Source organism: Carassius auratus, chromosome 6 (genome assembly GCF_003368295.1).
Source record: "Carassius auratus strain Wakin chromosome 6, ASM336829v1, whole genome shotgun sequence".
In the NCBI taxonomy this organism is placed as follows: Eukaryota; Metazoa; Chordata; class Actinopteri; order Cypriniformes; family Cyprinidae; genus Carassius; species Carassius auratus.
In genome coordinates this window covers 14,311,826-14,374,691 of record NC_039248.1, presented here as the reverse complement: position 1 = coordinate 14,374,691, position 62,866 = coordinate 14,311,826, and the positions used below count along the sequence as shown (strand labels likewise).

Genomic DNA, 62,866 nt, shown 5'->3' with positions numbered 1-62,866 from the left:
TTGATATTGATGATAAAACTATTATTTCTGGTTAAATGAAACCCAAATATCACCAACAGGCCTATTACATGAAGTGTAGCAGTAAATGTTAAATTAGAATTACTCCATATATAAATGCCATTTTTCATTTATTTTATTTTTTCTTTATTTTTTTACAATTGAGCCCCTGCCCTCTCTGCATTTCCCAGTCTATGAAGAATAATAATAGCTAGATAATAGCTAATAATAGAAGAAATAAAATCGTTCAATTACATATATACATATAATTCCTAGTCTGCTGGATAAAATCCAGGGTACAAAAATGTGAAACCCCATTAAGGGGTAAACAATACATTCACAGGGCTGCTGTTTTTAATAAATAATAAAATCTAAAAACGTCACATAGGAAAAAAATGTTTGACCAGCAGAGGAGTGTAGACAATATATTTTAACATTTTGAATTTATTTTTTATTTAATATTTTATTTTATAAATATATAATTTATTTGAGTTTTCCTTCCATTCTTGTGCATTTAATGAACAGAACAGAGTAAAAAGTCTGGCATTGATAGCTGACCTCGAGTTCCCATTGAAATATGTCAAATATTATTGAAAATGGGCCAGAGACAATTCAATTCAATTCAATTCAAGTTTATTTGTATAGCGCTTTTTACAAAACAAATCGTTACAAAGCAACTTGACAGAAAATTATGTTTCTACAATATTTAGTAGTAGCTAGTAGTTTGTGCACATTTGACAGGACTTTAGAAAAAATAAAAATAATAATAATAATAATACAAGACGTAGTCAGCTAGACGATGAACTATCAATATTATTAATTAAGTTATTATATGATTCAGTCACACATTTAGCAATAATTGTTAGTTCTGTTTGTTGATTCAGGGTTAGCATTATCTGAGGTCCTCTGAGGGTCAGCATCATCTCTTCTCAGGTGTTCTGGATCCAGACTGTAGCTTGTGCAAATCCTAGTCCCGTGGCGAAACATAGAAACAAAATACAGACATCATTAGCATAGCTGCTGATCCAACAAAGTAAAATTAGTTTAACCCAAGCTAATGAATAAAAAAGCACCTTTGATCAGATGCAACTACACTCACAATTTAAAAGATACACTATTCGAATGCTTGGCGAAAGAGATGTGTTTTTAATCTAGATTTAAACAGAGAGAGTGTGTCTGAACCCCGAACATTATCAGGAAGGCTATTCCAGAGTTTGGGAGCCAAATGTGAGAAAGCTCTACCTCCTTTAGTGGACTTTGCTATCCTAGGAATGACCAAAAGTCCAGCGTTTCGTGACCTTAGGGTGCGTGATGGGTTGTAACGTGGTAGAAGGCTAGTTAGGTACGCTGGAGCTAAACCATTTAGGGCCTTATAGGTAAGTAATGATCATTTGTAACTGATACGGAACTTAATAGGTAGCCAGTGCAGAGCCTTTAAAATTGGGGTAATATGATCATATTTTCTTGACCTCGTAAGGACTCTAGCTGCTGCATTTTGGACTACCTGTAGCTTGTTTATTGACGAAGCAGGACAACCACCTAGAAGTGCATTACAATAGTCCAGTCTAGAGGTTATGAATGCATGAACTAGCTTTTCTGCATCAGAAACAGATAACATGTTTCGTAGCTTGGCAATGTTTCTAAGATGGAAGAATGCAGTTTTTGTAACATTGGAAATATGATTTTCAAAAGACAAATTGCTGTCTAATATAACACCCAGATTTCTGACTGTAGAGGAAGTAACAGTACATACGTCAGGTTGCAGCTTGTAATCTACAAGATTCTGTGTAGTGTTTTTTGGTCCAATAATTAGTATCTCTGTCTTATCCGAATTTAATTGGAGAAAATTATTTGTCATCCAATCTTTTACATTTTTAACACACTCTGTTAGCTTAGATAATTGGGAAGTTTCATCTGGTCTCGTTGAGATATATAGCTGAGTATCATCAGCATAACAGTGGAAGCTAATTCCGTATTTTCTAATAATATTACCAAGGGGCAACATGTATATTGAAAATAGAAGGGGACCTAGGACGGATCCTTGTGGCACTCCATATTTTACTGATGATAAATGAGATGACTCCCCATTTAAGTAAACAAAATGGTAGCGATCGGACAGGTAGGATCTAAACCATCTTAGAGCCTGCCCTTGAATACCTGTATAGTTTTGTAATCGATCTATGAGTATGTCATGATCTATGGTGTCGAACGCAGCACTAAGATCAAGTAAGACTAGAAATGAGATGCAGCCTTGATCTGACGCAAGGAGCAGGTCATTTGTAATTTTAACAAGTGCAGTTTCTGTGCTATGGTGGGGCCTAAAACCTGACTAAAATTCTTCATACAGATCATTTTTATGTAGGAAGGTGCTCAATTGAGCAGACACAACTTTTTCTAAAATTTTAGACATAAATGGAAGATTTGAAATAGGCCTATAATTTGCCAGTACACTAGGATCTAGTTTTGGTTTCTTAATAAGAGGCTTGATAACTGCCAGCTTGAATGGTTTTGGGACGTGTCCTAAAGATAACGACGAGTTTATGATATTGAGAAGCAGTTCTTCGGCTACAGGTAACAGCTCTTTCAGTAATTTAGTGGGTACAGGATCTAATAAACATGTTGATGGTTTAGATAAAGTGATAAGTTTATTTAGCTCTTCCTGTCCTATGGTTGTAAAGCACTGCAGTTTATCTTTGGGTGCGATGGATGAAACTGAAGTGTTAGATGCTGTAGAATCTACATTCGCTATTGTATTTCTAATGTTATCTATTTTATCAGTGAAGAAATTCATAAAGTCATTACTATTTAACGTTGGTGGAATATTTGAATCAGGTGGCGTCTGATAATTTGTTAACTTAGCCACTGTGCTAAATAAAAACCTTGGATTGTTTTGGTTATTTTCAATGAGTTTGTGTATATGCTCTGCCCTAGCAGTTTTTAGAGCCTGTCTATAGCTGGACATACTGATTTTCCATGCAATCCTAAAAACTTCTAAATTAGTTTTTCTCCATTTGCGTTCAAGACTACGAGTTACTTTCTTGAGAGAGTGAGTATTACTGTTATACCATGGTACAGTACGTTTTTCTCTAACTTTTTTCAATTTGATTGGGGCAACAGCTTCTAATGTATTAGAGAAAATAGTGCCCATGTTGTCAGTAATTTCGTCTAATTCATGTGTATTTTTGGGTACAAATAGCAGTTGAGATAGATCAGACAAACATGTTGAGAGTAAGGCAAGGTGATCTTCTGTATTCTTTTTGAACTGATGCTATCCAGACAGGCAGGAAGGGTCATTGTTTCTCTCATTGGCACCGAAGCCAGCCAAAGAGCTATCCAAGAGACAAATGCACCTTTGTGTGCGGCTTGCTCATATCCACTCAGACTGAAGACTGCTTGTTTGTTAATGAAAGGCCTTGGGAAGACAAGCATTACCTTCAGCCAAGTTCACCAGTACCAAAATCTTAAGGGGGTCAACGGATGCTCTAGTTGATATGATTCTTTGGGCTCTTAACGAAAAGTCTATAACATACTTTGTTTAAAATTTCTCAATGGTAGTGTAAAAAACACCTTTTTTACCCTGTCAAACTGAGCTCTGTTTTTAGCAAGCAAGCCTCTATATGCAAAACTGTTTACTTCAGGGGTTTTCGACCTTTTATAACCCCCCCCCCCCAAGTTTGCCTAATTTCCCCCCGAATCCCCCTTCCCTTCAAAACACAACAACCCGACCCATTATCACACCAAATTATTATATTATCATTAACATGTACGTAAATATCAATTAAAGCTATTGAAGCAGCGAACGATACTTTTTGATTAACATTATTTACATAAGAAATGCTTGGATCTGTTATACTGATGTACATTTGACATATTTTTTACTGTTTACGTTCACTTAAAGGGATAGTTCACCCAAAAATGAAAATTATGTCATTAATGACTAACCCTCATGTCGTTCCAAACCCATAAGACCTCCGTTCATTTTTGGAACACAGTTTAAGATATTTTAGATTTAGATTGAGAGCCTTCTGTCCCTCCATTGAAAACCTATGTATGGTATACTGTCCATGTCCAGAAAGGTTACAAAAACATCATTAAAGTAGTCCATGTGACATCAGAGGGTCAGTTAGAATTTGTTCAAGCATTGAAAATACATTTTGGTCCAAAAATAACAAAAACTAAGACTTTATTCAGCATTGTCTTTATTCCGGAGTAATTCATTTACTCAAAAAGTACACTGAGTGAACTGCTTTGAAGAAAGAACTGAAGATGAACACCGAGCCGATCCAGATAACAAACGAACGATTGACTCGCACGAGAACAGCATTGATATGATTGCCCCCTAATGGATTGCTAAAGATTTTTTAATAACTTAAAAAAACCCTATACTGACTTCTTCTGTAGATGAAGCTGGATCAGAAATGATTCGCACAAACATAGATGCATTTAGACACATCGGGGATAAGCACATTCCCTTCAAAACAAAAGTAAAGTTAATCCTCTGCGTCTTCAGCGGCTCAGATGGTCGGGAGTAAATGATGACTGCTATGTTCATTATTACATCCAACAACAGAACACTCAATCACTCAATCACTTAGGAGCCATTCTTGTCTTCCCCTCCACCAGAGTCGACACAATGGCGGATAGCTCACAGCTCACTCAGTCAGTCAACTATTGTGGGAGGTGCCTGTGCAGAACTATGTCATTCTGACAGGAATCTCAGAACAGCCTGATTTGAAAAGGGGATTTTAAAATAGGGATTAAAAAAAAACACTAGGTGGATTTTTATCATTATAGGATGGATGTTTACATGTTTACTTATCAACAATCATTAACGTTCAAACAACAACAAAAGTGAATTTGGCATCCAATGACCCCTTTAAGAAACCTGTAGATAAATGAAACTCTCAGACACATGTCTGATATTTACATTTAGTTATTTAGCAGAGCGATTCTTCTTAAAGACAGACACAGGAAGTGCTCGTAATACCAAGTTTCAGGCATTTGTTCAAGTAAGTACAAGCTAAGAATAAATAAAGAGAAAGGCAACATTTTTTAAGGATGAAGTCAAGTAGTGTTGAAAGAGATGAGTTTTCAGCTGGGGCTTGAAAATTGTCAGGGATTCAGTATTCTGGATAGAGGTGGGAAGATCAATCCACCAGCCAGGAATTGCGAACGAGAGCATTTTGGAAAGTGATTTTGAGCCTCTCTGTAATGGTAACGTGAGGCATCGCTTGATTAAAAACTTCTGGAGAGGAAGTAGTTCCTTAAGAGTGAGTTAAACTAGGCAGGTACTGAGCCTGTGGCTGTTCTATATGCAAGCATCAATGTCTTGAACTTGATGCGAGAAAACAATTGGTAGCCAATGCAAAGAGATAAAGAGAGGTGTAACATGGGCTCTTTTAAGCTCACTGAAGACCACTGTCATGCCACTGCATTCTGAATCATTTGTAGAGGGTTGATCATATTTCTAATGACTGGAAGAAGGGGAGGAAGCAAGTGCGAGTTAAATCAATGTTTTAATGAATAGTTAGACAAACAGGGATTTACAATGTTCAATGGTGATCCAGGGCGTGGTGGTGAGTAGAGGCAGCAGGAGAGCGTGACAAAGGAACTGAGATGAGCGAGCCGTGAAGGTGATGAGTGAAGTCTGTGGAAGGTGAGGAGTGGATGGAGTTCCGAGGACTAAGACAATCCAGCAATGAGAAGAACACATGAAACAGGAACGAGAGATCAGGACACAACACTAGGACTGCATACAATGCTCTGACAAGCACAAGACGAAAGACAGGGCAATAAGTAGGGATTGGGAAATGAGTAGCAGCTGGTGTAGATGAACAATTAATGGAGACGCCCACATGAAACAATCAGTGCTGACACGAGACACACGCCAACTCCACCCACATAGCGCAAAAACCCGAGGCCATGGTTTACCAACCGTGACAGTACCCTCCCCTCTAGGAATGCCTCCTGGAGTTCCCAGATGACCCTGCCTGTCGATTGTAATCATCAATAAGGGAGTGATCCAGTATGTCCCTAGCAGGTACCCAACTCCTTTCTTCCAGACCGTAACCCTCCCAGTCCACAAAGTACTGGAATCCTTGTCCCCCTCCGTCTCGAGTCCAGAATACGATTGACCGAATAGGTGGGTTCCCCATCTACGAGTCGTGGCGGTGGGGGAACCAGGGTGGGCGAGTTCATTTATGCAAAAAACACATGCTTAATTTTGGATGCATGGAAGGTGGGATGAATCCTCCTGTTTGCCGGAGGTAGTTTGAGGCAGACTGTCACCAGACTAATGATTCTGGTGACATGGATCGGGCCAATACATTTGGGAGCTAACTTATTAGAAACGGAACGGAGAGGAATGTTGTTGGTAGAAAGCCACACTTTTTGACCCACGACGTATACAGGAGGCTTAGACCGGTGGTGATCAGCCTTGGCCTTGGTTCGCACCCGACAGAATCTTGGGCGGAGGGGACCGCGACTTCAGATTTCAGACTAGGAAAAATAGGTGGCTGGTAACCTATGCTACATTCAAATGGGGAGAGGCCTGTGGCTGACACCAGTAGCGAGTTATGAGCATACTCAACCATAGAGAGTTGTTGGCTCCAGGAAGAAGGATTCTTGGAGACTAAACATGCAACGTTCTCTCTAAATCTTGGTTGGCCCGCTCAGACTATGCTTTGCTCTGTGGGTGATAACCCGAAGACAGACTAACCGTCACTCCTAATAATTTACAAAACTCTCTCCAAATTTTGGACACAAATCGGGATCCCCTGCCAGATACCACGTCTACCAGTGAGAACATGTAACCAAAAGACCTGATCAATTACAGTAACCGCTGTCTTCTTGGCTGAGGGTAATTTGGGCAAGGGAACAAAATGTGCCGCCTTCGAGAATCGGTCCACTATGGTCAAAACGACCGTCATGCCATTAGAGAGTGGGAGGGCGGTCACAAAATCTAGAGTGATGTGGGACCAGGGTCTCGAAGGGACAGACAGTGTTTGAAGAAGCCCATCCGGACGTCTTACCACTGGCGCAAACTGAACAGGCCAAAATAAAATCGTGAACATCACGAGACATAAGTGGCCTCCAGAATCGTTGCTTTACTAAGCACTTAGTGTGGCTTATCCCTGTATGACAAGTGACATTGGAGCAGTGACCCCACTGAATAACGTCAGACCATAACTCCTCTGGAACGAGCAACTGATTCGGTGGGCACCCGGGCAGAGGTGTTACCCCTTCTAAGGCCGTCTTGACCTTCGATTCGACCTCCCGACTATACTCTCAGGTAAAATACACTCACTGGGCATTCAAAAGGATCAAAAAGACGTGACCAAGTATCGGGAATGACGTTTTTGAAACTCGGGTGGTATGATCAAAATCAAAGCGACCGAAAAAAAGTGCTCACTGAGACTGCCTGGAGTTCTGTCAGTTCTAATATATTCTAGTTTCTTGTGATTGGTCCAAACGATGAAAGGTACCCCCAACCCCTCCAACCAATGATGCCACTCCTCCAATGCTAATTAGACAGCCAACAACTCTCTGTTACCAATGTCATAATTACGTTCGGCAGGAGATAAGCGATGAGAAACAAATGTGCACAGATGCATCTTGTCGTCTGAGGCAGCACGTTGGGAAAGAACTGCACCTACTCCTACCTCTGATGCGTCAACCTCCACCACAAACTGACGTGTGGGATCAGGGGCTACTAAGATGGGAGCCGAAACGAAGTGGCTTTTGAGGTTGGAAAATACAGTTTCGGCTGTATTAGACCACCTGAACGCAGTACTGGGAGAGGTCAAGACGGTCAGAGGTGAGACTAGTTGGCTGAAACTGCCTGTGAGGGATTACAATAAAAATTGGCGAACCCCAGAAAACGCTGTAGGGCCTTGCGGGAATCTGGACTTGGACCAATCTATCACAGCCTTAACATTGTCAAGATCCGTACATATTCCCTCAGGTGGGACGATGTATGCTAGGAAGGGAACAGACTGTGCATGGAATACGCATTTCTCTGCCTTGACAAAAAGCCCATTCTCTAGTAATCTCTGGAGCACTCGTCTGGCATGTTGCACGTGTTCCTGGAGAGACAAGGAAAAAATCAGTATGTCATCCAGGTAAACATATATGAACTAATCTACCATGTCTCTCACCACATCATTCACGAGCACTTGGAAAACTCCTGGCGAGTTGGAGAGCCCGAACAGCATCACCAAGTATTCATAGTGCCCTCTAGGGGTGTTAAAAGCAGTTTTCCCCTCATCCCCCTTCCTGATGCAGACCAAATGATAAGATTTGCGTAAATCCAGTTTTGTGAAGACAGATGCTCCCTGTAACCTCTCAAATATTGAAGACATCAATGGCAAAGGATTAGTATTCTTTACCGTGATGTTGTTTAGCTCTCTGTAATCTATACAAGGTCGCAGGGAACCATCCTTCTTACCAACAAAAAAGAATCCCACCCCCGCTGGAAAAGAGGCAGGGTGGATGAACCTAGATGCTAGAGAATCAGAAATATATTTCTCCATGGCCTCCCTCTCCGGAATGGAAAAAAAGAGTAAAGTTTGCCTTTAGGCAGGGACTTACCTGCAACTAACTCTATGGCACAGTCATAGGGATGATGTGGAGGGAGAGAAGCAGCACGGGACTTACTGAACACTTCCTTCAGATCCAGGTACTCCGCAGGCACGTTTGACAAAACCGTAGTCTCCTCCTGAAAGACAGACACAGACACATCAGGACAAGCAGAAACCAGACAACACTCATGACAACGTTCTCTCCACAAGGTGATGATGTTGGAACCCCAATCCACTCGTGGGTTGTGTTTGACCAGCCAGGGGTGACCTAACACGATGGGTGCCACTGGGGAGTCCATGAGGAGGAGGGGAAGGGTGTTGTTGCCGGAAGTGAGGAGAGTTATGGGTCCTGTAGTGTGAGTGATGTGGGGCATTTCCTGGCCATTGAGTGTGCTGACTGTAATCTGATGTGAAAGGGGAATGATTGGAAGTCTCAGTTGATGTTCAAGGATGGTGTCTATGAAGTTACCCTCAGCTCCTGAGTCCAGCAGGATGTGACATGTGTGAGTGTTGTTGGCCCACCTCAGTTTCACCGGAAGGAGAGTTGATGATGTTGAGGACTTCCCGGCGGAGATCCCACCCGATAGTAGCCTCAATCTTACCACCGGGCTGACTCTTTTACCGGGCAGGCAAGCAGAAGATGTCCAGAGCCTACGCAATACAGATACAGTCCTCGGGACCTCGGCCTCTCTCTCTCCTCCCAGGTCAGTCGAGCTCTACCCACCTGCATGGGTTCATAATTGATGAAGGGACCGACCATGTTCTCCCAGCTCAAGTTGCCACTCTCCAGGGTACCAAGAATACGTGTCTGACAGGCCCCCAGATGGTCAATCCGAGAGTCAATGCGGAGCACCAAGTCGATGAGTCTGTTGAGGCAGGTTGGCAACTCGAGGAGGTAGTGAACCTTGTGAACAAGTCGGCCAACCCATGCAGGAACATATCCCACTGCACCTCCCCGTCCCACTTATACGCAGCCGCCAAGGTGGAAAACTAGATGGAATAGTCCACCACGGCGTGATATCCCTGCTTGAGGTCCGCGAGCTCTTGGGGCACTTCCTTGCCGTCCACGGCCTGGTCGAACACGCTCTTCATTTCCTCGGAGAGGGAGTGGAACGAGGCGCAGCATTGGTCTCGGTTCTCTCACACCGCCGTCCCTCACAGAGTGGCTCTTCCGATGTTCAATAGTGATCCAGGGCGTGGTGTTGAGTAGAGGCAGCAGGACAGCGTGACACAGGAACTGAGATGAGCAAGCCATGAAGGTGATGAGTGAAGTCCGTAGAAGGTGAGTAGTGGATTGGGTTCCGAGGACGAAGACAATCCAGCGACGAGAAGAACACATGAAACAGGAATGAGAGATCAGGACACAACACTGGGACTGCATACAACGCTCTGACAAACGAAAGACAGGGCAATAAGTAGGGATTGGGTAATGAGTAGCAGCTGGTGTAGATGAAAAATTAACGGAGACGACCACACGAAACAATCAGTGCTGACGTGAGACACACACCAACTCCACATTTAGCAAGTTGGCCAGTCAGAGATTAAAAATAAAGCTGCTTAATTTCACCATAGCCTGGTTTGCAAAGGGACAAGAGATCACTGCTGTGTTCAGGATATAGTAATGTTGGGGTTATCTATTGCTTGGCTCACAACACAATTTCTAATCACGTGTATCCCTTAGATAAGGCGTTCGTTTTTCACACCTCTTTAATTTCACTGTACATAAACAATTGGTCTCCAGTATGATGTAAAAGTGGCGTCTGTTACACCCTGACTGGAGGAACCTAATGCTCCCAGAGTACTAAAGGACAAGCAGTACTAAACACATCAACATCTGTTGAACTGGTCACACAATGACCTTCATGCTGGAACTCAGTGATAAAGCAATCAATTCATGCCTTCTCAGGTTAAGGGAATGTTATTTAGCTTTTGAAGACTCTGTTTAGACTCAAAGGAGGCAGACAAGAGAGAAAGAGGGCCTGTGACTTATTTTAATGTTGACAGAAAACAAGAAGCATTTTGATATAATTACACAGCTCAGAAACAACAGGTGGTGTCCTTTGGTATGTCCACCCTTTGCAGTAGTTACAACGTAGTGTCTGGCGTAGTGTCAGTATATTTCCTGAGAAATTCAAACGTAATTTTATCCCTGCAACTCAAGCCAAAGACTTTCCTTTGAAAGTACAATAGATCTGTCCAGTTTATTTTCCAACTCCCACAAATTTGCATGATTGGTTTGAGGACTGGACTTGAGGAGGGGGCCAGTCCATCATTTTCAATGTTCCACTTCCAGCAAATTCCTTCCATCCCAAGTAGCTCCAGCAATAGTTTGTTTTATATTGTACTGGCCAATTCAACAAAATCAACTGAAACGTCTTAAATATGCCAATTGTTCTAATAACCACCACTAATTGGCCACCACTGTATGTTGAGCACTCAAATAAACACTGGAATAAAAGTATAAAAAGAGCGTACATCTTTAGAAAAACACAAAGTTTGTGGTAAATATTAGGTCACCCATAACAATACTACTTTACTATACTAGGCTGCATTTATTCGATTAAAAATTCAGTAATGATGTGACATAGTTAATATATTTAAAATGTTTAAATACAATGTATTCCTGTGATGGCAAAGCCATTAATAGGCTACAGTCTTCAATGTCACATTATCCTCCATACATCATTCTACTAGAAAATTCTATAATGATTTGGTGCTCAAGAAACATTTCTTATTATCAATGTTGAAAACAGTCATGCTGCTTAATGTATTTGTGGAAAATGTAAAACATTTTTAGGATGCTTTAATGAATAGTAAGTTCAGAACAGACAATGACCTAAAGTCTATCTCTGTGTTTCGGCTGTATTTTGCTTTCTCTCTGTCTTTCTTCAGATAACAAGACAATGTGACACCTCAAATGAAGTTAAGCTGTGTAACAGGTGTGCCTGCATTTCCTCGTAGTGAAACCAGTCTGTCTGACGTGGCAGCTCATGTCACACAAACAAACAGCTGAGCTGTGCACGTCAAACCAAGTGTTACCATTCAAAACAATATAGTCTCTGAGAAACATCTCTTATTTTTAAATGACATAAAACTGAGAGCTCTATTGAGTCTGTCGAGTGATAAAAAGAGCAGCTCTTAAGCAATAAAAGTTTCCTCTGAACACTATCACCAATTTTCCATGGCGTAATCAAGAATATATGTCATACCACATGCCAATTTTACATCATAAAAGCATAATCCTGATGTTTAAAAATAGTTTGATAATCGCCATGACTCATAATACAGTTTACTGGACACAGAAAACACAAGTGGGTGTTTACTTTAAAGGCACTAAAGTTCCTGGTAAAGAAACACCCTCTGTCTCACCTTAAATGCTCTTTGATATGATTAAGAAATTATATCATATGAATTAATGTACAATCAGACATTCAACCTTAGCAAGCTAAATAAAATGTTCCTTATATAGAATTCCAATATACCTTCAAGGAGTTTTATGATTATTACTTTAAGTAAAATTATATTAATCTGATAAAATGAGGTACGAAACAGGAACACAGTATTATGATTAGTTCAAATATTTGCACATTAAAGGCTTTCCTTTTAGTTTACTCAAAGACACGTCAGTGAAACTCTTTGCAAGCCAAAGAACAATTCAACAACATGACACCTTAAAATAAAAGGTGTACTCTTTTTTTCCAAAGGCATGTGACCAATAAAAATGTTGCATCATATCACGCATTCCATCAGGAATCGACAGACTTTTGAGCCTGCACACACCGCCTCTGCTCAGAAGCCAGTCTTTGTGTGTGAAACAGTAAAATATTTGACAGTTGTAACCTCATAGCTTTAGGACACACTCATGCCCTACTTTGACGTCATTTCAAGTATGCATGGATTATCTATTTAGCGTATTTTGTAAAACTTGCTTTGTTTTTATTTCTGCTGCATAAATCGTTTTCTGATCCTGGTTATGTAATGATTCTTCACACGCATTTATTCACACACACAATATAAAAAAGGTTTTAACCAAACAGAGGTTAATGAGAATGGAAAACAAAAGTTAAATTGTATTGAATGTGGACTAGTATTGTGCCAGTAACCTGCACTTACATATAATATAATATTACATATAAAAAAATGTAATAAAAGCCCAATATATATTATATTATATTAATAATTATTTAATGAAGTAAATTATATAAAGAATGTTTTGTAATAAGTACTCTACTTTCCATGTTGATCTAAGACAGTGTTGTGTAATGATACATTTCAGTTAGTCATTAAAATGATTAATCATCAAAAGTCAAGCTTCAAGTTTTGCATGTTTTAACAATGTCTCACATTCAACGTATAACAGTTAGGGCAGAGCTGCAAAGCCAGGTTCAGCTCAACTTAAGAATTGAATTTATCAAACAAATAGAACAAATTGAATATATGAAACAGATTTAGACAGTCTGAATGGTGCAAGATCTGATGTCAAACCATTTCAGAGATTAAGAGCTTGAATCTTGAATTAAGAAGGAACTTTGACTGTACTGTACAATACCATCCACACTGGCCACATACATAATGATTTACACCAAAAATTTTAATTGAATATAAAGTCATGGAATGACATGAGGTTGAGTAAATGATGAACGAATAAAATGTTTTAGTTGATTTCTTTGAATTTATTGTGTTATTTGAGGCAACTGCAAATATATGAAATATATTCTATATATTATTATAGAAATATATTCTACCTAAATATATGAAATATATGAATGATTTTAGTGAAAAATTATAGGGGTGAAAATCAAGTCTTCTTGAACACAATCCTAGGATAAGTGACTCGGCATATTCCTGTAGAGGGGTATAAACTCCCTCGGCAAAGTGAGGGTTTCGCCAGGCTAAGGACCAGCTTAAACTAGTTAAGACCATCTCAAGCTGCTTTAAGTAGTTAAAAAATACCAAGCACTATAAAGATGTGATGACCCAATAATACTGAAAAAAAAACTGGGACAAGTAATCCAATAATCAGCCATCACAGCTTCCAAAGGTCAATTTCATTACTAAGCAATTAAAAAGAAAATTATTACTGCTAGTTATCAATTTAGTGATAACAAATTAATGGATTCAGAAATGCATGAAAGGATTTATGTTGATATTGTCCTAAAATTTATGCTTAAATTGAACGGGAAAAAAAATCTTCATCCTAATATATAAATGTCATAGAAACCATAAAAATTTACTTTCACATATGTCAACAAAACAACAATTTTGTTTTAAAACAAATTATATGTAAACTGTTTGTGTTTCTCAAAAATATTTTGTACAGTGGCCGAGAGAGCTCAACGCCCTGCAATTTAAGAAAACACATGCAAATTGAAAAACCACCAGCAAATAAAAAAAAAACATCTTCGTCAATTTGACAACACAAGTATTGCAAATCCTTCACAACACATGCATATAATAAAACGAGCTGCAAATCATCACAACACATGCATATAATGAAACGAGCTGCAAATCATCACAACACATGCATATAACGAAACGCGCTGCAAATCTTTCACAACACATGCATATAATGAAACGAGCTGCAAATCATCAAAACACATGCATATAACAAAACGCGCTGCAAATCCTTCACAACACATGCAAATTAAGAAACGCTCCAAACCCTGCTGCAAATAGCACTAATGGAAATGTTTCAAGGAGACCCCAAAAAATTTCGGACCCAGCTGGGATTTGCTTATCGTGCAGTGGCTACTGATCAGTGGAGTTGTTTATGAACTGAAAGGTGAGTTGTTGTTTTTTTAAACACCCTGATTGCATGATTCCTTTATCTTTTAGATATTATAAGCCTAAATAACCGGAATAATTACATGATTAAATGTAAAACTTTACTTAAGATGGCTATATGCATGTGTTGTGATGATTTGCAGCGCGTTTCGTTATAGGCATGTGTTGTGATGATTTGCAGCGCTTTTCGTTATATGCATGTTGTGATGATTTGCAGCGCGTTTCGTTATATGCATCTTGTTATGATTTGCTGCGCGTTTCGTTATATGCATCTTGTTATGATTTGCAGCACGTTTCGTTATATGCATCTTGTTATGATTTGCAGCACGTTTCGTTATATGCATCTTGTTATGATTTGCAGCGCGTTTCGTTATATGCATCTTGTTATGATTTGCAGCACGTTTCGTTATATGCATCTTGTTATGATTTGCAGCAAGTTTCGTTCTATGCATGTGTTGTGATGATTTGCAGCGCGTTTCGTTATAGGCATGTGTTGTGATGATTTGCAGCGCTTTTCGTTATATGCATGTTGTGATGATTTGCAGCGCGTTTCGTTATATGCATCTTGTTATGATTTGCAGCACGTTTCGTTATATGCATCTTGTTATGATTTGCAGCACGTTTCGTTATATGCATCTTGTTATGATTTGCAGCGCGTTTCGTTATATGCATCTTGTTATGATTTGCTGCGCGTTTCGTTATATGCATCTTGTTATGATTTGCTGCACGTTTCGTTATATGCATCTTGTTATGATTTGCTGCGCGTTTCGTTATATGCATCTTGTTATGATTTGCTGCACGTTTCGTTATATGCATCTTGTTATGATTTGCAGCGCGTTTCGTTATATGCATGTGTTGTGATGATTTGCAGCACTTTTCGTTATATGCGCGTTTCGTTATATGCATCTTGTTATGATTTGCTGCGCGTTTCATTATATGCATGTGTTGTGATGATTTGCAGCGCTTTTCGTTATATGCATGTTGTGATGATTTGCAGTGCGTTTTGTTATATGCATCTTGTTATGATTTTCTGTGCGTTTCGTTATATGCATCTCGTTATGATTTGCAGCACGTTTCGTTATATGCATCTTGTTATGATTTGCAGCGCGTTTCGTTATATGCATGTGTTGTGATGATTTGCAGCGCGTTTCGTTATATGCATGTGTTGTGATGATTTGCAGCGCTTTTCTTTATATGCATGTTGTGATGATTTGCAGTGCGTTTCGTTATATGCATCTTGTTATGATTTTCTGCGCGTTTCGTTATATGCATCTTGTTATGATTTGCAGCACGTTTCCTTATATGCATCTTGTTATGATTTGCAGCGCGTTTCGTTATATGCATGAATGCATTTAACCTGTTCCAAAAATCCCCATTTAAAAATTTTAGGTTATTATGATATTCTACATTAAGAATACATTTAGGGCCCTCGTCATATTCATGTACAAAAGAGACTTGTTCTACATGTAATATTTGCCATATGGAATGCAAAAACTTTAAAGCTCAATATCTCAAAAACTGAAAATGCAGATAGAATTAATTAATTAATTCCAAGGTGGCCATTTTTATAGATAATATAAAGAACAGTGTATTTTTTTTAATATTTTTTTTTATTTTTTTTCTGGAACACCCATGTGAACAAAATGATGGTTTGATATTTTGTATATAATGCAATGAAAATCATACAGTTTTAAAAATGACTGAAATGTCTTAAATCTGTTTATAGCTATTTATATTGTGTTTTATCTTTTAGCCAAATAACTGCTAACTCCCAAGAAAAGAATATTATGTTGTCTGTGGTCAAACCCCTGCTGAACAGAGAGGACAAAAGTACAAACTATCTCCAGTCTTACAGCAGGTGACTCTTCAACAGCCATTGGAGATCTGCCAGAGATAATAAACATCAGGAACACACTCAGCCCTAGTCACCACATCACACACTTTCCACACACACAGACTCAAAGAGCTCAGCCGTTCTGTTGGCTCAGCTTGGAAAGTTTGACCCGTCCAGCTGAGTTAAGAAGTGTGATCCCCACGATCTCTTGGATTTATCTGGTTCTTTCCCAGCTCTGAACACATCAGACTCATCTGACCTGACATGGAGCTGATGGAACACACGAACTCCCTCATATCCACCACTCGGTTTGGGCGCAGAGTGCCTAAAAGGTCAAAGGTGCCTTTGGGAGGGGGAGGTGCAGTATAAATAAGTTGACTCTCATGACAAAAGCTCACAATTACTCTTGTGAAATGGAAGTACACTTTAGCATACTTTTAGAAGGACTACTTTGTTAATAATATAGTTAAAAGAAATATTAATGCAGGGCTTTAAGACACATAATTGCATGTTATTTGCAATTGAATAAACATGTATATGTAATTGTAAAGTCTTGATATATGGTTGAAGTGTACTTCTGAATATACTGACAAACATTAACTAAAATACACTTCAATGTATTTTATATTCAAAATTGTACATCATGCATTTAAATATTGTAATTATTTATTATTAATTTAATTTGTAATGATGAATTTTTTTATTTTACTTTAATGTGTTAGTCAACTAATCAAAATAAGTGTTTTAAAGTAAAATAATAGATTAATAATTCATTTTAAACTTTTAATTTGACATTATTTCAAAGTGCACATTATTTCAAATGTGCCTTTTTTAATTAATGTTATATTATCTGTAACTACAAGCTATAAAATATAAAAATACTTGAAGTTGAGTTGAGTTGAAGTACACTACAAGCATAGATTTAAAAAACTGAGCAAAAATCTTTTACCACAAAAATATGTTATTTAAACTGGGCTTTCATGGAAAACCATGGTTGAACCATGGTTCAACTGTATTTTCTGGAACTCCTTATTGACTCCGTTGTTTTGGAAAATTGCGCACAAAAAAAATCCCAAGTGAGTCACCATTCAGAAAAAACGCAATCACTGTTTAGTGTAATGAGGGTATGCTTTGAATTAAACTGCTTATGCAACCGTCCTTGCATGAGTAAAGTATCCTATACAACCCAGATAAAATCTGGAACTTGTCTGACATCAAATGTTTACAATTTCATTCAATTTCATTTTAATATAACTTGCCAAAGGCTCTTAAAAACCTCCCCCCGTGCATTGGTCCTTGGTCACGCTTTTTAAATGGGCGCTTTTTGTAATCCTCAAAGGGAGAATGTCTTCAGATTTGTAACTGAGAGAGTTAAAGGAGATGGAGTGCAACACGAGTCTTCTTTAGTTAATGAATTACAGAGCTTTCACTCAGCATATGCATTTAATTAAGTGTCCTAAATGGAGAAAGGACACTATGTGTCTCCTGACCGAGAATCTTCTTTTGCTTTAATTTAAAGGAAGTGTAAGTTCAGCCTTCTACCACATAAATCAATGTAGTCCTGGGTCATTTCTGTCCTGCTTTCTGTCTTGTGCCTCATATTTAAAGAGTAAACTCTCCTCTCTCACCACAACAATAGTTCTTCTACGAATACTGAAACATAAAGTGAGTTTATGCTTCTGTTTAAGCAAGGACTTTTTTTGGGGATCCCAAGTTGTGGTACATATTAGTATGTATGTATGTATGTATGTATGTATGTATGTATCTATCTATCTATCTATCTATCTGTCTATCTATCTATCTATCTAAAAAGAGTAATTTAATAAACAACCAAAATTTGTCAATAGCTAAAATCCAATTGCTATAAAATAATTCAGAAGAGTTAATGTATTATATTCAAGCAGATCTCAAAACTGAGAATGTTGTCTGAAAGCAAGTGCAATGACCAGTCTTCTGCTGTCACACATGGTAACAAAACATCTCTGTGTAAATGTCTGTAATAATTTGAGTTTCTCACAGCTTTTAAAGCCAGTCTGAGTAAAGCACATACAGTAAGTAAACAAAAGGTCTTTATGTTTGAGTTCTTTATGTACCTTGTATAAGAGCACAAGTAAGCTGAGCCTGAGGAGAGACTTAGATAATTATGAGTCTACGTGAGAAAACCCTGAAAGACTGTGATGTGACTGGTTTAAACACACAAAGGAGAAAGGTTGTCAGAGAATAAACCATCTGTGTTTTCACTTATCATTGCCATTGCAGGAATGTGTTATAGGCTACTGGCCATTAAATTATTCCAGCAGGAAAACTGTACAAAATAGCGAGTACCCCCCACACCCCCAACTACACATTTTCACTGTTAGTTCTTCAGTACAGAGATTGTTTCCCACAGGCTGTTATTGAATAAGGCAGACATATCAAATAATCATCAGTTCTGCACACAGTCCCTGCTTGGCTGGCATCTTACATACGTTTTGGCATCAATAAATCCCAAAAAATCCCTCAAGACTTGTCAGAACTGAGGCCCAGCTCTTTATATAAAATCCAGGAAATAGCTGCCAATTCCCAGAACACGAGTACCAACAGTTTAGGAAAAAAAACGTTTTGGCACAAGTCCTGATCTTGCTCAAGATCTGACATCAGATACAGTAGGTTCAAGATTAATTTCCTTATGCCAGTACAATATCATTGATATAGAGCAGTGGTTCCCAACCTTTTTCAACTCGCGGCCCACACAAGCAAACACATATGTTTGCGCGGCCCACTACAAAAATATTAACTGACCCCGCTATTGTTTGGTTAATAACTTAGTACTCAGAAGCTAGATTGTCTTTATTGAATGAATTGGTAATGAACAGAAAATAACTCCGCTTGGCACTGCTGTTCTGTAGCATATGCAGCAAAAATATCTAAGATTAATAGATGGTTTATTCTTAACAGTGAGCTCGAATAGTGGAAGCGTAGTTACAGTTTAATATTAATTTTTTGTTATTTAATTATATATATGAAATTATGTTATGTTATGACTTAGACATTTGTACATATATGAAAATTTTTATTATTTATTTTAATAGTAATTGCACTGCAAAAAATAAGCTGTTGAGAATACTTAAAAGAAAGTAAGGCAACTTGATGCAGTAAGAGTTTTTTATTTTCTCAACAATAGATTTTTAATTCTGCTCAATAAAGATACTTTGTAGAGCCAGTGTAAATTACTCATTTTCATATTTTACTAATACAAACATTCTTGTCACAGCTGCTAAAACAACAATTACTGTAGTTGAGGTAATACATTTTTTTTCTGATTCCTGGAACAAAAAAAAAGAATGTTTAAAACATCACCAGATTATCAAATTAATGTTTGTTTACAAATATCAAACATAAAAGGCTCAGTTAGTCTAATAGCAGACAACACTGTCTTTGTTTGTAAGACAATTTACAAGACTTTTTAGTATTTGAGATTCAAGGTTTCGCAAACTGGACAATGAGCGGTTTCATTTTTTACAGTGTGGCGGCCCACCTGCAATACCATCGGCCCACAGGTTGAAAACCACTGATATAGAGTATACTGGCTTACTGTAATTTGTTTTCATATCCCTAAGTTCCCCTAACCAACTTTAGTTTTGCCCCCAACCTATGACTAGGTCAGGCTGAAGGTCTGGAATTCAGGGCAGCTTTCATTGTCCAAGACCCGCCCATGAGGCCATTTGACTGACATGTCCAACAACCAATCACAGTTTGTTTCGTTCATTGTCACATTTCAAGGTGTGGAAAGGTCGCCACAATAACTGACCGGTGTGTAAAACTCTCAGACGTATTTTTGGTAATCTGTGCAGGGTTGTCTTGCCCTCGCAACCAAAAACACACTTCTTTTGTGACATTTCTCTCTCGCTCTGATCAGTGAATGTCTGTGCTCTCAGTGCTGTGCTATACGGGAGCGCTCGCTCTTCCGGGAGAAGTGCCCTGAGGACCCATATAAGGAAATTCCGCTCCATCTAACGTCACACAGAGCCATACTCAAAAAAAACTTTCCGAAACTTGTGACAAACCGGAAGGAGTATTTTGGGAACAAAAATACTCCTTCAAACGTACAACTTAATTTTTGAAACTTTGTCCATGTTTAGCATGGGAATCCAACTCTTTAACAGTATAAAAAACTCAGCATGCATGAAATAGCATTTCACCCGCCCTTTAAAGATTCTATGCCACAAACTTATTAAAAAAATATTTTACATACTTTCGAAAATCCAGCGTTTAATTGATCCTGATAAGCGCTCATCACCACAGTTGTAAACACGATGACTTTCTTGTTTCGTGAGTGGGTTTGGCACCATGATATCTTTGTTTCCAGGCAGAATGTTAAAGAATGCGACACAAACGTCTCGCGGGAAATCCCGTGAAATTCAACCAATCTGATAACGACTTAGACACTACTGAAGTGTTTCCACTTTTGATTCCCATATGCAACCCAGTGCAACCCAACATAAACAATTTATGGCAGAAATTAACAGGATATTTTACTCCAAATGGAAAATCCTGTAATCATTTAGTGACCCTTATGTTCTTCCAAGCCTATATCTTTCATTTAAAGAATGTAAGTCAATGGAATCCAAGCTATTTACTACGGTGATGCATTGCTGCCACACACATATTATTTTTCCACTCAATTATGTCATAATAATGAGATGTCATGTGGTTTGACATCTTTTCTTTGTAATAAAGAGATGTTTTTTCATTAAAACATATTTTCTCGTAATATGTAACGTTGTTAAAATGACATATTTTCTCATTAAAACAACATCTTTTCTCGTAATAACGAGATGTTATGTTGTTAAAACTATATATTTATCTCATTAAAGCAAATTGTTTTCTCATTAAAACAACATATCTTTTTCTCGTAATAATGAAATATTATTTCCTGTTATTATAGATATTCGCTTGGTAAGTCTGACGTCACGTAGCAGCGCTTCCGTGTCCAAACACTCTATCAGTTACAACGAGAAAACAACAAAAGGTGCTAATATAAACTCACAATGTTATAGAATACTAGCGAAAAAGTTATAATCGTAACATTTAACTCCATACCGAAGTCCCAGATAGCCAGACAATGAAAATATAAATATAAAAAAAAATATATACAAATTATTTGTGTTTGGGACGCTGTGAGCACGGAGACTGTAGTGTATACCGTAAGTTTGAAAGCGTTTAGCTTAAATTATAAATATGAATAAACAGTGCTCATAAACGACTGCTGAGGTCGTATTCTCAAGTGAAGCGAGTTGAGGCTTGGACCCGGAAGCGCTTCTTACGTCATCACTTAACAACCGAATATGGTACACTATGTAAGTGAGCTAAGCGACTGTCTGCACTGCTGTCACCACAGTCCTGACACGAGGATCTGCACGCTGCTGAAGTTATAGCATACTGTTTTAAATGTATTTTCAAGTTGCCAGAGAATGCAAATATCACTTTCATAATGTGTTTGAACACAGTTGTGTGGCCGTCGTGTGTGAAAACAACCAGTGGTAAAAATCCACCGACTCATTGTTTCATAATCCTAATAAATCATAATCGGTCTCTTACTGGAGATTTCTCACTACTATGACATCATAGTTGGGGAAAGTCCTGCCCATTTATGACACTCTCTGCCCTATTAGCATATACACAGCCCCGAGTGAGAAACAGCGGTCCACCATTACTGCTTTCTTGCTGTAGCTGCTGGAGGTACAATGTCAGTGCCAAGAGCCATTAAAAGTGCTGTGTGTTTGGATTCACCAATGACATAGGCCACTGAGGACACAGTGGTTAAATTTAATTTTCGAAGGAAACAAATGTTCTGAAAAGTTCTAACGTTATATGTTTGTGCTAACATTTTACGCCAGACTGCCTCACAAACGAGGGTCAGTTCTGCACTGGAGATGTGCAAAGATTGCTTCTGAAAGACAGATCGATACTAATGCTTTGTGTGCAAATGTCCAGACAAAGTAAGTATCACGCATCATATTTTGTGTTCCAATAGATCTTCTTGGCTCTCTGTAAAGCCCCTTTCACACTGCCATTCCGGCAAATACACAGGTAAAGTGTTCCTCCAATTGTTCCCGGGTCGCTAGATTTTGCACTTTCACACTGCCAGTGATGACCCGGTATATGTGCGTGCTTTCACACACAACCCTTGAAGATCCCGTAACGACACATAACATCAGCGCGTGACGTGTAATGTACGAGTCGAAAACGCTAGGCACGTTATACTTTCACTGAAGCAAGCAAACGATCTCTGCGTCAGTGCGGAAAGTGAGGATCTAACTAATCTCTGCTTCATTACAGTTTGCACATGTTTTCGTCGCAAACATTGATCTTCCTTCAAAACAGCCGGTAAAAGAGTCGCGCGATAACGCGCGTCATCACTTCGACACGGAATTAGATCTGGCTTTTGTTCACACAGCGCTCGTCCCGGGTCGAATCCCGCAATGTTACTAGGTCCCCGACCCGGGTTCAATTCAGTAATCAATATTGTTCCGGGAATATTGCGGGTCCGACGTGCAGTGTGAAAGGGGCTTATGACTGTTTCTAAAGCAACCATTGTCTCTGCCTGTTTTCACTAATGCTGCCTTCATCTGTTACCAGAACACTCATAAATAGGAATGTGGTAGTTAAAAATTGCATTTGGAAGCAATGTGAGGATCAGTGACACCATCACCACCAGTTAAACATTAACAACGGTATGCCCATGAGCATGAGCTCTTGAAGCTCTGCACTCATCTGAAAAGGGAGGAGGGAGCACCAGCTCATTTTCATTTAAAGGGGACAAACATAGAAAAAACTGCCATTTTGGTTCATATTTTATGACAGTATAGGCTAATAATAACAAAGAATATAGAACACTTAAGAGATGTCAGTCGTATCCCGTTTGAATAGGGAAAAATGCAACACTCGATATGGCGGCTCAATCGCAGGGAGCCCCGTCCTCTGAATGAAAGAGCCAATCACTTATCAGTAAAGTCATCGTGCCACTGCAGCTGCCAAGTGTCCCGGTTGCTATAGAAAGAGTCAGCCCTCTGAAACGTGCTCTTAGGATTGTGCATGCGCACTGACTGATCTAGGTTGAGAAATAATAATAATAATAATAATAATAATAATAATACATTTTATTTGTAATGCACTTTACATTTGGACAATCTCAAAGTGCTACAGAGGATCTAAAAATCAAAGTAATTCAATAAAAAGAAAACAGAACAACATAAGCCTATAAAAACGTTAATTGAAAAGCTTTTATAAAAAGAAATGTTTTTAGGTTGCGTTTAAAAGCATCAGTAGTCTGTGGGGCCCTCAGGTAGTCCGGTCCGATGAAAAGGCCCTATCACCCATGCTGCAAAGTTTTGTTCTGGGAATTTGGAGGATGTTTGAGTTTGCAGAACGAAGAGCGCGTGCAGAGTGTGAAAAGGTCGGGTGGGTGAGAAGTTCCTGCAGGTAGAGGGGGGCATGTCCGTTAATACACTGATGGGTGAGGAGGGAAACTTTATACTCAATTCTCAGTGTAACAGGGAGCCAGTTAAGAGATTTCAGGATGGGGGTGATGTGTTCATGCTTGCGCACCCTCATCAGGATTCTGGCAGCGCTATTTTGGATGTATTGAAGTCTCTGGATGCTTTTGCAAGAGATCCCGATGAGGAGTGCATTACAGTAGTCCAGCCTGGAAGAAACAAAGGCATGGACGAGCTTCTCTGCATCCTCCATGCTGAGTGTTGGACGGAGTTTGGCAATGTTCTTGAGATGGAAGAATGAGGTCTTGCATAGTTGTTTAATGTGGGTGTCAAAGGTGAGATGAGGATCCATTTTGACACCTAAATTACTGACCGATGTGGAAAGGGAGATATTTTGGCCGGAAAAAGTGATGCTGGTGATGGTTGAAGTGCGAAAAATAAGCTTTTTATAACGCTATTCGAGCAAAAGTAACAACGTTTATGACACAGTTGTTGTCATATTTCTTTGGTGACTTCAAATGTGAAATTTAATCCTAAGCTTAGTGAACAATGTTGGAGAATATGATGTTTCCCCGTTCAAAGAGATAGGAGCTGCACTTGGATACCGCAAATGAGTTTCAAATATGGCCGCCGAGTGACATGACTTGTAAAGGGACTTTGATAATAATGATGATGATGGTTATAATAACAATTATTATTATTATTATTATTAGGTTTCATTTGAGAAAGGAAAAAAAAAAATTAACATAGATTTTTTTTTTGGGGGGGGGGGTTGTTCGTGGGTAAAATCAAATGAGCTTATGCTTTAATCCTACTTGTTTCAACATGCGTGGGTGGCTTTGATAATTTAGTCTGATTACATATTATGTATTAAAGGTACAATTTGTAAGATATTTGCAGTAAAATATCCAAAAACCACTAGGCTAGTGTTATATATTTTGTCCAGCTGATTACTAACAATATCTCTAATGTCAATCAACTACTTGTAAATCATGAGAAAATTCCCATTCTAAACCGTGACATGGGGCAGTGCAGTCGCCTGTCAATGACGTTAGTTACCTTTTATTACCGCCTTTACTGACGTAGAAACCACGTGACAACAGTGTTGTGGACACTGAATGCGGAAAGTAGCTTCGCGACAAACTTCAAATAGAAAGAGATGCCGCTCTCACTTGTGTATTGCTTGACATGTGAGTTGTTTTGATTCGTATCTTTACAGAAAACGTATGCTATTATAACAATCAACAAGATTAGTATTATGGGGCATACATGCCAAACGCGGGGCATCGCGTCTCTAGACCCGTCTCTAGACCTCGTCCATAGTCTGATCGCGTATTTGTATTGACTTTGTGTGTGATCTACTCGCACAAATCGTTGAACTAGCGTTAAATCCATGATTTATCCATGAAATCCGTGATTTATCTTCCTGTTTGATTGATGGCCATCAGCGGTTGGGTAGAAGACAACAAATCCCATCATTCCACTCTCCTTCTTAGCGTCATCAAACCACGCTATTGTTATTGTCTTGGTAGTGCGCCCTCTCATGGCAGGTCCTACAACCTGTACCTTTAATGGTTTTATATTATTAAATTATATCTTTAGCTGAATCAAGCCACACATCCCATTGCGTTCTTCTGGGTTAAATTCCAGGCTTCATACTAAAGGAATATGCTGCGCTGCACCTGGGTGTGAGCACAATATAAGATGAGCTCAGACGGGAAAGACTGTACAGTAGGCCTACCTCTTGTTGGATTTATGCGAATTAAATAAAAACAAATTTTTTTTTGATTGTTTATTTTAAGTAGGATTTAGATAGGAGAGCCAGAAAGCGCACCCTGTTATTTTACAAAAGCAATTTGTAATGTTTTGTTGTTTTGGGGGAAGTAGACCATATAGCCTATTATAAAGCAGACATTTATATTTCTTTCCTCTGTTATCATAATGTAAAGAATTGCGCCGACGCTGCCGAAATGAGAAGTCAATTTGAAATAACTTCCTGCTTGTTCTTTTAACTGCATTCAATACTGTTTTGTTCTATGTCGTATTTAACCAGTTTTGATGACCATCAGGATGTTGACTGCCTGACCACAGACATCTGACCTCACCCAAACTCTCATCTGCAAGGTAGCATTAGCCTTCAACCATTTAGCCAGACAAAAACATGTTGCTTAACTATCTTTGTCTAACAAGCTTCTCCACCAACAACAACAAAAACAAGAACATTACTTGGACCAAAAACACTGATTAACCTTTGCTGTTGCTTCTTTATGCTCGGTCTTCACGTTTGCACGTCAGCCACGTTTGCTAGACTATATTTTGAAGTTTTATTTATGTTTCATTCTTCAGTTCTAGTTCTATTTACTCTTGTTTAAGCCAACAAAAATGTCAGTTGTATCACCTCAGTTTTGCCACTTGAATATCGGTATACAAGGATATCGCTATCATACGTAAATCAAACATTTCTCGTGGTTCACGGACTATTTTACATAAAAACATTTTTTCCATGCCTTTTATTTAAAGGAATCAAACATTTTCGATTGATGCCAAGATGTTTTCTTCAAGTCCTGATGAAACGTGTTGGTAAATAGTGTAGTATAAGTAAGAATATAGCGACCTCTGCTGGACACATGTGGCATACCAGGTTGTTTACTCCATTGGGTTTGAATGTGAATTTTAAACAAAAGCCAGGACTGAAGTGCGTGGAAAGAGAACAGAATGTCCTCTTCATATGGAACAAGGCCTCCCCTCCCACTCTTCCTCAGTACTGAAATACTTATGATGACCTTCAAAAATAAATCAACTGGAAATAAAAAAGCAGATACATCTAAGCCTAATTCTAGAAAACGTTAATTGGGAAGTTATTGAAAATGCAAAAAAAAAAATTACGTTCAAATAACAGTAAAAAAGTCATAATAACAAATACATGATGTGTGTGTGTATATAGGGATAGTTTCGCAATAAATAAATACATTCCGTCATCATTTACTCACCCTCATGTTGTTTCAAACCTGAATGAACCTGAAGCAGTTTTTGTCACCAGTGACTTTCATTCTCGAATTATCTTATTTTATGTTCCATATAGTTTATGTTAGACAGCTGTAGCCTAAACATTTAAGAATTGGTTTAAATTATCTTTTGTAGGTATTTTCACAGCCAAATTTAATGTGCAATTAATTAGATTAATAAATCGCAGCACCCCACAATTAATTAGATTTAAAAAAATTAATGACAGCCCTAATATATATACATATTATATATGTGTGTGTGTGTGTGTGTGTGTGTGTGCATGCCCATGACAAATGCTATGATATAAACAGATTTATAACTGCAGGTCAAAAGCATCACAATCATCTCCCTCTGCCTCAATCCAATCCTGTTCAGCTTCTAAAGATCCAGATTCCACATGTAAGTCAATTTCAATTTCAATTTTATTTGTATAGCGCATTTACAATAGCCCCCAGGCTGAACAAAGTGTTTTACAGAAGAGCAAGAATATCATACATACATGGAAAATAGACCAGAGAAAAATTTAAAACCACCCATTTAAAAATGTAACATATCACAGTAGGCAATACACCTAAGGAAATAAATTTTTTTTTAGCAAGGACTTAAGACAAGGAAGGGGCCAGTCTAATCTCTAAAGGCAGGGTATTCCAGAGTCGTGGCCCTGCCACCACAAATGCACGCTCCCCTCTACGCTTTAGTCTAGCGCGAGGAACCACCAGCAAGGCCTGGTCACAGGATCAGGCTTCTAGATGGAGTGGAAGGATGAAGAAGTTCAGTTAAATAGACAGGAGCTTTATGTATGCATAGGGATTTATAAACGATGAGGAGAATTTTAAAGTCTGTTCTCTTGACAAATCGGCAACCAGTGAAGGGATCTACAAATTGGAGTGATGTGTTCATGTTTACGACACTTTAAAAGAAGTCTGGCTGCAGCATTCTGGACAAGATGAAGTCGTGCAATTTGAGATTTAGATATACCGCAAAATAAAGAATTGCAGTAATCTAGACTCGATGTAACAAGCATAAACAGCCATTTCTAGAGTTTTTGAAGTGAGAACATTTTTATTTTTAGACAGTAAACAAAGCTGATAGAAACTGTATCCAATAACAAAGGAGATATGTCTATCAAATTTTAAATGTGGGTCAATAATAATACCTAGGTTCAGCACCTGTGAGGATCTAAAAACGGATAAACTTTCTAGCTCAGGGCTTATGCACTGAGAGTTTTCATTTGTCCTCGTTTAAGAAGATAGAATTTTGGGCTAGCCATAATTTAACCTCCTCTAAACATTTGAGAAGAGAAGCGATCGCAATGGAGTTGTTTTTCTTGACTGGAAGATAGAGCTGAGTGTCATCTGCATAGAAATTAAAAGACACACCATATTTTCGTAGAATAGAGCCCAGAGGAAGCATGTACAGATATAAGGCAGCAAATGCAACTGCCCCCATTCTAACCAGACACAGTTCAAGAGGCTAAAATGTTGATCATCCAAGTCAAGCCAGATTATGGTTGACAACAGTGAATTCATCAGTGTCAAGCACAAACTGGTCAGTAAATTAATATGGCTTCTGTTACAAACATATTTCTACAGTTTCTTACCAGTGACGTGTCTCTTTATAGAGTGCTGTAGTCATATCATAATTTTTTTTGCCAACCCAAAATGTGACATCACTGTTGTTCCCTCAACAGAAATGCACAAATATATTTTTCCATTGGCTTTTGGATTATTTCAAAATAATACGCTCTGTGACAAGTAATAATCCTTACAACTTTACACAACTATCAGGCTAAAAATAAACTTACACCACTAAGCATCACAAAGCTTAGTGGTACACACACACACACACACACGCACGCACGCACGCACGCACACACACACACACACACACACACACACACAGGCTTATATGAAACCTTTTATTTCCTCTGTTGAACACAAAATAAGATATTTGAAGAATTTGGGTAACCAAACAGTTGGGGGTCCACTTTGACTGATGGGGACAAGCAACAGTTTGCTTCTTTTGGTTCTTTTTTGTATTTAAAAACTGTTTAAACTTTAAGTCTTCGTTGACACAGTGTTGCTTGTATATTAAATACATTAAACATTTGATCACATTAACATAATGTCTTAAAAGTCTGTCACATATCTTCTGTACTGTATAATATTCAGTATGTGTATAAAGATAAAATGTTAAGCGATACAATTTACTGTGTGTTCTTCTGTATCTGAATAAACCAAAAAAAAAATAAATAAATAATAATATATATATATATATATATATATATATATATATATCAATCACCTTTATTTATATAGTGCTTTAAACAAAATACATTGCGTCAAAGCACTGAACAACATTCATTAGGAAAACAGTGTCTCAATAATGCAAAATGATAGTTAAAGGCAGTTCATCATTGAATTCAGTTATGTCATCTCTGTTCAGTTAAATTGTGTCTGTGCATTTAATTGCAATCAAGTCAATGACAATGATATCGCTGTAGATGAAGTGACCCCAACTAAGCAAGCCAGAGGCGACAGCGGCAAGGAACCGAAACTCCATCGGTGACAGAATGGAGAAAAAAACCTTGGGAGAAACCAGGCTCAGTTGTGGGGCCAGTTCTCCTCTGACCAGACGAAAACCAGTAGTTCAATTCCAGGCTGCAGCAAAGTCAGATTGTGCAGAAGAATCATCTGTTTCCTGTGGTCTTGTCCTGGTGGTCCTCTGAGACAAGGTCTTTACAGGGGATCTGTATCTGAGGCTCTAGTTGTCCTGGTCTCCGCTGTCTTTCAGGGATGTAGAGGTCCTTTCTAGGTGCTGATCCACCATCTGGTCTGGATACGTACTGGATCCGGGTGACTGCAGTGACCCTCTGATCTGGACACAGACTGGATCTGGTGGCCACGGTGACCTCGGAACAAGAGAGAAACAGACAAATATTAGCGTAGATGCCATTCTTCTACTGATGTAGCAAGTACATAGGGTGGTATGGGAAGTGTTTCCGGTTTACATAATTAATGCAGCCTAAAAATCCTTTAATGGATTTGGATATTAAAAGCATATTAGTATGTGTATGCCAGGTTAAAGAGATGGGTCTTCAATCTAGATTTAAACTGCAAGAGTGTGTCTGCTTCCCGAACAATGTTAGGTAGGTTATTCCAGAGTTTAGGCGCCAAATAGGAAAAGGATCTGCCGCCCGCAGTTGATTTTGATATTCTAGGTATTATCAAATTGCCTGAGTTTTGAGAACGTAGCGGACGTAGAGGATTATAATGTAAAAGGAGCTCATTCAAATACTGAGGTGCTAAACCATTCAGGGCTTTATAAGTAATAAGCAATATTTTAAAATCTATACGATGTTTGATAGGGAGCCAGTGCAGTGTGGACAGGACCGGGCTAATATGGTCATACTTCCTGGTTCTAGTAAGAACTCTTGCTGCTGCATTTTGGACTAGCTGTAGTTTGTTTACGAAGCGTGCAGAACAACCACCCAATAAAGCATTACAATAGTCAAACCCAGTGTTCGAACTATACCGTGTCCTTTGGGGGAGCCCACTTCTTTTTTTTTTGGGGGGGGGGGGGGGGTGGAGGTCGTGCACATGCGCATGCCTCAAATAAGGACTTACAACAGCTACAAATGTATGCACTATTATACATTATCGACACGAGTGCCTCAAAAAAGGACATATAATGACTTACAAAGATACATAACAGCTACAATATGCACTATTATACTTTATCAACACAAATTGATAGGTCAGGAAGACAGCCTTGAATGATGTTGCGCTCTCCTCCGTTAATTTAGAATTCACCTCAATTACTTTATTTGCCAGAATCGCTTATCAGATTTGCTTAGTCAATGCCACTTCAATGGCCATCTTGTGTGCAATGCTGTCCCTGTATTTATATATAATTTTTCGCGACTGGTTCTGAGCATTAATCATTAATCCACTCCTCAGACAAGTGCGTGCCAGGTACCTTTTCAGACAGAAGAAGGTTTTTTGCGTCCTTACAAGTTGTAACGAGTGGGAAAAAATGTGGCCCCTTTAAGAGCTGCGCGCTCCCTGTAAAACGGTAGGCTATGCACTCTGTATGATAATGTATACACGCGCGAGTCGCGACTCGAATCCCCCATGTATGCGGGTAATCTCTGTTTGGAAATAATTTTGTTTTAATCTTGTTTGTTTTGTTTTGGTTACGCTGTGGACGGTGGAACATGGGACAGACAATTGCCCGAGTTCGATTGGTGAAATGAAATGAGTCGTTGTTAAATGTCAATCGCCTCCGTGAGTTTTGTCTGGCCTAATAACTTTGTGAGCTATCCATATTTTTTCCCCCTCCTGACACAACGCGTTATAAAGTGATACACCCCAAGCTTCCATCCTTAACACACAGCCATGTATATTGGCTCTTCCAGTCTCTGCACTGCTGGCTGTTCCAGTTTAACACGAGAGAGGACTCGAAGCAAGAAAGCAAGAGGGGTTAGGATCCCAGAGATTACTTTTCTTAAGCTTCATGCGTTTTCACGGTGGGCTTGGCTTGAGGTTTACCAGTGCTTGCAGCAGGTGAATCAGTCGTGCGTTATCACTACACAATTTCTTAATAATACCAAAATTAATTGAACTACCTTGTTTTCTTTTTGCCCTGGCTATGATGCTATAACTGCATAATGGAAGGACTTTGCGCACGATAAATGGCCTCCAACGTTTATTTTTTTCTACGAACCTATGACATACTAACATGGAATTTGCTGCGCAGCACCCCCACACCTTGATGCTGTGACGTCTTTAATCTTTATTGAAGTTAATTAGGTTTTAATCGCCGTCATGCATGAATGAATAATATTTTTGCCATCATAATCACATTACAAAACTGAAATTGCACTTAAAAATATTCACATTGTCAGTATTTTTTGAGACCCCCCAAAATTTCAGATTTCTCGTTTTCAGGGGAGCCCATGTCTTATTAAGGGGAGCCGAGCTCCCCCTAGCTCCCCCGTAGTTCGCACTATGGTCAAACCTTGAAGTCATAAATGCATGGATTAACATTTCTGCATTTGACATTGAGAGCATAGGCCGTAATTTAGATATATTTTTGAGATGGAAAAATGCAGTTTTACAAATGCTAGAAACGTGGCTTTCTAAGGAAAGATTGCGATCAAGTAGCACACCTAGGTTCCTAACTGATGATGAAGAATTGACAGAGCAGCCATCAAGTCTTAGACAGTGTTCTAGGTTATTACAAGCAGAGTTTTTAGGCCCTATAATTAACACCTCAGTTTTTTTATATATAAATAATAAAGGAATGAAAAACTGACATTTGAATATTGTTTAACAGGAGAAACAAGTTGATGGTGACTTTTTTATTTTATTTATTTATTTTGTATGAACTGAATCTTCCAGAGAGACTATAACACTTATGAATGGTTATATTAAAAAGCATTTACAAACATCATCATTATTCCAAACCAATGTATTTAGACAGTTCATGTATTAATGGAATCATAAACAGTACTTAGAGCAAAATAACTGCTTATGAAACAGAATTACTTTTTAGAAAAATGATGGAACACTTAAAAATAGTAATATACTCAAATTACTGAAAGAACGCACTGTGCATACCAGTTGATGTAAGGGGTTGCGTAGCTGCAGACTGGTCAGAATACTCTGCTGAAAGTGCCTACAACGTACACGTGAGCATCAGACCAGGACCATGGGGCAATGAAGAAAAATTGCTGGGTCTGACCAGTCTTTTTTTTTTTTTTTTTTTATCAGGAGGATGTTTGCATGCGTAAGCATTGATTACCTAGGCATGAAATGGCCAGGGATGCACTAAGGGAAGAAAGGATTTTGGTAGATGTAGTTATAGCAGCAGATTTTATACTGTGAAACATTCGGTCCTGCTATTTAAGTGGATGTTATATTAACACATTCTACCTACCAAGAGTTACAGACCTACATGGCAAGCAGTGTTCCCTGTTTGCAAGTGGCCTTTTCCAGCAGGATACTCCATCCTGGCACACAGTAATAATTGTTCAGAAACAGTATGAAGAACATCCTCCATCCTCCAAATTCCTCAGATGTCAATCCGATTGAGCATCTACAGGATGTACTTGACCAACAAATCCAATCCATGAAGACTATGCAATTTGCAAGATCTGCTGTTAAAATCTTGGTGCCAGATACCAGATGACAAGTTTAGAGGTCTTGTGGAGTACATCCTTCAGTTCATCTGAGCTGTTTTGGCAGCACGAGGGGGATCTCCATGATATTAGGCAGGTGGTTTTAATGTTGTGATTGATCATTGTGTATACACCTGCAAATATGTGTGTGTATACACACTAAACAGAAACACTGGCAGCTTTCACTGGGAACTCTCACACTTTGAACTGCAGTTCACCTCAACAACCGTGTTCTTTCCAAACTCAGAACCAGACCAAATGTCTTCCTCACAGTCATTCTATCTATGCAGGTTCCCTTTCGATGTTGAGGTGTCAGAAGTTGAGTTGATCCTTCTCCAACAGGTTTTTATTTTTGCTAAATCTAAACAATTATTGAAATAAATACAGTATTATTAATAAATAAACAAATCTTTTAATACAGTTGTGTGTCCTTAATATAATGATAATTTCAGTTAGTATTCTTAAATAGGTTATAAATATAAATCTAGATCATGTCTTATATAATGATTTATGTAATGGGAATGTGCAAGGCTGGCACGTTGCCATTATTTCCATTTAAAGAGGAATGACATTTTAAAGTCTCTTGGAGGGATACTGTACATGCAATTAGCTGAAATTACTCTTTAACCAATTGTTCATTTTCTGGAGAATCTAAAAGCAATGGCATGTTTTGGGTAGGCCAGGCTCTATAATCAATAGCAACTATCTCAGCTGTGCATACAGTATGTGCTTGGCTCAGCATGGGCGACAACAAACTGCAGCTGTTGTTGGAGCTTCTGGTGCTTTTAATGGGCTGCTGAAAAGGCAAGTGGGCAAGTAGTTCAAGTATTATATTAACACGATGACATGTGCATTTAAAAAGGTTTTGTGTTATTGAAGGGTTGCTGTCTGGACACTATTAGTGTTCTGGTGCTCGCTAGTCTAATGCTGCAACTCATTTTGTTCAAGGATTCATGTTATTGTCTTATATTTATTTAATTTATTTAACTCACTGGACTCTAACTAACTATTAAATTATAAGAGAAAGAACATTAAGCTTGATGGATTGTTTTGGCAAGCTTTTTATATGCATGCATACATACATGCACATAAAGAAAGGCTGACAAAATGTCTAACATGTTTTCTTCAAACACTGTACAAAACAATGCACCAAGTCTTTTTTTTATTCTGTTCAGAGTAGGCCTCAATGTCAGGATACCCTAGCGTCAGCATTTACACTGAGGGGTATACTGAACCGGCAAACAGGTGTCTTGTACTAGCTGATCTATGTTCTCTGCCTCTCATATTTCCTTTGACGCTTTTTCTTTTTTTTAAATCTATATGTGCTGGATGGGTATCAGGTTCAGTTATGTCTAACATAAGCAGGTTATTCCTGTTCTTAATTCTTACACTCAATAAGTGAATTAGTAGAAATAGTTGCATGCTAATTAATTTAACTAAAGAATGGAATGTAGAATATTGAAAAACAACAACAACAACCATACATTTACCCTACTGAGAAAATGTGGTTTAAAATTGCTGCAGTGTAAATTGATCGGTGAGCAACAAACACAGAAATTGCTGTATCAGAGAAACAGTGTATAGGCTGGACTAGATGGCCCATTTTACTACATATTATTTTGCAACAGCCTAAAATTCAAAACAAACAACAAATCAAATATAATGGGTGATCATAATTCTGGTTGGCTGCAATTGCATCAGCATGTTTATGCAGTGCTCCCCTGGAAATATCCATGCATGTGGCTCACAGCTGGCATGGCTGAACGTGTCAATGAGTTGATCTTTCCCAACAGCAAAGGCTTTCGCTAAAGTGCTGATCACTGCCAGAAAGATGTTGCACTCCCCCATGTCAAGCAAGTATAGCTGCGCTCTGACTCCTCCTATGGTATCTTAAACGTCCACCATGAAGAGGAAGTGGATTAACTGCACTCTTTGAATTCACAATTGGTGGACTTGGTGCTGCCAAGGTAAGAGACTCTTTGCATGTGTGGGATGTTTTAATGATTCTTGAGAGTCCCTACTATGCACTGGCTCAAAGAGTGTGAAACTCTTCCAAGAGGATCTACTGAAGGGTTTCCAGTTAGTATAATTTATGCTGGATATCTTAATAGCCTCATTATACCATCAGTATTCAAAAGTCCAATTTGGTGTATGATGAATTGTAGTGGATTTTGAGTTGTTGCTATCTTGATATTTATTATATTAAAAAACTCATGTTTGTTCCATGTAGGGCAGTAGGGATGCTACAGTGAAATTGTTATTTTGGGAAGTATTAGTTTATAGTTCAAATTAACTGTATTTCTCAAGTTTATAAATCTGAGAACTAAACCATTGCTTTTTCTTTTTCAGCAATTGCAAACGTAGATCACACAGACCTTTCAATTTGTTAACAAAGGTTGATGCACTAAATTATACTCTAGAAATCATCTGCAATGGATAATATGAATGAGCTGTGGAATTCAACAGCTTTTACAGAAAATGTCTACATCTCAAAACGAAGTATTAGAAAGATTCTCATCAGCAAGAGGCATTATCTGCCTGTGGAGAGTAACATTTCTGACACTGTGAAAATGAACTATAATCTACCCAGGGAAGAGGACATCTGTACTTCGACCAGTCGCAATGAAAGAAAAACTAAAAAAATACGAATCCAAGAGAATTCAGGGACTCAAGCTACATGCCACTTTCCTCAGAAATGTTCTGAACAATCCCATGAAGAGGATAGAGAAGTTGATATAACTGATGTGAAGGCTGAGCCTGGATCTGATTCCCGACTGAATCATGAGCACTTGGAAGCAACCAGCATCACCAACGTAAAAGTGAAACAGGAGGTGGATATAACTGTGCCATGTGAACTGGCAGCGATTCCAAGAGATCAGCAGGGGACTGTGGGGGATAAATGCGAGACTGAGGGAAAGGAAGCAGGTTCTTCTCAGAAGCAGGTTTTAAAAAATAATTTGGTCTTTGCAGGCATGAAGAAGCGAGGGATAGAGGGAGACATGGAAAACCGCCCGTACAAGTGCCCATACTGCAGCTGGGCTTTCAAAAAGTCCAGCAACCTGTTGAGCCATATCAACACTCACCAGGGTCTTAAACCACACGTTTGTGACCTGTGTGGGAAGGCCTACTCGCACCAAGGAACTCTTCAGCAGCACAAGCGGCTCCACACGGGCGAACGACCGTACCAATGCCCATTTTGTGAGAAAAGCTACATTTGGTCCTCTGACTTCCACAAACACATCCGAACGCACACCGGAGAGAAGCCGTACAACTGTGAGGAATGTGGCAAGGATTTTGTGCGTTCCTCAGACCTGCGGAAGCACGAGCGCAACATGCACACCAACAACAAGCCTTTCCTCTGCAAGCAGTGCGGCCAAACCTTCAACAAACCCCTGTCTCTTCTCCGTCACGAGCGCACGCATTTGGGTGAGAGGCCCTTTGTTTGCCCGGAGTGTGGGAAAGCATTTGCCCTGGCCAGTCGCATGACAGAGCACAGGAAAATCCACAGCGGCGTGCGTCCCTACACCTGCTCCATTTGCTCCAAAGCATTCACCAAGTCCTCCAACCTCGCTGAACATCTCACAGTTCACAGCGGAGTGCGGCCGCACAAGTGCTCAGAGTGTGGGGTGGCATTCGCTACGGCGTCCCGGCTAGTGCGACACCAGCGTATTCACGCAGCTGTGCGCTCCAATCACTGCCAAAGCTGCGATCTGTCATTCAGCCACCCTGCAGCACTCAGGAAGCATCAGAAGCAGCATGGAGAGGGTACAATCTTTGTATGTGGGCAGTGCAGTAAGTCTTTCCCCCAGGATTCCCTGCTTACAGAACACATGCAAAGCCATGCAGATGCTGCGATTCATATTACTTAAATCTACCCATTTTGCACTGAAGTAACTGCAACAGGATAGCAAGTAAGGCTAGTTATTTTATCTATCTATCTATCTATCTATCTATCTATCTATCTATCTATCTATCTATCTATCTATCTATCTATCTATCTATCTATCAGAATTCAGCCTTAACAACAGTTATAGCTAGAATAAAAAACTAGTGTTACCTGCAGGGAATTGTGGGGACCACTGATGAAAGACTTTGATTTCAAATGAATCACTGTGTATATTCCTAATAAAAGAACACACTGTAAACACACTGGTGACCCGTATGTAAAATGTTATTGGCAGCTGATGGAATCAGAGACAGTAATAAAGAATATTCTGAATTCTCTTCGAGTTTTCAGATGCACAGTGCTATTTCAAGTTACAAGATATGTATGCAGACTGCTATATTTTGTTATTAAATGCATGCAGTAGGGGAAAATTTGTAATTTTATTTTGAGGTTGCGGGGATGGGGTTGGTCAGACGTTATATGATGAATGAAATTAATTATGAACTGTTACCTTTTCTTTTGGACTTACATTAAATCACATGTTGTATAATTGTAAATATGTCATTACCATCATAAACAATTCTCAATTTAAAATAAAGTCACCTAGACTACAATAAAACATGAGAGCGTGTTGGAGTAGTGACTCAGTCCTGTTTTTCCCTCTGTATGTATAGGACACAATTCCCAGAGTTCCACACTTCTGCGAACATGCCAGATCTGCACACTCATGGTAAAAAAAGATGGCATACATCAAATTCCACTGTCCTGCTATGCCTATGGAATAAGAGATGTTGGCTCATGACATATTTTTAGTTGACTAATTTTACTCGGATACATTGGCATATACAAATACAACTGATTTTTATTATAAGTTTTTACAATAAAAGAATACATATTTTGGTGAAGATATTGAATAAAACATCAATATCTCTTCCTCTGGAATAAATCAAGGCTGTGATCCAAAGGGGTCAACTGTACAACATTTTCCTTCATTTTCACCACTGTCCAGCCCCATATCTTAAACATTTGAATTATGAAAAGCCACTTAAATTATTTAAATCATTTTGTGTGTGGAAAGGTGGGATGAGGGATGGAAGTGTTACATGTTATACAATTTACTGACACTGCCAGCTGTGGAGACGTCTTAAGTTCATGTTTCCATAGGTCACAGCACCATTTCCATCATGTCCGCGTTCCCAAAGGGAATGATACAAATCCCTAGAGTCAGCACGGGGAGCTGTGCCTCAGCTGTTCAGTGTCTTCATTCAAAGAAGACTGGGCACCAAACCCTTAACAGATTATTTCAAGAACTCTATGTCCTCAGTGTATTTCTGTAACCACAGATGTTACTGTATATAAAGATACATAGGCCCCTCTGACCTCCTCTAGTGGAACTGAAGGGGTGTGCCAAAGGAATCCCTTGGTCATGTGAACACTAGTCACGAAGCTGAAAGTCCATCCCTGAGTTCCTCATTTGGAGATTATTCCTCAATCACGAACCTTCATTAGGGACCCTATGAACAAAACAATTAACCTGAATATTTGCATGACAGTTATAATAAATATGGGCACTTATCAGGATTTCTACCTGTGAAATGGACCCTTGATTCTGACTCATTGCCCCAGGCAATTTTTGTCCTGTAACCAAGAAAATTATGCATATATTAAACTTGTTTTAAAAAAACAAAACAGCTCTTGTTTGAACTTTAAAATATCTAATGTGTGCAAAAATACTGGTCATATATAGATGTCAAACAGAAATACTGCATAAAATAAAACCTTCTTTTTGCTTTTTTTAGATCTTTTTAATCTTCACTTTTCCAGGCCCAGGAATCAGAAATGAAAAAATTAACAGTTCCCTTTCGAAGGGAACTTCGACAATACGTCATCGACGCTATAAGGAAAGCCTCAGGTGTGACAGGTTTCTGAAATCAAATATCAACTCACAGCAATCATGCTGACTGGTGACAGCTGACCGGCGTGAATCATCAGCTTGAATGATGAGCATGCGACCTAGATATAAAAAAGGCGCCTTGAAACCATGACAATATCCTTTTTGTCTTCAGGGACTGTTTTGTCTGATTTAAATGTCTGCTTACAGCGAAAATGAAACACACATCTAAGGCAAGTCCTAAAAGTTTTGTGAAATGTGCTGACCCGTGCCCAAGATATTTGTCGCCGGGTGACACTCACGAGATGTGTGTGTACTGTTTGGGTGAAGAGCACGCACAGGATGCTCTTGAGGGAGCGTCCTGTGCTAATTGCGAGCATTTTTCTATGAGAACGCTCCGCTCTCGTCGGGCTCTCTTCTCGAGGGAAGAGAGTTCAGCATCTGGCCCTCGCGGATTGGGTCCCGCTCGTGCTAAGGCAGAGCAGCAACGCGCTTCATGGGGCTCCCAGATGGAGCTCGCTGACAGTCTCGAGAGGGGTGTTAACCTCTCGGACGCGTCATCGGCTGACGAGAGTGAGCTGCAGGTGGATGACGGAGACTTGTCTCCTACTGATACTGCAGCGAGTGCTCTTCGGGCTGTGCAAGAGATGGCTGAGGAGGATAATTTAGATCCTCAACCTCGTCAGCCATCCTGCCCCATGTACGCGGAGTTGGTGAAAGTTATGGAGCGCGCCACTGACAAAATTCAGTTGCCATGGCGGCGCGCTTAGGGAGAGATTGTTCGCGGTCGTTTTGACTATCGTTTTTTTCCCTGAACATAGACCACCAGCTCAGCAGAGCCTTCCATTCCTTCCTGATCTCCATTCAGAGATCGAGAGGGCATGGAAGAAACCATACTCTGCCCGCATTCATCGACATTTTGCTGATGTTGAGGGGATCGGGGGTATGGTTATGTGTCGATGCCGCCCATTGACGAGATGTTTGCGAACTATCTTGCATCTGGGCAGGTGTCGACACTAAAAGCTCTGACTCTACCATCCAAGCCCCTTAAAACCACGGCTCGCTTTAATGGCAGAGCGTACACGGCAGCAGGTCAGGCTGGTGCTGCCCTTCATACCATAGCAGTGCTCCAAGCCTACCAAGCTGACCATCTGCAGGATCTCGACCAGGGGGCAGGGCTGTCCCCTGAGGCGGTCGCTGAGTTGCGCCGGACCACAGATTTATCTCTCTAGGCCACTACACAGACTGCTGCCGCGATCGGCCGATCCATGGCGGCGATGGTGGCCACGGAGAGGCATCTGTGGCTCAACTTGGCTGATATCGGGGAGAAAGAAAAATCCCTTCTCCTTGATTCACCAGTTTTGCCTGCTAAACTTTTTGGCACCTCCGTTGAGGTGGTGGTTGGAAAGTTTAGGGAAGCAAAGGCGCGCTCAGCCGCATTTAAGTGTATACCGCTGAGATCCGGGCCCCAGCCCAGGCAGGCGGGAGGGGGTCCGTCTTGGTCTGGGGACCGTAGACAGGACCAGAGGTCTAGTGTTGCCTCTCGTGCGCCCCCTCCATGGAGGAGTAGGACACAGAGGAGGCGAGCCTCCCGCAAGAAGAGGGACTTAAGGGAGGTCATTCAGCACAAGCGCAGCAACGCTCAGCGGAAGTAGGGTTTGATCTCCCTGGAGGGCCTTTTCTACCAGCCCTCTCCCTCTTCTTGAGTCCCCAGGCATTTACGTTACACCAGCCCTGGGGATGGGCCTTATAATGAGAACTATGTTCTGATGGCCCGTCGTAGCAACTGGTTGATGTTAGCGCCTCCTTTAGGCATGTAAAAGTGGTGGACCCCAGATTCATTGAGAACTCTCTGGCGAGTCTTCGCCGCAGGTAAACTTTTGGTTTGTAAAATTCTGTGTATATAACTAACACTGATTTGTATTTCTCTACAGACCTTGTTCCCTGTATAGACCTGGGGGTCATTCTTAGAGGAGCAATTAAAGTATTGGACTTTAGGGCCCTGAAGCCTCCCCCAGTTGGTGGCTAGAACGAATTAGGAAGAAACTCAAAGAAGATTTGGCTTCTGTGCTGAGTATGTGATGGCCTTCCTGTCATAACATTTTATATGCGTGGTGGGCCCCCACTCATTTCTGTTTAGCCTCAGGGCTATTAGCCACCCAGGGGTAGAGTAGTTGGTCTTCCTAAAAAAAAAAAAAGAAAAAAAAAAAAACTTTTTTGCTTTAGGTTTAGACTGACGCTGGCGCTTCAGATAGATCTTCAGATAGATGTCCTGCCTATCGGTAGACATTGGTATCCTGAGTACTCGCTCCCCTGAGCTCTGTAAGGTTTCAGTAGGTTGAGTGTTTCACAGCCTCTCGATCAAGTAGGCTGTGGCTCCTCCGAGCCCTCAGGTAGATCTATGCTTGTAGGTCGGCCCTCATCCGGGCTGCCTCTGTAGCTGGCCTAGGCTATGCTAGGGATATTGGAGGCGTGTTGATAAATATAGCTGCCACATTCATTATGTGTTAGGCTTCCTCCCCTAGATTTCAGCCTCCTCCCTTAAATGGGAGTTGTTGGCCAAGGCCCGCCCCTTTCTCTGCATTCAGTGGTAATAGAATAATGCAGGGTGGTAGCTGCGGTAGGATCAGTCTGGCAGGGTTAGGCCATCTTTCGCTCTGCGAAGTGACAGTTTGTCAGACCCTGCCAAACAGAGATGTTTGTGGGCCTCTAAAGCGGGCTCCACTAAGCCCGTTGAGCTAATCGCTCGACCGATAGGTTGAAGTGGGTTGGCTTGCAATTTAGTGGTTTAATGGTTCCAGCAGTGTTCGTTAAAGTAGCAGAATAGACTCGCTATCAGCTAGTAGGCTCGACCAGGCCTCCCTGTTAGGCAAGTCCCCAGCAGCAGTTACATCCAGCTGATTAGAGTGTTTCAGGTAGGCTCCCACATTTTGTGGTGGTCAGGTAGTAGGCTTTACTAGGCCTCCCTGAGGGTTTAATCCCACATACTGTGGTTACTAGGTGGCAAGCCCCACAGGCCTCCCTGAAGTTGAATTCCCGCTTTTTTGAACTGTCAGGTAGAAGGCCTTATAAGGCCTCCCTGAAGGCAAAGCCCCAAAGACAGTCGACTGGACTGCCAGTCTGGCTCACTATCAGCTATGGTTTTCAGGTAGTAGACCTCTCCAGGCCTCCCTGAAAGTAAGCTTTCCTGCACTGTGTTTATCAGGTAGTAGGCCTCACTAGGCCTCCCTGAAGTTGAGCTCCCACATACTGTGGTTGTCAGGTAGTAGGCCTCACCAGGCCTCCCTGGAGTTGAGTTCCAAATTACGTTCAGTTTCCACTTAAGGTGGTTATCTGGTAACAGGTTGTAGGCCTCTCTAGGCCTCTCTGTAGGTGAACTCCCACATATTGTGGTTATCAGGTAGTAGGCTTCACCAGGCCTCTCTGAAGGTGAGCTCCCACATACTGCAGTTGTAAGGTAGTAGGCCTCTCCAGGTCTCCCTGAGAGTAGTTTCACAGTGGTGCTGGGTTTTGTAAGCTAGTGGCCACTTACTTTCGGTTTAGCAGACCTTATCAGGCAGCTACCGAAGCTGAGCTTGTGCCCTGGCTCGGCACAAGTTTTTATTCTCTGCTACGGGTTCCCTCCTGGACCCTCTTTATCTTGCTACAGCCTGGTTGCCTACCAGGTAGATCTTATGCTACCCTCACTGAGGGTCAATAGGAGTATGTGGTCTCCTGAGTCTGGTCAGTCGGTCGTAGGCCTCTCATGAGGCCTCCCAGTTAGATCAGTCCTTAGGCCCTCACAGGCCTCCTCTGTGTTTTGAAACACAAACACTGGGTAGATCCGTGGATCGAGTAGAGAAACTCCCCTCGCTGGCAAGGGTTGTAAAGCACTATGCTGAGTCATACTCTCCAGGATATCCCGTCTCTGAGATCCGGGCCGAGTGGTTCACTGCCTGCTCCGCAGTTCCTCGGGTTGGATGCCTTCCTAAAGGCAAGTGTCCAGAGGCTCTGTCTTCAGACAGACAGGAAGTGGCCAGTCTGTAGTGTCCTATGTAGTGACACCAGGTCAGGCCTGCCTGGTGGCATTTCAGTTGGCTCAATCCCCTGAATAGTGACTGGCTGGGGTTCCCTCGGGTTCCCTAGCCACATTCCCTAGAAGGGACCCCTTCTAAGAAGCTGAAGTTGTGGTCCTAGGCCTTTGAGCCAGCCCAGGTAGACCTTTCACTAAACTATGTTTATGGAGGTTTTCTGTGGTATCATATAGCTTGGGCTATAACCGTAGGGAGTGCTGTCACTGACAGCCCTGTGTGACCTGAGAGTGAGTGGTTCTAGCGTTCATTGAATTACTGGTTCTGACAGTTGTCACTGCCATTGGGCATGCACTCCCTTTAGCATGGCGGCGTGGGTATTTCGTTCCCCATAGCGTCGATGACGTATTGTCGAAGTTCCCTTCGAAAGGGAACGTCTCAGGTTACAAATGTAACCTTTGTTCCCTGAGAACAGGGAACGAGACAATACGTCTCCCAGCCATGCCTCAGGGTCTGCCTGCCAAACAATCCCTTCAGACGAAAGGATATTGTCATTTCAAGGCGCCCTTTTTATATCCAGGTCGCACGCTGATGATTCACGGCTGTCGCCGGTCAGCATGATTGCTGAGTGTTGATATTTGATTTCAGACACCTGTCACACCAGAGGCGTTCCCTATAGCGTCGATGACGTATTGCCTCGTTCCCTGTTCTCAGGGAACAAAGGTTACATTTGTAACCGGAGATGTTTTCTATATTTCCACTTCAAGAACACTAAGAAAAATGATTGAACTTTATTGACCGTTATATGTTAAGTGAATAAAATCTAAATAAAAAAATACTTTATTTTTTTATACATTTTAAATTTAAAAAAAATAAAATAAAAACGGCATTTTATTTAGTAATCCCTCAACTAAGTGATTTCACATAACAGATGTTTATATACTGTCCACAAGGCAAAATAACTACATTTTAAATTAACCAGTTCTAAAGTTTACATACTCTTAATTATTTTGTATTTTCACCCTACTAAATAAGAAAAAACAAACTGCATTTTATTATCCCTTTTGACTAATTCTGCAAGTGAAGTATGATCAGGGTTGTCAAACAGAAGGAAAAGTGCAGTGATTCAGGAAAAGTTTGATTCTGTCAGCTCACACTCATTCAGTGAAACCGTCTCAGAGCTTCGAGTCAGTGATGCCAAAACCAGGCAGACGTACAGACGATCTTTACTCACCAGCTCTCCTAGAAAAAGGATTGATCCCACTGAGTTGGGGCTGTGATGCCTTTGGGAAGGGTGGTGGAGGAGAAGGGAAAGGAAAGCTGGCTGTTGATTCCTAACAAAAAAACAGAAAAAAAAAAACATTTGTTACTTGACCGCAAACGAGGTTCGGTTAAAAATGGTGCATCATTAATTCTGTCAGTATATAGTGCTCCCAAAACGAATTGGAATACGTCTGCCATCCTTAAATGTCTGTAAAATGTATTTAGGTTGAAAACTCAGTCACTTGCTTTGATATTTTTGCTATATAATGTGGATAAGTAATCCAATTGCTTTTTAGGACCACTATATGGATGAACAGAAAAAATCTGTTTACAACTTGGAAAATGTATCAGATTTAAGTCACTTTTATGAATATAATGAGTGTAAAAAGGATACTTATTCCATGCAAGTCAAAAAAAAATTAATAGCTGAATTCTCCAAATAATTTCAATGAAATACTGACTGCAGAATATAGCAGTTCAAAGGTGCCATGGCACAAGTGGTTAATTTTTATAAATTGACAAGGGTTTCAATTCTTCCTCTTTTCAGTCATATAATTAGTGAATATAGTTATTTTATACAACGAGGAAGAACAACTGTATATGACATGTTCTGATTTAGATCCTTTCTATCACAAACTTCCTTAGACGGTTATATTATGATAGCAAATGTAGGAGCGTATACCGTAGTGGTGGGTTCTGGGATTTTTTCTTTTGGGTCTTCTTTAGGCTTAGACTTGAACCAGCCACTGAACCATCCAGGCTTAGAGGGCTGTTCAGAGATGAAATAATACAACAATTAAAAAAATAAATAAAAGTAAAGAGGAATCATGTAAATATTTGATGTAATATACCTTTGCTGATTGTGTGCTAGATTCTCTCTGGTTGTCCTCGTATGGAATTGTCCCAGACTGATTAACGCTATCAGTCATAGCGTCGTTTTCAGCAGCACCCTGTATGAATTGTTCACAGAGGTGATGTGTCATTTTTTGTGTTAAAATACTTCCTCCAATCTCTATTAAACATACAAAGGCAACTTCACTCAGAAGTCTTTTTCTCACCATTATTGCAGCAGAAGAAAAGTCACCATCTTAGAACACAAAAGGCAAAAGTTTTGTATTATTAATATGAAATAATAATAATTGGTGTTTGAAATATTCCTAAATATTACACTACTGTTTAAAAGTTTGGAGTTAAGATTTATGTTCTTGAAATAAGTATCTTATGATCACCAAGGCTGCATTTATTTGATCGAAATTTGATTCTAATATCATTTTATGTATGTGTTTTAAATTGTAATTTATTTCTGTGATGGCAAAAATGAATTTTCTTGCAGCCATAACTCCACTTTTCAGTGTCAAGTAATTCTTCAGAAATCATTTTATATGATTATTTTGTTCTTAAGAGACCAAAATGCAAAATGTGTTGAAATGCAGTATGCTGATTAATATTTTTTTGGAAGCCATGATAAGTTTTTTTTGGGATTCCTTGATAGAAAGCTCAAAAGAACAGCATTTTAAATAGTATTCATTGGAACATCATGTCTTCCATCCATAGTCATCCTAACCTGTATTATTGTAGCTTCTTTCAGGGAAAGTAGAAGCAGCAGTGTAAAAGTTGTCATTTTTACTGCTGCTATCAAGATTAGAGTAGCCTTGGTCCACTGAAACTTGTGGAGGCCCAGACATTTCCACAGGGAAGACTGGGTGCAGCTGGGTCGGGTACAGTGGCACTGGAGCCACGGTCTTAGGAGTCTGTTCTTCAGAAGAGTAAGAGTGGCTCACTGTAGAGTAAGACTCCTGAAACCCAGCATCAGTGTTAGGTGTCATAGATTGAGGTGGGTTCGAGGTTTCGTTTTCAGTGCTAGTGTGGTTAATGACATCTGTCTGGAAGCCTTCTGTAAAATCTACAGAGAAGCCAAGAGAGAAAATACATTTTTTTTACTACATACTGACAAACTGTTAACACTTTTCTCCTGCACATTAACAATGTTCTAAAATTACAGGCAACACTGACACACTTTCTGAGTTTTAATGCCACCTAGCGGCTCACAGAAAGTTTCATCGGCACATAGTCGAAAAGATGTGGCAAATGTTTTAAACCTGGACACGTGTTGCTCTCCTCATGAGTCCAAGTTGTCTCCCCAACTGGTGACTGATGGGTTTCACTACAGTAGCTCCCCTCCTAATAAAATAAACATTTTAGAGTGGAACCGGGGGAAAGGTGATTAAGAGTAGCTTCTAAAGATGTGTAGGGCCCATTTTACACCTGGTACAAAATCAGACATACCACCTCTCCCAAGGGCAAAAAGCCTTGCGCTATTGATAGCCTGATAGCTCACTGACATCTGCAAATTATATATAACGCCCTGTTTCTAGAACTTTAAAGTGCATTTTTTGGTAATTCAATCACAAGTTTTCCACCTGGTATGCATGCATTTTATATTTGTCTCATTTGACCATTTCTGTCTGGAATTCATCACAGTTTACATCTCCTTTGCAAGAGCAGTGCAGTATGTAGAGTGCAGTGCATGTATAATTAAACCTGGTAATGCAACTTATGAGTGAGCAAGGGTTAAAATCATGTAAAGCATACATATCTATTCAATATATATATATTTTTCAAAATGTTTTTATTTAGTTGGATTTATATATATATATATATATATATATATATATATATATATATATATATATATATATATATATATATATATATATATATATATATATATATATATATATATATATATATATATATATAAAAAAGATGGATGTCAATACCAGGTATAAACTGGACCTGAAGGTGGGCAAGCACCTTGGGTAATGAAAAACGATAGTGGGGTCTGTACATTGAGTTCCATATAGATAGTGTTAAGTCATGCTATAAACAGTCCTGCTGATCTTAAAGTGGACTAATGGCTATCATATATACTGTCCAAACTTTGGGTTTACCAGTATGGCCTGGTGTCTGCAGCGAATCTGCACCAGCCAGTCGGGATCCAGGAAAGGCTGACCTATGTCACTGAGCTGTGACTCGGAGTACTTCAGCCTGTCCACCAACTGTGATAGCAAACAAATCAGACAAATCACTTTTCAATGCATCCTCAGAAAAAAACAAAAGCACTGTATGTGCAGGTGTGTGTGTGTTTTACTTTAATAAGCTCTCCCTGCAACACCACATGGGGTTCCTCTATCTTGAGCAGAGCTTTTGCCACCAACTCACAGTAGTGGAAAGCCTGAGAAACCAGACCACAGTCCAGCAACCGGCATGCATATAAGAATTTATACACCTACACAGAACGAAACACAATGCAATAGATTAAATATACAGTATAAACACACTGAACCATAGTAATACAGCAAAAAAAAAACTATTGTGAAACAATCATGATCTAAATTATTATTTTTTAATTAAGTAGCGCTTATGACCACATAAAATACTGACCTATACAAATCTGACATAAATGTTTATAAATTAGGATGTACAGAGAGATCCAGAATTCAGAAACCACCTTGTTTAAACAATAAAAAGGCAGTAAAATAAAATACAATTTTAAACAAATGTGTAATGATTTTTTGTTTTATTATTATTTAATCAGAACATAAGCAGATCCCTGATTTGCTAAGAATTCTGTAGTTAATGTACAGTATGAATACCTGAAAAGCAGGAACGATAAATTCAGCATTTCCAAGCCTCTGGCAGTACTCAAAGAGTTCAGTACAGCGGATGGCAGAGTTGTGACAGAACTTGGAAAACAGAACACTGCAATCAAAGAGTTTAAATAAAGTTTGTATTCAGGATCTCAGCCATTTAGATATCTTCGGGTTCATGCTGAATTCTCACCTTTGCTTGCTGCCCAGAAGCACGAGGCGTTCTGATCTGTTTGTGTACCAGCCGAAGGGACACTGAGCCGTGAGGTAGCAGATCTGGGAGGCATACAGCATATCCCTTGAGGCTGAGAGGAGAACATAAGAGAACACGAGATCTACGTGAAGAATCATTTGATATTAGCCAAAATATGACAGAACATACAAGGAGATGGTTCCTTCTAGAAATTGGACTAGACATTACCTAGGGTATCACCCATGGAGATGATGGACCTGTGATGTATCAAGGGGTCTCCTGTCTCATTGGAAAGCAAAACAGCCAAGTGTGGTCGCCAGTCTCCCCACTTCTCACTACTCCAGGACTGAACAGTGGAATTAGAGAAGAGAAGGACAGCATTAAGAAGAGAAAGCCAGAGAGGACACTTTAGAGGAAAACAAGAGTTTTCACATGAGCTGTGACTGGAGGGGTCTGTATTACACTTCCGTTTAAAGGAACAGTTCATTCAAAATTCTGTTTTTTTTAGCATCCCACTCTCGTGTTGTTCCAAATCCTTATGCTGTTATTTTTTTTTTTTTAATTAAGCATAAAATTCTAATTTCTGACGAACTCATTTATCAGAAAGACAAGAGAAAAAAAAACTATGGAAGCACTACAAGATTTGAGGAACCCTGCTTTAGAACAACATGAGAGCAATAAATTGCTTTTAATTACAATAGACAGAACGCGAGCACAAGATGTTGTAGAATACCATGGAAACAGCTGGAATCCTCCCAGAGAGCAGCTGGAAGAGGGTTTGCAGAGGGTCACTAGGAGCCAGACTCCCTGTAAACCTGTCAAACACATAGATAAATATAAAATCGGCTATAACATAGACAGGTTTAGCTTGGCACAAGAGTATACTGTCACACTTATGCACATAGCATGCATGCACAAACATATTAGCATATAAACAAATAAAAATGTTACCTTCTTAACTCAAAACACAGCACAAAAGGAGCGACATTTTAAAATAAATTAAACCAGCTAAAACATTACAGGCATGTGCATGCAATCTTCCAGTCAAGTTTCACTCAGAAGTGAAACTGGGTCCTCTTGCTTGTATCCTCATTAGCATATGTAAATATAAATAATTTACTGTAATGTATTATGGGCTTAATATTTCACTATTGGGATTTCTTCCAATTTATGTAAAGGAGTCTTGTCCGTGAGACATTTTCAAGGTACGCCAATGCTAATAATGAAACGGATATCAGACTGCTCAGAACTGGCAAGTGCCAGGAAGTATAAATATAACCTTGACCAATTTGTGGCTCTGCAACTGTCTTCACTCACTGTATATTTGATCTGGCCTCATACCAGGGTGTTTACGGAGTGTAAAATGTATAACTGCAATTAAAATGCATGATAAACCAATCAAAGCCTAACGGATTCTATAGAGACATGACACTGGATTCGTGCTATTTGAAACCATGACAGACTGTGATAGTTATTGATGGAGAGTGGTTAATGCTAAAATGCATGCGTTGATATCCCTCAGGCAATGACTGTATCAGTCATCTTTTACAGTGCTACAAACCTGCTCAGCACTGTGTTGTAGGATCTGCTGTCCATTTTGCTAGCCAGAAATAAAGCATGACCCCAAAGACCACTCTGCATGGCTGACTCTAGCGCCTCCTGCAGGAAGGGAAGAAGTGCGGAGAAAAGATCAGACAAAATTAAAAAAGAAGAAATTGTACCCCAGTTTCTACAAAATTATTCAGCAATACAAGCGTTTCCAATAAAAAGGTTTCTTGAGCATCAAAACAACATTAGAATGGTTTCTGAAGGATCATGTGACACTGAGGACTGGCGTAATAGTTGAAAAGCAATGTCCTTTAAAAAAAAAAAATCAAAATAGAAAATTATTTTAAATAATTTAGAGTAATATCTTTGGTTTTGCTATTGATCTATTTTTATATATATATATATATATATATATATATATATATATATATATATATATATATATATATATATATATATATATTTATAAATTGTACCAACCACAAACATTTTACTGCTATTGTACATATTTACAGTGTGCAATGTCTTTGTCTAAAAGGGAATGGATTAAAGCTGCAGTCCGTAACTTTTGGAGCTTTAGTGGTTAATAAACAGAACTGTGTGCGTCTTGTGGAAGAACATTGTAGCCGGAGCTACTTCTCTCTGTCATCCGGAGCGGTACCTACCTGAACCAGTCTAAATATTCTGAATATAAACATTCAGGACTATATATATATATATATATATATATATATATATAGATAGATAGATAGATAGATAGATAGATAGATAGATAGATAGATAGATAGATAGATAGATAGATAGATAGATAATGGTTACTACAAAGAGTCAGGTTTCTTCAAATAATTTTGCTCAATAACATGCCCTCTACAATGAGGCTATTGACATGAAAAATTAGAGGAAATAGAGGGTGGAAAAACTGAACTAAGGAAAAACTGCCCTCTCTATTCTCAGTAGAAATTATGACAACAAATAAAGAACTACACTGGTTAAACAGTTTTACAGGGTCTTTACCGGTCAAAAAAGCTCAGAAAAAAGGTTGGATTGAGAGACTCAAGGTAGAAAATACAATTCAATAAAAGGATTAACCTTCTTTCTGCCAGACAGCAATAGTTTTGTGTATCTGTGAAGGTTTTGCTCTTCAGCCTCTTTGTTAGTTGATGGATATCCAGTCAGGAGGTCGGCAAAGTTGAGGGTCTCTTTTTCTGATGTGGGTGTTTCACTCAGATCAATGAGAGTTTCTCCATCTCCATCACCAGAGACCCCACACGCACCCAGAGAACTGGAGTCCCTCATCAGCAGTTCTGCAACATCTGAACCCATGATTCTCTATAACATCCACAATCACTCACATTAACAGTGCGAAAGGGGCACACAAACCTAGCTGAAAAGAATGGTCTTAAAATATTTTAATGCCATGAGCTGAGTGTAATGAGTAAATGGAGCTTACTCCATTCTGTCTGCACAGCAAGATTAGTAGATGCCACAAGAGGGCAGCAGAAGTGGCATCTTCTGATTTGTTATCCTTCAAACATTTCTCCGACATTTGGAGGGCAAAATTAATGGCATCCACCTTATGCAAATCTTCCCTTAACGAAAAAAAAGAAGAAAAGCAGCAATCTAATATATAACTTTTCAGGCTGGATTAATGGATTGCAAATTTAAGTATTATTGTGAGAGAGAGATATTTTGGAATATCATACCTAGCCAGTGGTCCAGGAAAATCTCTCATATCCTGCTGTTCATGTGTGTCACAGAGAATTACCTGAAATCATTAAAAGAACATATTTAATCCACCATGATACTTCATATTATGCTTTCAAATCCATGTTTGTACCATGTCTCTGTTACCTCCAGACTGTGGAGTTCCACTTGAGCAGGCTCCCCCTCAGAGGCAAGGGCTGGACTGACCCATACCAGCTGACCCGAAGGCCCAAAGCTCACTGCCACATGAGGGATGCAGAACTTCAGTGGAGCCACCTCCTTGGGTACAGCATCTAAATCAAATGACCAAATAAACCACAGCCATTCAGAATCCACCGACCATTCGGATTCGAAGACTGTAACTAACTGCTGTAGTTAAAGAAAATGAACAAGCACGCATTTGCTGTTATGAAGCCTGGTTGTGACAAACCTGTGTGAAATATGAGCTCAGGCTCACTCAGTTCAGCTCCATTGATGTACTGACTGAGCTCATAGCTGCTCGAGGACAGACCTGAAGCTTTAGAGTTGGCAAGAGCTCCACTATCATACACCTAGAGAAGGAAAAACAAAACAGCTCTACTACTGTTTAAAAGATGAGGGTGATGATAAATGACTTGTCTTTACTGAATAAAAGTATTAGTTAGTTTCTTACTCACCACAAAACTTTGACCAATAATGGAAGTTGACTTTTATGAGCAAGTTTACAATAAAATGTTATGAAAAGTAATTTCTGGAAACAAACCTCTCCACTTCCATCTCCATTTTCATTTTCCATGCTTTCTCTGTGCTGTCTCTCTGAGACACCATGGTTATAATGACTGTCGGTCCTATGGCTATAGCTGTTAAATAAATGCATAAGGTCACTTCATATGGAATTATTTGATTGTTCTGAAAACACTTTTCAAGCATGACAGAGTATATAATGTATGAGTGTATGCCATTAACCGACCCCTGCTGATCTAAGTACGAAGCTCTTGCTGACTCCGGCTGCAGTCCTCTGCCCTGATACCCCTCTGTTCTCCAGCCACCACCATCTACAAAACACCAATGGCCTTAAAGTGAGTTTGAATTTTGAGGAGAATTAAAAACTGTGGGCACGTGATAGAATATGATGTACCTGGGGAGTTGTATTGTGATCTGTGATAACCATGATAGTCATAATACCCGTAGTCTTCTCTGTAGGGCCAGTAGTTGGACGCGGGGTAGTCATATTCCTGCCTGAACAGATATTAGTAGTCAGACCTGGGACGAATACTAACAGACAAGGTGCCCGTATATTCCAGTACCGGTATATTAATATTAAATACTGTTCAAAAGTTTGCAGTCTCTTAAGTTTCTTAAGGTAACCAAGGCTACATTTATTTGATCAACAATAAAATATTGTGAAATTTTTAACTATTGTTAAGTTTAAAATAAGGCTTTGAATTTTAGTTTATTTATTTTTTATATTTTAATTTAGCATATATCATAGTTGAAAATAATGGTGCTTAATAATTTGTTGAAACTGTAATTCATTTTAGGATTCTTTGATAAATAGAATGTTCAAAACAACAGCATTCATTTAAAAAAAATACAATACAAATGTTTCATATTAATGTAAAGTTTTTATTGTCATTCCTGATCAGTTTAATGCTTCCTTGCTAATAAAATAAGTTAATTTCTTGGAAAATCTTACTGACCTTAAACTTATGAATAATTATTCAAAATAATACTAAAAAGGCTGTCTCATCAGTATTTTTTCTTTATTTTGGGTTGTATAAAAATGTCAGAATATTCAAAATTTAACTTCTTTTTCTTACAGCTTCATATCTCACAATTACCTTATTTTTATTCTGTGAGATGACTTTAAAAATCTAACAAAATATACTGATGTTTGTCAATAACCAATTGTACTGCAATTTATCCCAATGAACTGATTAGCCAGTTTTACGGAAATGAAACAAACAGTAATTCAGATATGTTCTCATAAAAAAAAAAGTCTTAATATTTTATCCTGTTTTGCTTCTCAAGTAGATTTATTTGGGATACATTTTAAACGTTCAAGGACATTTGCAAGTAATAAAATGCTGATTGCAATTTTTTACTGATTTACCTGGAGTGAGGTCTGAGGTGTGATGGTTGGTTTGATGCATAAGCGCTACTATATCCAGGAATATACTCTGGTTTAGGAGGAGGACTGGCCATGTAGCCTCCATAGCGAGGATCCACATGAGGCCACGGTCTTTCTCTCCCTCTCGGGTCTGTAGGTGGGTAGTAATACGGTGTTTGATGGGAGGATCTGTAGTGGTCATCTCTGTTACTAGACTGGTACTGATAGCCTGGCGTTTGCCAGCCTTGCCCTCTGGACTCCATCATGAAACACAGCGCCGGAGAAACTTAAAGCAAACTGCACTTACAAAGACAAAAGTCAGGAGTTAGACAAACAGGGGAGGATTTTGCCTGCTGTAAGTCAAATGTTATCAGTGAGCATAGATACAGACACTGTTTATCAGGATGAGAGAGCAGTAAATCTAAAACAACCTTTGTTTTCAGTCTGTCAATATTTTTTGTAACTTTTTGTAACTTTTGTTATACCTAAGGACATCTGTATGAGATTTTAAGTTTTGATTTTAAGTACTTAAGGTAAACAATAGTGGTAATAGTTAGGTTTTAGAGTGGTTAGTGTCAATGTGTAATTATAGATCTAATTAGAAATAAATAATGATGAAAACGACAAAATTAGTGCTTTGACAATTGATTAATCGAAATACATAATGCATAAATACAGTACATAGTGGTTAATTTAAAGTGGGTCCTAAAAAAGTGGTGTGACTGAGGCACACAAAATATAGGCCTACATAGAAAGGAAACTTACTGTAAGTTTAACAGGTTTTTTTATAATATAGAAATTAAACATAATTGACAATAGCATTAATGAAACATTTCCTCATAATCGACTTTCAAATACCTCACAGGTGTCTATTTGAGATGTTTTCCATATACACGCGCGCGCTGTTGACGGAGTTGTGTTCTGTCATAGTTTCAAAGTGCACATGCCACATCATTTCAGAGCACAACACAAACAAAGCTGAACCATGAACCTGCTTTACTGTAATCTCAAAGTCTCTCCATAGGTTTCTTTGCCTGTCTAACTCTAAAGGAAGTCAAAATACACATTATATTTGAATGAACCTCTTCTTGGCTGTTCTAAACAGCTGTTGTCAGCCCTATGCAACAGCTGGAAATCGGCTTTTTATCATTTTTACTTTAAATTTATAACTGCCATACATTTGTGTAAAAAATACAAACACTATACGTTTAAACACACAACATAAGTTATTTTACACATAAATAACGCTAAATGTGAAATAAATCAAAGCAGGACTTACAGTATGTTTGCACACAGAGGTTTGACAGGCGCCCTGGGCTTTCTGAACTCACTCCCATATTTGGAATATTCAAAGTTGCCACGTCGAGCGGAATCATCGCGCGGAGACGCTGGAGCTGCACGGACACACATCGGAGGAACACAGCACTTACTCAAGGGAGGAGATCGCTGCCATGTTATGAAGGGCGAAATTGTGCAGTTATGCATTCAGATGAATAAAAGGTAAAAATGAATGTGAACCTTTTCAAGCACTTCTTACTGGCTACTCTTTAGACATCTGATTTAGACTAAAAAGGTGTGCCCTTATTCTTTGTAGACTAATGCACATTATAACCAGGCTTTGATCATTAATATCAGTAAAATAAATTACCGTCAGTCTCTCAGTATTATATGGTATTCTATTCGTCATATGTTAATGACCTCCAGTCTTTACGGTTCTCTATATTTGTGAAATTATTGTAAAATAATACCAATGTATGAACTATAATTTATTTATAGTCAAGAGTTAAATGTTATGGTACATAATCTAGTCTAGCACTTAATTCTGCGATCCATTGGCTAATGCTTTGGATTTTAAAACTAATAATGTAGTAACTAGCATGTGTTTTATTTAAAACTAGTTATGTGTTTTGAAACTACGCAAAACTTATATATTTATATTGTAGCAGTTTTTAAACTTTATTCTGCTGTACGTGGTTTTTCAATGAATACTTCACTAATCTGCCACCAGATGTCACTATAATCACGTTGTTTACAAATATTATTATTTGGCTGAGGCAACATTTGTTTTGTTATATTCTGTGCAGAACATACTTATATGCTTGCCTACGAATTATGGTGTAATGCAAAATATTTAGAAAATATATAAAGATATTTTAAAATTAATGGCACTTATGAGTTGTCTCCGCTCTGCTCGTTCATGTACGCACGTCCACGTGAACTGACCAATCAGCGACAGTATGTAAATGAGGCTGGAGTGAGTACTCTACTGCGGTCTCCTGACACAAGCGCGTCATTATCACTCCACTCAGCGCGAGCAGCGTAACCGTGCTCCTGCACCGCACAGGTTTACACGCTAACGGATAACAGCACGCGACACATACGAAGGATATCCGTTTCTAATGTGCAATATGACTTTTGAAGAACCGTGTGGAGACAACGCAACGGAAAGGTGTGTTTTCTTGTTAAACTCACTGGTGTTGCACATTTGTTTGAGCTGAGCATCACGCGTAAGTTATCTGTCCTTGCCGTTGAAAGATCACGATTTTTCTATTTTTTTATACAAATGTCCTCTTGGTGACGTGTGCTTATAAATTACTTTTACTCGAACGTTGCACATGGTCTCCTGTTAGCCTTTTTTTTAAATGTTTTGCTGCATCGCGTGCAAAAGTTGGATCAAATGACATAAATGTTAGTGTTACTAGGCGTGACATTGATTAAATGTCCTCTTCAGTTGCAAATCGCATTCATGCAGAACGTTTCCCTATATTTTGTGCTATAAGATAATTAGATTAGGTGATTTGGTGTGTAAATCAAATCTAATGTGTGTTTTTCAATCCTGTTGAAGAATGGACTCGGTTGAAAAGGCACTGGAAGAGGTCCTGACTGCTGCATTACCTCAGGGTTGCGTCACTGTGGGAGTTTACGAGGCAGCGAAGTCACTTAATGTGTAAGTGATCATCGCAGATCCCTTCTAAACCATAAATGAGCCATTCCACGTTTAAAAATACGATAAATGTTGGGATATAGTCAACAGGTTAACTTTTTTTTCCCATGTTGCTATCAATAGTCTTACAGTCAATGACACAAGGAGACAAACACGACTAATACTAACAAAACACAAGATCAAGATTTAGAGGAGGGCTGATTCACAAACTGGACACACATGAAACAGTTTTTTTTTCTTTATTATTTTCATGTTTTTGCACAATTTTTAATGTACTTTCCTTGTCATTTCCGCAGGGACCCAGACAACGTGGTTTTATGTCTGCTGGCCACAGACGAGGAGGATGTGAAAGACGTCGCGCTCCAGATTCATTTTACCTTGATTCAAGCATTCTGCTGCGAGAACGACATCAATATCTTACGAGTGAACAACATGACACGCCTGGCAGAGATCCTGGAAGGCGTGAAACCGGGAGGAGAGTCGATGGACCTCCACTGCGTATTAGTCACCGTATGTGTCATTTCACTCTCCTATTGTCAGATTATTGCTTGCTAGGTAGCCTTGAGCGCACCGAGCCATCACAGCTGCACATTTGCAGAACTGTTCATGCATTTTCTTATTAACTGTCAGGAAGGTTTAGTTAAAGTCTTTGAGGGCGGCACGACTGAAGTAGTTTAAAGTCCAGTGATCCATTAGAGCGTCTGTGATGTGGAATTCCAGCCGGTCCGGGGCTGCAGTAAACTGGCAGCTCTTCAGTGAGCTCTAATAGCAGTGCTGAACTTCTGTGGCTGCCTTTAGTATTCACAGAACTTCCTGTGCAACTCTGGGGCATTTCTGCAAACACCGTTTCCTGGAAGAAAAGCTCTGTGAAGTGACCATCTTTAACAAATTAGAGAGAGGCCCTTTGAAAACAAGTGCTTGTCCGTTAACCAGCAGCTGTTAAAACCACTCTCAGTCAGACTCTTGCTGTTTGTAAAGTTTTTCTCTCTTCTCTCACAGAATCCACAGTCATCCACGTGGAAGGATCCAGCCCTCAGCAAACTGAATCGATTCTGCAGAGACAGTCGGGGATTGGATCAGTGGGTGCCAGTTATCAATCTCCCCGAAAGATGAACAGGAGCGGACAATGTCAGAGCTTTTACGGGCTCCAGCACTAGATTTGTGTTCTGCTTTGGATGAAGCCTAATGCCACTGAGAATGAGACATGAGGGGGATTAACAAAATGCAATGGATGATATGTTTTCCAGCAAACCCAGTGATCAGAAGTGTGGGTTTTGTTTGTCCCGTTGGACAGGCGATTCATGGTTTCACCTCGGAGCAGGAAGAATGACTCAGCACTGTGTTCGCAGTGCTGTCAGGGAGCGTCAAGTTTACCGGGAACTGTACAGGAAACTGAATCACACATGCTGGATTTACAGTACTAGGAGTGAGCTGAGAGACTGGAGTGTGTTCAACTGGAATCTACTCCATGAAATGTGACCAGACTGTCGGAGGTCAGATGGACCGTTAAATGATGGGCATGACCCTTTTGCATACACACTGCCATTTAAAGACCGTATCTTCTGATGTTAACGCTGTCCTGTATTATAGTTATTTAAAAGGGAATATACTACAGTATTTACTGAGCTAGATAGAAATGAGTTGCTTGTTTTAATTCAACCATTCTGGAATATGTTCTGTGTTTTAAACCGTTAATTTTAAACTTTTAATTTATTAATTGTATTTATATTGTGTTAATTGTCAGAAATGTAAAAATAAAATGTCTGACCCATGTGCATCTGTCTTTGGCAGTGTTTCAATTGTCTGTGAAATGCATATGATATAGTGTTTCAAAACACTCAAAAAAAACTTCCTGGTAATTATAATATATAAATAAGAACCTGTGTTATTTGTATTGTTCCCATCCTGAACTTAAGTGCGAACTGTAGTTTGCTCTGCTATATGCTATCGGCTGTCCTAATTAGAAGGTGGTCACAGTGAATATTTAAACTGCTTGGTCACTGTCATAACTTGTGAGAAGCAATTGGTCAACAGAATAATCAGACGGCAGCACGTGGGTGTTTTGCTTTATACTTGTTTGTAGATTTGTTGTTTAAGTTTATTAGGCTACTTGCTGCAATGAAGGAATATCTCCATCCCTGTATGATTACAGTGTCTTCTGATGGCTACTTCCAGAAGGATAATGCACCATATGTCACAAAGCTCAAATCACCTCAGACTGGTTTCTTGAATATGATTATGGCTTCACTTTACTCAAATGGTCTCCAGTCACCAGATCTCAGTCCAATAGAGCAGCTTTGTGATGTGGTGGAACGGGAGATTTACATCATGGATGTGCAGCCGGCAAATCTGCAGCAACTGGGTGATGCTATTATAGGCCAAAATGTTTCCAACACCTTGTTGACTCTCTCCCATGAAAAATTAAGGCCGTTCTGAAGGCAACCTGGTACTAGCAAGGTGTACCTAATAAAGTGGCTAGTGTATGTGTGTGTGCGTGCGTGCATATATATATATATATATATATATATATAAATCGACTTATCGTGCAAAATATGTACATGACCACATAATTGGCTATTATATTAATTTATGCAACCATGTTTTGTACATTCCACATGCGCCTTTGTCTTTTGCAGCTTCTCAAACATAACGTGGTGTAGTCGTGGGGAGCTTCTACAAAAAACTATGTTATAAAATGTATAACAAAATGATTTGATATATAATTTTTCTTTATGGAATTTGTGTTTAAAAATTCCATAAACTGGCTTTTCCATTAAGCACAATGTTATCCGCTGTATCTAAGTTACATATTAAAGTGCTGTTGGTACATCATGTTGAAAAAAGAAGTGTAATCATGTGAGCAGTAATTGGCCAGATTTTCATAATATCTAATATTTCATAAGAATATTGATATATAATTTTTCTATTCAATTATTTTGTCTCCCAAAATGCATAATAATCATGCTTTTAGTCCTAGTGTTCTCTACAGTGGACATGTATGAAATTATATCCTGTTAGAAGTCATATTTTAATTTAAAGCCCCATGACATTTTCCTGAGATGTTGATTTATATCAAACAATTTGAAAATAAATAAGATTTACATTATAGTTACAAAATATTATATTTCTATAAGGATGTACAATTTTATCACTACCTTAGTGTCAGTCATTTAAAAAAAAAACAAGGAGAGGGAGTGGCCATGGTGAAACATCCAATGACTTGTTATCTCTGAAAAAACTCCATAGCTGGGTCTCAGGAGGATATACTATATGTATATGTGTGTGTGTATGTCAACCTCACAGCAAAAAGTATCCTTAACCAGCTACATTAACTGGCTGTTTGGCTTCGCTTGCTTTCAAAAAGTTAATTATAAGTAATATTATGAAGGCCCTGTCGAGCACTGATGGGCTGGTGATGGGGATAAGTGTCCCGTCCACAAGGCCAATTACTCACGGGACACCTTCAATAGAATGGAAGCCTTGATGTGCCTCCATCAGTTCGTGACTGGTGAATAAAATATAATATAACATAATCGGTGGCATGATGGAACAGGCTGTTTGTGACTGAGTGAACGCACCACCACCCTGAGGTCTTACTCTGCCCAAATCCATCTCCAACCACCCCAAGAAAACTCTAAACAGTATAAACAAAGAGCCGCCAGCAGCTGAACTCGGGGCTTATTGGAGGTAGCTTCGTCGGGTTTATCTTGACAAAATTGGCCCAACAAGATGTAAAAGCTTCTGAATTTGCTACCGTGATGGGCAAAATGTTTGTAGAATTGCATCTGTTGACATGGTAGCTATTCTGACACTATTAGGGAATATGTGCGCTGCACATACACTAACTGGCTCCGCGGATGCAAACTGTACGTTGTCTCGCAGCCATAGTTTGACTAAACGTCCCATCACATTCATTCCCTTTAAATAGACTCCTAATTATGTCCTGCCTACTGGTTTGCCAGCTAATGTGCCTTTTTATATTTTAATGGAAAACTAAAAACAATCAGTATGATGACATTTTTATTCTTTGCATAAAAACACTTTCATTAATTGTACACTAATTGAACACTGGGTGTATTACAACTTTAGAATTGTAATATTTCTTTGTTTCTGCACTTTTTTCTGGCAAAAGAATTACATTTGTATTGACTGAAATGTGAAGAAGCTTTTTGCACTGTGGTGGTCACTAGCGGAGTGAACTGTGAACAGCGATATGGTATAGCTAAGAGTGGTCCAGAGTAATCTTACAAACGAACGACTTACAATACTGTAGGTATACTTAACTAAGAACTATTCGGGGAACATGTATTTACGGCAAGGAACAAATTAAGGTAGAACTTAACAATGATGTAGCATTAAGAAGGTTTTGGGAAACGCAGCCCAGGCCCCTCCTAACGGAGCATACTGCACAAATTCTTGTCCTGGCCCTTGTCATTTCTAGGCTGGATTTCTATCAAGCGCAAACAAACCTCTACAAATAATTCAGAAAACAGTGGCACGATTATTCTTCAATGAGCCCAAAAGAGCCCATGTTACACCTCTCATTATCTCCTTGCACTGGCTGGTTGCGGCTCGCATCAAGTTCAAGACACTGATGCTTGCATATAGAAAAGCCACAGGCTCAGCAAAAGCCTAATTCCACTCACTACTATTAATCTACATCCTGTCCAGCAGTCTGAGATCTGCTACCTTGTGGTACCATCACAGGGAGGCTCAAAATCACTTTCCAGAACGTTCTCATTCACCATTCCTGGCTGGTGGAATGATCTTCCCACCCCTATCAAGAATGCTGAATCCCGGGCAATTTTCAAGTGATGTTAATTTTCTTACAATGCTAATTTACTTCATCCTAAATAAAAACAAAAACAAAACTGTCTTTCTCTTTATTTATTTATTCCCTTTTCTAGCTTGTGCTTATTTGAACAAATACCCGAAACGTGGTATTATGAGCACTTCCTGTGTCTGTTTGTCTCTTTAAGAAGAATCACTTTAAATATTCCACAATTGTAAGTCAGTGTTGATAAAAGCATCTGCAAAATAACTAAATGTAAACAATATATGAAAACACTGTGCATGATATATCGGTACCATAATAGTTATTGGCCGATATAACAGAGTTTGTTTTTGGATATTTAATTGTAATCTCTGGTTGCCTTTATATAAAAATGCTAATAAATTAACTGCACTGTTGAAATTTTATGTTAAAATCACAGATCTTAGGACATTTATTTGCAGTAAAAAAAACTGACTTTTTGCAACTATTTATTTTGATAATATAATTGCACCGTATGCAAAATATTTCACAAGGCAAGAACATTCTGAGGGCAGTAGAGTAGATGGCAATTTTAAAGTGTCATTGGGCTTTGTTTTGTAAACAGCTTTCTTCACATGCATTGCTAAAAAAAAAGAAGCTATTTCCACAAGTAGGTGGGAAAGAGAATTCCATTACGTTCATAACGGCAGCAGGGAAACGCATGACGTCGGGTCATTGAGGCCTTGTGTCTTTACACAAAACAGAAGATAATCCGGGCCTGACCAAGCCAGAAATAGAAACAGTGCTGAGAGAGTGAATCATACCTGACAGCATCAGCAGGGGTGGGGGACATGGCTGAGTTAAAATGTGGACAAAAAAGAGAGAAAAGATAAAGTGAGTCAAGGCCATTCAAGGCTGCAGCAGGAGAGCTGACAACTAAAAATGGCCCTCTGTTCCCTTTGCTCAGTTTGCTGAGACAGGACAAACAGAGAGAGGACTGGAAAGACCCTAATAGACATTGAATGAGACTGTAAACTGTTGTTTCATTTCCAGCTAAAGCTTTGCTGCATTGCTCAAGCAGTAGCTGCTGGAAAGCAGAATTCAGGCTTCTAGTAGAAGCTGGGTCATGTATTTCAAACAGGAGTCCACTTATCCTCAACAGTTTCACAATGAGAGTTTGAGATGTCCCTCCTTTATTTTCACACAGTAGGCTACACTGTATTTTTTTCTGAAGTTATAAATAAAACAAAGATTATTGGAGTTTAACAAGAAAATACAATTTCATTTTTTTTTACTTTAAAATTGTACATGTAATGCAATGTGTTACTTACATACATAATTACTTTTTAATTATTTGTGAAATTTACTTGCAATTTCTAATTGAAAATGTCATTGGAACATATTTTTTTTTCTCTCTGTGTCTTAATGAGTCTTTCTATCTTTGGGTTCCAGGAAAGATGATCACATTTTTGGGAATACTTCCTTTGTTTTAAAATGTTGTGCATGGAGGGAGGAGGGGATTTCTGTACTTAGCTGACTAGAAGTAAACAGAGCTGACATTATTTCCCTGCTACAATGACCGTCCAGTCTGACATTAGCCTCATCCTGCTAAATACAGGTTTGCAGGTAAGTGGAGTCACACAGTGGTACTTTCTCTCCAAATGTGCCTAGAGCTGGGAAACTCCAGCTTCACTGGGACCATGATTTTTGGTGGAAGTGAGACATCGGCTGTTCCCACGCATGAGGAATACAAATGTTTCTGAAAGGACCAACTGCAGCACCACAGATCAAACCCCGGAGAGCATGAAGGACACTTTAAATGGATAGTTCACCCAAAAATGAAAATGATGTCATTTATTACTCACTCTCATGTCATTCAAAACCGTAAGACCTTCGTATTCAGAATACAAATTAAGATATTTTTGATGAAATCTGAGAGCTTTCTGACCATGCATAGACAGCAATGGAACGGACACATTCAACAAGGCCCATAAAGGTTGTATGAGGACATTATTAAAATAGTCCATGTTGCATCTGATGTTGATTAACTGTTCAAGTGTGCAAATTCAAAAATGT

At 39.2% G+C, this 62,866-nt stretch overlaps 3 protein-coding genes across 5 annotated transcripts; 2 read left to right on the top strand and 1 right to left on the bottom strand.

Moving 5' to 3' along the window:
- Nucleotides 1-32,489: 32,489 nt before the first annotated feature.
- sec16b (SEC16 homolog B, endoplasmic reticulum export factor) lies at nt 32,490-54,662 on the bottom strand. Of its 3 annotated transcripts, XR_003288932.1 has the most exons (26): nt 53,952-54,323; nt 53,097-53,390; nt 52,122-52,222; nt 51,954-52,038; nt 51,747-51,843; nt 51,435-51,555; nt 51,152-51,297; nt 51,004-51,065; nt 50,751-50,889; nt 50,390-50,629; nt 49,314-49,411; nt 48,486-48,567; nt 47,981-48,098; nt 47,753-47,864; nt 47,566-47,671; nt 47,061-47,198; nt 46,861-46,968; nt 46,009-46,090; nt 45,474-45,812; nt 44,968-44,996; nt 44,761-44,859; nt 44,592-44,678; nt 43,881-43,980; nt 38,334-38,383; nt 36,917-38,259; nt 32,490-33,220 (listed from the first exon to the last, which is right to left on the bottom strand). XR_003288932.1 is itself a non-coding variant. In XM_026262970.1 (25 exons), the coding sequence occupies exons 2-25, from the start codon at nt 53,357-53,359 to the stop codon at nt 38,251-38,253; spliced, it is 2,811 nt and encodes a 936-aa protein (XP_026118755.1). In that variant the 5' UTR covers nt 53,360-53,395; nt 54,373-54,662; the 3' UTR covers nt 37,585-38,250. The 3 variants fall into 3 exon arrangements, 2 of the variants coding, with proteins under 2 accessions (XP_026118755.1, XP_026118747.1); XM_026262970.1 differs by lacking the exons at nt 32,490-33,220; nt 53,952-54,323 and adding an exon at nt 54,373-54,662 and having other exon boundaries at nt 37,585-38,259; nt 53,097-53,395; XM_026262962.1 differs by lacking the exons at nt 32,490-33,220; nt 53,952-54,323 and adding an exon at nt 54,373-54,659 and having other exon boundaries at nt 37,585-38,259.
- Nucleotides 33,214-36,924, top strand: LOC113097717 (zinc finger protein 648). Its single transcript, XM_026262974.1, has 2 exons — nt 33,214-34,826; nt 35,209-36,924. Exon 2 carries the CDS (start codon nt 35,292-35,294, stop codon nt 36,726-36,728), a length of 1,437 nt encoding a protein of 478 aa, XP_026118759.1. The 5' UTR covers nt 33,214-34,826; nt 35,209-35,291; the 3' UTR covers nt 36,729-36,924.
- Nucleotides 54,663-55,356: 694 nt separating the features above from the next.
- Nucleotides 55,357-57,814, top strand: gadd45ab (growth arrest and DNA-damage-inducible, alpha, b). The gene is made up of 4 exons (XM_026262982.1): nt 55,357-55,542; nt 55,939-56,040; nt 56,334-56,547; nt 57,037-57,814. Exons 1-4 carry the CDS (start codon nt 55,493-55,495, stop codon nt 57,148-57,150), a joined length of 480 nt encoding a protein of 159 aa, XP_026118767.1. The 5' UTR covers nt 55,357-55,492; the 3' UTR covers nt 57,151-57,814.
- The last annotated feature ends 5,052 nt before the right edge of the window (nt 57,815-62,866 follow it).

Coding starts and splice junctions, on each gene's coding strand:
- LOC113097717 (XM_026262974.1), top strand. CDS start 35,292: ATGGATAATATGAATGAGCTGTGGAATTCAACAGCTTTTACAGAAAAT.
- gadd45ab (XM_026262982.1), top strand. CDS start 55,493: ATGTGCAATATGACTTTTGAAGAACCGTGTGGAGACAACGCAACGGAA. Junction 55,543..55,938: donor GGAGACAACGCAACGGAAAG/GTGTGTTTTCTT, acceptor ATCCTGTTGAAG/AATGGACTCGGTTGAAAAGG. Junction 56,041..56,333: donor GCAGCGAAGTCACTTAATGT/GTAAGTGATCAT, acceptor TCATTTCCGCAG/GGACCCAGACAACGTGGTTT.
- sec16b (XM_026262970.1), bottom strand. CDS start 53,359: ATGATGGAGTCCAGAGGGCAAGGCTGGCAAACGCCAGGCTATCAGTAC. Junction 51,066..51,151: donor TGGAACTCCACAGTCTGGAG/GTAACAGAGACA, acceptor TAATGATTTCAG/GTAATTCTCTGTGACACACA. Junction 50,630..50,750: donor TGCTGTGCAGACAGAATGGA/GTAAGCTCCATT, acceptor TGGATGTTATAG/AGAATCATGGGTTCAGATGT.